Source organism: Triticum urartu, chromosome 7A (genome assembly GCF_056163025.1).
Source record: "Triticum urartu cultivar PI428250 chromosome 7A, HENAU_Tu73, whole genome shotgun sequence".
Lineage (NCBI taxonomy): Eukaryota > Viridiplantae > Streptophyta > Magnoliopsida > Poales > Poaceae > Triticum > Triticum urartu.
Genome location: NC_141879.1, coordinates 464,451,206 through 464,523,294, shown reverse-complemented (window position 1 = coordinate 464,523,294; position 72,089 = coordinate 464,451,206). Strand labels below are relative to the sequence as shown.

Genomic DNA, 72,089 nt, shown 5'->3' with positions numbered 1-72,089 from the left:
TCATCTAAAGTGGATTTAGAAGAAGTTTGCTCCCACTATTCCGAATGAGGAGAATTTTGCTTATGTGGAGAGTAGTAAAATTTCTATGCTTGTAGATCATGAAAAGAATGCTTTATGTGATGGTTATATTGTTGAACTCATTCATTATGCTACTGAAAATTATTATTAGGGAGGAATACATGTTTGTAGGAGTTGCAGTAATATCAAGTTTCCTCTATATATGCTTAAAGTTTTGAAGTTATACTTGTTTTTCCTTCCTATGCTAGTTGATTCTTGTTCCTATAAATTATGTGGTCAAAAAATCCCTAGGCATAGGAAGTGGGTTAGATTTAAATATGCTAGTCATATTCTCCATGATGCTCTCTTTATGTTTCAATTCTTATCTTTTATGTGAGCATCATTGAAATCATCATGCCTAGCTAAAAGGCATTAAAGAAAAGCGCTTGTTGGAAGACAACCCAATATTTACCCTTACTGTTTTTGTGTGTTATCATGATTAAGCTACTGTATTAATCATGTATTATAGCTTTTTTCAATAAAGTGCCAAGTAAGACCTTTGGGAAGACTTGGGTGAAAGTTAATGTGATATTGCTGTAAAAAACAGAAACTTTGCGCTCACGAGATTAGCTGCCATTTTTTTACAGAAGAGTGAGATTGAGTTGATTATTTTTACAGAAGATTAATAGACAAATTCCTCACGTCCACCAATTTATTTCAGAATTTTTGGAGTATCTTAAGTATGGTTGGTGTTTAGATCATTACAGACTGTTCTGTTTCTGACAGATTATGTTTTCATTGCATAGTTTGCTTGTTTTCTAGTTTCTATGGCTTATATTTCTCAATATAAATTGTAGAAATGATATGGTACAGTAGGCATTGTGTGAGAACAATTATGATCATTGTCTTTGATAGTACCAAAGTGAATGGTTTACTCTTTATCATACTAAACTATCTCATGAAGTTCCGTTAAGTTTTGTGTGATTGAAGTTTTCAAGCTTTGGGTGAGATATCGATAGCTTGGGGATGCCCAAGGCACCCCAAGGTAATATTCAAGGAAGAATCAAGCGCCTAAGCTTGGTGATGCCCCGGAAGGCATCCCCTCTTTCGTCTTCAAAACTATCGGTATACCTTACTCAGAGCTATATTTTTATTCGTCACATGATATGTGTTTTGCTTGGAGTGTATTTTCAATTTTACTTGTTGTTTGAATAAAATCATTGGATCTAAAATCTTGAATGAAAAAGAATCCTTCCATGGATATTTAATTATTTGACTACTCAGTATTCTTTACTTATATCTTTTTGGAGTAATTTGTCATTTACTCACATGCTTCACATATATCCTATGAGTAAATGGTTGAATGAATTGAATATCATAAATCTGAATTTATATACGTTTCATATGTTTACAACATGGGGAGTAATGACTTCACACATAATAAGTATAGGTAGTAAACTTATTGGAAGTTAGCAAACGCAGAATTGGTCACTTGAACAATTCATGAAAGAATATTGAAGGAAGAGAGATTTCACATATAAATATACTATCTTGGACATATTTTGCAATTGTGAGCACTCATTAAAATGACATTCTAAAAGGTTGATGTTGGACAAGGAAGACAACTTAATGGGTTATGTTTTCCTATATCCGAAATGTTATATTGTCTTGGATCATCCAACATGTTGAGATTGCCTTTCCTTCTCATGCTAGCCAAATTCTTTGCACCATACCCAGTTTTGCTATGAGAGTCCACCATATCTACCTATGGATTGAGTAAGATCCTTCAAGTAAGTTGTCATTGTTGCAAGCAATAAAAATTGCTCTCTAAATATGTATGATTTATTAGTATGGAGAAAATAAGCTTTATACGATCTTGTGGTGTGGAAGAAATAAAAGCGACGGACTGCATAATAAAGGTCCATATCACAAGTGGCAATATAAAGTGATGTTCTTTTGCATTAAGATTTTGTGCATCCAACCATAAAAGCGCATGACAACCTCTGCTTCCCTCTACGAAGGGCCTATCTTTTACTTTTATCTTCTACCCTTATACAAGAGTCATGGTGATCATCACCTTTCCCTTTTTACACTTTTTCTTTTGGCAAGCACTTTGTGTTGGAGTGATCCGGATATATATATCCACTTGGATGTAGGTTTTCATAAATTATTATTGTTTACATTACCCTTGAGGTAAAAGGTTGGGAGGCGAAACTATAAGCCCCTATCTTTCTCTGTGTCTGATTAAAACTTTGAACCCATAAATATCACGTGAGTGTTAGCAATTGTGAAAGATTAAATGATAGTTGAGTATGTGGAGTTTGCTGAATCAAAGCTCTTACATAGACCCTTCCCGAAAATAAGATGAATTGCAATTGTTTGATGACTAAGAGCACGGTTTGTTAGTTTTCAAGGAAGTTTATGATCTATACTTTAACATGTGAATAGATTGTTACTTGATCATGAAAATTTTTATGAGATGAGCTATTGTTATGACATATAATGATGCTAGAAAAGGTGATTGAAATTATCATTGATCAAACTTGTGCACTTGCTAGCATTCACACTTCATAAATTATTTCTTTTATCATTTACCTACTTGAGTACGGGCAGGAATTAAGCTTGGGGATGCTGATACGTCTCCAGCGTATCTATAATTTATGAAGTATTCATGCTATTATATTATCCATCTTAGATGTTTTATATGCATTTATATGTTATTTTATATGATTTCTGGGACTAACCTATTGACCTAGAGCCCAGTGTCAGTTTCTGTTTTTCCTTGTTTTTGAGTTTTACAGAAAAGGAATACCAAACGGAGTCCAATTGACGTGCCAATTTTTGACGATTTTATGGACCAAAAGAAGCCCCCGGAGTAAAAGAGTTGGGCCAGAAGAGTCCCAGGCTGTCCACGAGGGTGGGGGCGCGCCCTACCCCCTGGGCGTGGGCCCCTATCTCATGGACGATTCGGAGACCCCCCCCCCCGACGTGAAACCGACGCCAAAAATTCCTATAAATATAGAAACCCCCAGAAAATAACCTAGATTGGAAGTTCCGCCGCCGCAAGCCTCTGTAGCCATGAGAAATCAATCTAGGCCCTCTCTGGCACCCTGCTGGAGGGTCCATCATAACCGGAGGCTATGGAGGAGGATCCCGAAGGGGCCATCATCACCATGAAGGCCAAGGACCAGAGGGAGAACCTTCCCCCATCCATGGGGGAGGCCATGGAGGAGGAAGCACAAGGGGGAGAACAACCTATCCTCCTCCTCTCTCTCAATGGCACCGGAGTGCCATCGGGAGGGGAATCATCGCCGCGGTGATCATCTTCATCAACATCACCATCATCATCACCATCCTCATCTCTTTTACGTGGTCCACTCTCCCGCACCCCGCTGTAATCCCTACTTGAACATGGTGCTTTATGCCACATATTATGATCCAATGATGTGTTGCCATCCTATGATGTTTTGAGTAGATATCCTTTGTCTTTGGGTTTATTGATGATTTAGATTGGTATGAGTTGTATGTTTTATTTCGGTGTTGTCCTATTGTGCCCTCCGTGTCGCGCAAGCGTGAGGGATTCCCACTGTAGGGTGCTGCTATACGTTCATCATTCACTTATAGTGGGTTGCTTGAGTAACAGAAGCATAAACCCGAGTAAGGGGGTTGTTGCATATGGGATAAAGGGTACTTGATGCTTTAATGCTATGGTTGGGTTATACCTTAATGATCTTTAGTAGTTGCGGATGCTTGCTAGAGTTCCAATCATAAGTGCATATGACCCAAGAAGAGAAAGTATGTTAGATTATGCCTCTCCCTCATATGAAATTGCAATGACGACTACCGGTCTTGTTAACAATTGCCTAAGACAATTCCGCACACCGACCCATCATTATTCCACACTCGCAATTTATAATATTTAGTAATATGTTCTAACTTTATGATAACAACACCTACTTTTATATTTTAGCTCTCTGATATCATGCAAAGTTATCCTCTTCATACCCACAACGTAGTTTTATTTCTCATTTCTAGTTGGAAGCAAACGTTCGGTGTACGTAGAGTCGTATCAATGGCAGATAGGACTTGAGAGAATATTGATCTTACCTTTAGCTCCTTGTGGGTTCGACACTCCATACTTATCACTTCCACCTTTGGGAATTGCTACGATGATTCCCTGCACTTGGGGATTATCACGCACCCCCCTGGGGGCGCCCCCTGCCTCGTGGACCCCATGTGGGCTCCATCCACTTATTATTGCACCCACACACTCCGTCTTCCTCCAGAAAAAATCATCCACCAGCTCAAACCCGAGTTCTAGCTCATCTTGCTGCCATTTTCGATCTCCTTGCTCAAAGCTCCATTCACAAAACTGCTTTGGGGGATTGTTCTTCGAGGAAGAAAAATGTTTAGGAAAATGTACCAAGGTGGTTCCTCAAGGAAGCAAGGCCCAAGGCTCGCGATACGTGAGCCGGACAATGAACTACCAAGGGAAGCTCAAGTGCGGCCTTGTGAATGGCCATCATAGGAGTTCATGGTCCAGGCAGGCATCAAGGATGAATTTTACGCATATGTTCGTAACGCTGATCTTGAGAGCTTCGTGTCAGATAAATGCCGGCAATACCTCTATCTAACTGATTCATTTGTGAGAAGGTTTAAATTTACATCCTCGCACAAGTCTCACACTGTCCTATTTGATCTTTATGATAAATCATATACCATGGACCTAGAAGATTTTAATACTGCTTGTAAACTCCCGCACTGGGGCAATGTTACTGAACCTCGCAAATCTGAATATAAAGACTTTCTTGCTAGTATTACTGTGGGGGGATCTAGGGAAATCACACAAGCTACCATAGGCAGCATTCATTTCCCTTCCATACATTATTTTTCTCTCTTCATTGGTAGATGCATTAACGGGAAAGATGAGGCTTGTCACATGTGCGTTCCAGATCTTAGTGTCCTCAAGAGTGCGGTATTAGGTGATAAACAATATAACTTGGGGCTATTGTTGCACGTAGGTTGCATCACAACAATATAAGTGGAGATTTGTTTGGTGGAATTTATGCAACTCGTGTAGCTAACTATCTTGATATAGCCATACAGGGAAATGATATTGAGTTGCCTCTTGCTTATCTAGATTATGATGCTATGGTTCACCACCAGTTTCTTGAGAGGAACGATCAGTTCCTCCAGTACCGACTAATCTTTGACTTTCAGGAAAAAAGGAGATATGTTATAACCAGGGAGGAGGCGAACAAGTACGAGAGGAGGATGGAGGCAGCTCGCCTCCAAGCTGTAGCTCATCAGGCAGTAGCTGCTGCATCTCAGTACGACCCCAGTTACAACTTTGGATATCCACCAGGCCAGCCATGGCCCTAGACCAACTTAGGCCAAAATCCTAAGCTTGGGGGAGTACGTATTTCTCACCAACATTACATTCATGTTCACACACTCATTCCAGTTGTCGGTGCTCATACTTTTTCATTGTACTATCCATGCTAGTTTAATTTCTTTTTAAGCTTTCTTCTTGTGTGTTTGAAAAACCTTAAGAAAAAACAAAAAATATTAGTTGTAGCTTTTAGCTAGTTCACTTTCCATGCTTGTAGTAGTAGTAATTAAAAAGAAAACCCAAAAAGATTTCTCGTTCTTCTTTTGCTTGTTGGGAGCTTTCCCATGTAAATAGTTTTGTTTTTTTTCTTTTCTTTGGGGGTAGAGAGGAGAAGAACATGATGAAAATGTTGAGTGGCTCTGATATGCATTATTGTTGATGTAACCAAGAGCCCATATTATCTTGTCTTATCCCTTGTATTAAATGCTTGTAGATTCTAGCTTAGTCCAATGCACGTGCACTATTATTATTATCCACACCATTCGGTCGTGCAAGTGAAAGGCAATAATGACGATATATGATGAACTAATTGAGATGAGAAAAGCTGGTATGAACTCGACCTATCTTGTTTTTTTTAAATATGATTAGTTCATCGTTCCTGATTCGGCCTATTATGAATGAAACATGTTTGCAATGACAATTAGAGATTATAGTTGCTCATGCCATGCTTAATTAGCTAGGAGTTTATAATGGTTTACCTTGTGTGCCAACACGCTATTAAAATGGTTGTGATGTAGTATGATAGGGTGGTATCCTCGTTTGAACGATTTGAGTGGCTTGACTTGGCAAATGTTCACGCATGTAGTTGAAACAAAATCAACATAGCCTCCACAATATTTATGTTCATGGTGAATTATATCCTACTCATGCTTGCATTCAGTGTTGATTAATTTTAATGCATGTTCATGACTGTTGTCACTCTCTAGCTGGTCGCTTCCCAGTCTCTTTCTAGCCTTCACTTGTACTAAGCGGGAATACTGCTTGTGCATCCACTTCCATAAACCCCAAAAATTATTCCATATGAGTCCACCATACCTTCCTATATGCGGTATCTACCTGTCGTTCCAAGTAAATTTGTATGTGCCAAACTCTAAACCTTCAAATGAAATTCTGTTTTGTATGCTCGAATAGCTCATGTATCAACTAGGAATGTCTATATCTTCCATGCTAGGTGGGTTATTCTCACGAGGTGTGGACTCCGCTCCTCATTCACGAGAAAATGGCTGGTAACCGGGATGCCCAGTAACATTCTTAAATTAAAATAATTGCAAACAAAACTCCCCCAGGATTATTGTTAGTTGGAGGCACCTGTTGTTTCGGACAAGCCATGGATTGATGTTTGTTGGTGGTGGGGGAGTATAAACTTTACCATTTTGTTTGGGAACCGCATATAATGTGTGTAGCATGGAAGATATCGAGATCTCTCGGTTGTTATGTTGACAATGAAAGTATACCACTCAAAATATTATTTATCTCTATTTTAGCACCTCTACAAATCTCTGCTTCCCTCTGAGAAGGGCCTATCTATTTACTTTTATGCTGAGTCATCACCCTCTTATTAAAAAGCACCAGTTGGAGAGCACCGCTGTCATTTGCATGCATTACTATTAGTTTACATTGAGTATGACTGTGACTGGATCTCTTTTACCATGAATTACAATGTTTAGTCAGTCCTTGAACTTCAGAGGTGCTCTGCATTTATGTTTTGCGGTCTCAGAAAGGGCTAGCGAGATACCATCTTGTTATATCATATTATGATTGTTTTGAGAAAGTGTTGTCATCCGAGATTTACTATTATCGCTCGCTAGTTGATTATGCCATTCATATGAGTAAACATGAGACCTAAATGTTATTGTGAATATGGTTAGTTCATAATCTTTGCTGAAAACTTGAATGCTGGCTTTACATATTTACAACAACAAGATCAAACAAAGTTTGTAAAAGTTTTTTCATTATCACTTTCAGTTTGTCAACTGAATTGCTTGAGGACAAGCAAAGGTTTAAGCTTGGGGGAGTTGATACGTCTCCATCGTATCTACTTTTCCAAACACTTTTGACCTTGTTTTGGACTCTAACTTGCATGATTTGAATAGAACTAACCCGGATTGACGCTGTTTTCAGCAGAATTGCCATCGTGTTATTTTTGTGCAGAAATAAAAGTTCTCGGGATGACTTGAAACTTCATGGAGAATATTTTTGGAATTTATAAAAAATACTGGCGAAAGAATCAACACCAGGGGCCCCACACCCTGCCCACGAGGGTGGGGGCGCGCCCACCCCCTGGGGCGTGCCCCCTGTCTCGTGGGCCCCCTGAGGCTCCACCAACCTCAACTCCAACTCTATATATTCATGTTCGGGGAGAAAAAAAATCAAGGAGAAGGATTCATCGCGTTTTATAATACGGAGCCGCCGCCAAGCCCTAAACTCTCTCGGAGGGCTGATCTGGAGTCCATTCGGGGCTCCGGAGAGGAGAATCTGTCGCCATCGTCATCATCAACCTTCCTCCATCACCAATTTCATGATGCTCACCGCCGTGCATGAGTAATTCCATCGTAGGCTTGCTGGACGGTGATGGGTTGGATGAGATTTGTCATGTAATCGAGTTTGTTTTGTTAGGGTTTGATCCCTAGTATCCATTATATTCTGAGATTGATGTTGCTATGACTTTGCTATGCTTAATGCTTGTCACTAGGGCCCGAGTGACATGATTTCAGATCTGAACCTATTATGTTTCCATGAATAAATGTGAGTTCTTGATCCTATTTTGCAAGTCAATAGGTACCTACTATGTGTTATGATCCGGTAACCCCGAAGTGACAATAATCGGGACCACTCGCGGTGATGACTATAGTTTGAGGAGTTCATGTATTCACTAAGTGTTAATGCTTTGTTCCGGTACTCTATTAAAAGGATGCCTTAATATCCCTTAGTTTCCAATAGGAACCCGCTGCCACAGGAGTGTAGGACAAAAGATGACATGCAAGTTCTTTTCCATAAGCACGTATGACTATATTCGGAATACATGTCTGCATTACATTGATGAACTGGAGCTAGTTCTGTGTCATCCTATGTTATAACTATTGCATGAGGAATCGCATCCGACATAATTATCCATCACTAATCCAATGCCTACGAGCTTTTCATATATTGATCTTTGCTTAGTTACTTTTCTGTTGCTACTGTTACAATCGCTACAAAACCAATATTGTTACTTTTGCCACCATTACCGTTACTTCCATATTACTTTGCTACTAAATATTTTGCTGCAGATATTAAGTCTTTCAGGTTCAGTTGAATTGACAACTCAACTTTAATACTTGAGAATATTCTTTGGCTCCCCTTGTGTCGAATCAATAAATTTGGCTTGAATACTCTACCCTCGAAAACTATTGCGATCCCCTATACTTGTGTATTATCAAGGACAACTTCACATTCTTCTTCTTTTTCTTCATCGGCTAATGCAGCCGGAATGTCTTCGGCCACTTTAGCTTCAGATTCAGGAGCAGACTGGGAAGGAATGGCTTCAGGGAACACTTGACGTGCTACTGAGCTTGTGTGTTGCACATCCTCTTCAGGAATGCTCGACATGGAGACCTGGGGCCTAGGGCCTCTACGAAGCCTTCGGAATGGAAGCATCGCCTGTGGTGAAGGGGTGGTCTTCTCCATGTCTTCAGGTGTTGTCTGTGGGGTCTCAAGCACCGGAGTGGTGACATGAGCTGGTGGAGTGCGAGGAATCACTTCATGAAGGGGGCATTTTGGGTGTTGCTCTTCCCAAAATTCATCTTGAGCGATTGGCATCATGGAACCGCCAATGCTTATCAATTCACTGCTCATAGGAGCAGGCGATGATACCAGTTTGTGCTCGAGCTGAGGAAGGACTTCATCATCTTCAACATTGTTATCATGACCAATGTCTTCAGCTGTGGTGGAGTCGCCAGCTGGAATCTCTTCAGACTCTGGAACCTCTGTGTGAGCAGGCTCATGCACAACGAGACGATGCTTGCGATTGGAGGAGGCGGGAAGTGCAACAGAAATGGATTCAACATTCAACGGTTCTTGGGCAGCAGCACGCTCTTTGCGTGAAGATTTTGTCTTCATCTTCTTCTGGGAGGGAGCATCATTAGAGGTGTCATGGTGCTTCCTCTTCCCGGCTTCAGCTTCATCTTGTTGTGTCTTTTTCTGCTCTGAAGCTACTGAAGGTACCATTGGCTTCGAGCCAGTCATACTGGTAGGGAAGATTATGCTTGGTCTTTCCTGCCTTGGGGCTTCAGGTGCGGCTTCAGCAGGCTTCTTCTTCTTGGCAGCAAGTTTGGGGTCGATGCCTAGACGCCCAAGTGCATTTCTCTTCTCACCCTCATTATGAGCCTGGACGCATTTCTTAGCATAGTACTGCATGCGGTCATGAGAACCTTTGCCTTCCTCACGCTTCTTGTTGAACTGAGCTTTGAGGCCAGTCATCATCTGTTTGAAGTTTTGAACATCAACAACGCCGAGCTTGGCCATATGCTTCTTGAACTGGGCCTTCTCATAATCGATCTTGTTCTTCAGCTCAACAATTTTCTGAGCAATACCAAGTTCCTTGGCAATGCAGCCCTGAAATGTGACGCTTATATCAACAGGCAACTGCAGAATGTTGATGCTGGGATCTTCAAACCATTCATCAATGAAGTGATTGAGAATATCCGCATCAAACAGAGGCAAATCTTTGAAGATTCCTGCCTCTTGCGTGCTCTTGATGAGCATCTCCACAGCATCATCACCAAGATCTTCATCGCTTGACAGATCAATAACATTCTCTTCATTTCACAGAATGCTAGCTGGAGTGAGGTCATGCCCAGAAATCTTCTTGGTCTTCTTGGAGACATGGGATTGATCTTCAGACTACACACTGGATTCAGGAGGTGCAGATTTCAATGGCTTCACTCTTGAACCTTTTGGAGCAGTGGAGGATTTGGAAGCTTTAGACTTCTTGGGCTTCAGAGGCTCAGGAACTTCAGCATGTTCATCTTCACCAGCAGCCTCTTCGACAGTGGCCCGTTGGGCAGCGATGTGGGAGAGAATCCCATCAAAGCTATCAAAGGGGCCAATGATATTCTGGTTGGCTTCACGACTGCCATCCGGCCTTGGAGCTGCAGGACCAGGATTGAAGTCAATCCCTAGTTCCTTCTTGTTCTGAAGAGCAGAAGCTCTTGCAAAATGAAGATTTTGCTCAAATAACTCATCCTCACGACACCATCGAAGAGTGGATGGGTCGGCATCTGCAGGATGAGGTCCTCTGACCATGCAAGGATAGAAGCCTTGAGCAATGGCTTCAGCCTTTGTCTTGGGCATAAGCTTCTTATACACAATATCTGCCCATGGAGGCCTCACTGCATTCTTCTTCGCATATTCATCTATGACAAAGTTGTACAGAAACCATTTCTCTGTCCAATATCTTCGAATCCATTGGACTCGAGTCTTGTGTTCTCCATAGGTTTCCTCTGGATCTGACTTGTACAGCTCATACAGGTCTTGTGGCAAATTCATTGTGGTGTTACCACGGCATTGTCTTCCACCCTTCTTTGCGGATTTGCTTGATGCCATTGGACTCAAATAGAAAGGCTTCACAGCTGTGTTTGGCTTCAATTTGCTCGTCAGGCAAGAGCTGGCTTCAGGAGATTCAATGTGATGTTGTAAGAATTCTTCAAACGAATGCAGACTATGAGAATCAAGGGATTCTCCCATGGACATGTACCTGTGACAGCATTAGAGATGCGAGGGAAGGGGGAGAGGTCATATGCATTCTCAGAGAGATTTTGAAGATAAATCAGTTTGAAGTCATTGACCTCATAGTGCAAAGACATTCACTTATAGAAGTGAGTTGGTTCCAGATTTATACGAATCCATGAATAAGTATAAGTGAGGAATCTAAACAGTTGTGTTGCATAAGTGAATATACTTGCAAGATATGAGATGCAGAACAGAAAGATATAGATTTGGAGTTGTAGAAACTACTTTTGGAAGATGTTGACAGATTCAACGGATCAAACAAACGGTAAAAAGGGAGTTTATTTACCGCACGAAGAACCGCTAGACGAGGCGGAAGGAGGCCGAGCAGTCCAATCTCCCGCGCCCTAACTTGGTGGCGGAAGACACCTAAGGCAGCGGCGGAGAAGATGAGGTATGCGACGAGCGTGAAGACGGTGTCAGAGAGGTTGCGGTAGCGAAGCGCTTCGTCTCCAGCGTCGACTGAAGTTAGCGGTGGTGCTAGGGTTTGAGCGATACGGTGAGGTGGGAGAAGAGATAATGACTGCGCGGGGTGAAGTATTTATAAGGAGTAAGGGCGGCGCAGCGCAATTATGCTGGTGCCCCTGGCGGTTCACATCTGGTGGACATGTGACAAGCATGCAACTTATTGAGAGTTGAGCCATGTTCCCCCGCACGCCTGGTTTGTCGGGTGGTCGTTCCGGCTTCTGTGGTATTCAGGCAAAAAGGATAAGTGCATTAAAAGCGTTTTAAATGTGTGCCTCTGTATCTTCAGCTAACAAGGACACAGTGAAGACATTCGACACGTGTCAACAGAATGCATATGAAGAGACAGAGAGAATTTGAGGGATAAGCACAGAAGGGGTTAGGGTCCGATCACATTCACTTAGTTCATAAAATAGCAAATTTGAAGACATAGCTATAAGTGAATGTTGTAGAGGAAGAACACACACACACACACACACACACACATATATATATAATATATATATATATCAGTGAAGACCAAATCAACATTGCGAAGATAAACTTTGAAGTCTAACCAATGTTTAAGACAAACCAAACATGAATATAATGCAATCATGATGCCAGAAGAAAAATCTTCAAGAAATTGTGGTGGTGGCATTACCCACCGTATAGGAAGTATTAGACCCAGACACGGTGCACAATTATCGTGGCACTATGAAGTCAAATTCCACATTAATGTATTCACACTCAGAGGGTAAGTCTTCATGAATTGAAGATATATGTTACTTCGTGTGTTGCACATCTAAGTCATCAACATGCATAAGCGTTAGGATGTGTGTCCATTCACAGGACACTCGAGGATTCTAAGATATTTAGCTCACACCACAGCTTGCAAAACCTTTTCTCATCCAAGGGCTTTGTGAAGATATCTACCAATTGCTCTTCAGTGTTGATGTGTATGATATCAATTTCTTCCTTCATGACATGATCTCTAAGAAAGTGATGACGGATCTGAATGTGCTTTGTCTTCGAGTGCTGAACTGGATTGTTGGCAATCTTGATGGCACTTTTATTGTCGCGGTAGAGTGGCACATGCTTGAGGCTGATGCCACAATCCTTGAGAGCTTGCTTCATCAAGAGAAGCTGAGCGCAGCAAGATCAGCAGCAATGTATTCAGATTCAGAAGTGGTGAGGGATACACAGTTCTGCTTCTTTGAAGACCAATAGACAAGAGATCGTCCAAGAAATTGACATGTGCCTGATGTGGACTTGCGATCAACCTTGCCACCAGCATAATCAGCATCTGCTAATCCAACTAGATCAAACTCTGAGCCCTTTGGATACCATAATCCTAGTGTTGGGGTGTGAGCCAAATATCTAAGAATTTGCTTCATAGTGAGGTGATGAGATTCCTTTGGTGCCTCTTGGAATCGGGCACACATGCAAATGCTAAGCATTATATCAGGCCCAGATGCACATAAGTACAGCAAAGAACCAATCATGGAGAGGTATACCTTTTGATCGAACTATTTACCATTGTCGTCAGGGCCCAATTGGCCTTTGGTTGGCATTGGCGTCGTGTACCCTTTGCAGTCTTGCATTCCAAACTTCTTTAGGCAGTCTTTGAGGTATTTCTCTTGTGATATGAAGATGTCATTTCTTTGTTGACGGATTTGAAGACCAAGGAAGAATTTCAGCTCTCCCATCATGGACATCTGATATTGCTCTTGCATCATATGCCCAAACTCATCAGTGTATCTCTTATCAGTGCAACCGAAGATAATGTCATCCACATAGATTTGGCATACAAACAGTTCACCATCATATGTCTTCATGAAGAGAGTGGGATCTATAGAACCGGGTTTGAAGCCTTTGCTCTGTTGATGATATGGCAGGCAGTATCAATGGCTTCAGGACAGAACTTCCTTGGAGTCTTATACTCATCGAGCATCATACGTGCCATCTCAATGAGGGTTCTGTTCATGCGCTCCACGATGCCATTCTGCTGAGGTGTGTATGGAGCAGAGAAATCATGTGTGATGCCCAATGTATCAAGATAAGTGTCGAGGCCGGTGTTCTTGAATTCTATGCCATTGTTACTCATGATGTGCTTGATCTTGATGCCATAATTGGTCATGGCACGATTGGCGAATCGTCTGAAGACATCCTGCACTTCAGTCTTGTAAAAGAATTATGTGCACCCAGGTATATCTCGAATAATCATCAACAATAACGAAGCCATAAAGATGTGCAGTGGTAGTAAGGGTAGAGTAGTGAGTAGGGCCAAATAAGTCCATGTGTAGCAGCTCGAAGGGGCGTGATGTAGTCATGATTGTCTTCGAGGGATGCTTGGCCCTAGTCATCTTCCCGGCTTCACAAGCACCACATAGATGATCCTTCTTGAACTTGACGCCCTCAATGCCAATGATATGCTTCTTCATGAGAGTGTGCAAGTTCCTCATGCCCGCATGTCCTAGCCTCTGATGCCAGAGCCAACACTCTGAAGCTTTTGCTAGAAGACATACAGCAAGTTGTGGTCCTGTGGAGAAATCTACCATACACAGATCGTCTCTTTGATACCCTTCGAAGACTTGCTTTTACCAGTGCTAGCGAACGTGATATGGCTTTTCGTAGATGGATGTAGGGTTGAAACCATGAGAAAACTTCGATCACCAGTCATGTGGTTAGTGCATCCACTGTCCATAATCCACTCAGTAGCTTCTGTAGTCGTACCCTATAGTGCAGTTAGCGGGATAGGCTTCACCAATAGTATTGTGAAGCACAAACATGTAAAGGACAAGCATATTATTGAAGTTAAGATTCTTGTTTGGTAAGATAGGATGCTTGTCAAGAAACCCTGGGACAAAATACATAGCAAGACCATTTTGGCATTTTATCTTGCATCCCACAAGATGTTTTAGTTCCCCAGCATTGGCGTCAGAAGACTTTGATTTTCGGCTGGAGACCTTTCCCTGCAAGAGAAAGTTCATTCTTCTTAACCACCCACATCTTCAGTGGTGGCTTAGAAGCAATGAGTCTAAGTGCAGCATCTAAGAACTTTGGCTTTGGGGCCCTTGCAAATAGCCTTGCAGAAGGTGAATAATACTCATAAGAATATGCAGAAAAGTTCTTTGTTTTATGAACATAGCAGTTTGAAGAAACATGCTCATATTCATAAATCTGAGTATGGTTTCCCTGCAAAACATTGGCGTTAGGGTGACCTTATGAGGTTCTTTGTCTGTATGAAGCCTTTGGGCCATATGAAGCCTTTGGTCTGGGGTTTGTCTTCTTCCCAGGAGGTGTCATGATGACATTCACGGGAAGCTTTTCAAGACAACTTTTGGGCACCCAGATCTTCTTCAAAGGTGGTCCATTCCCGCGGTTAGTACCAATAAACCTGGCAAACACTTCACCATTATGATTCTTAAACATCTTATAATTGGCGTCAAAGGATTCATCAATGATAATGGGGTTAGCACAAGTGAAGCCAGATAAGGTGGATGGGTCCACTGAAGGGTCCTTTGCAGCAACCCATGTGGTTTTGGGGTACTGCTTAGGCTTCCAGTAAGAACCATCAACATTCATTTTCCTCTCAAACACAACACCCTCTTTCCTAGGGTTTCGGTTCAGAATCTGTTTCTTGAGGACATCACATAGCATCTAATTCCCTTCGAGGCTTTTGTACATGCCTGTTTCAAGCAATGCCTTCAACCTAGCATTCTTATCAGCAATAGTAGAGGTATCCTCGGTAGAGGGGTCAGTTACCACATCAGCAGTTGAAGATATTGCAACATCAGAGGCAGTGGAGCATTTAGCAACAGAGACATCATTATCACGCTCAAGACATTTTAAACATGGTGGCACAAAATCTTCCTGAGCGAAACTGATCTGTTGAGCGAGTAGTGAATCGTTCTCCATTTCAAGATCTTCATGAGACGCCCTCAATTTCTCTAGATCTTGCTTCCTTTGAAGATAATCATAGGAAAGCTTCTCATGAGTAGATGAGAGTGTTTCATGATGACTTTCAAGATCCTCGACTTGACACAAAGATTTTTAATGTCTTTGATTAAAGAATGAGTTCGATTCATTTCCTTGTCCAACATGTCATCGCTTTTATCAAGCAACTTTTGAATATGTTCCATAGCAGTTTGTTGTTCAGTTGCAATTTTAGCAAGAGTCTTATAGCTGGGTTTGGATTCACACTCAGAGTCATCTTCACTAGATGTTTGAAAGTAAGCATTGCGTGAGTTTACCTTAGCACCTCGTGCCATGAAGCAGTAGGTCGGAGAAGATGAATCAGGTTCGGAGGTCATCATTTTAAGTGACTCCTTGATTTCGTGAAACCAGGGGTCCTGGCGAGTTCGATGACCTTCATAAACATCAGAGATCCGGTCCCATATAAGCTTCGCATTGCAAAGATGCATAATGCGCCTGAACTCATTTCGGGACAAGCATGAGCATATGATATCCTTAGCCATAGTATCCAGTCGAGTATACTTGCGAATATCATTAGCATGAGCCATTTTACATAGATCGGTAAGAACAATCTCCGTGACTGTCCACAGCTCACTGTTAATCGCCAGGAGTCGTTTCCTCATCATGGCCTTCCATTTGGGATAATCATAACCATCAAAGATAGGGCACGCAGCAGAGACCTTGATTATCCCTACAATCGACATAGCTAAAACTCCAGGTGGTTAAACCGAATCACACAGAACAAGGGAGCACCTTGCTCTGATACCAATTGAAAGTGCTAGTTATCGACTAGAGGGGGGTGAATAGGCGATTTTTATGAAAGTCTTCAAAACATGAGGTCTTTGAAGACAAATAGTTGAAATGAACCTATAAGATATGCAGCGGAAGATGAACTACACTAGACAAGCCATAGTCAAGTAAGCAGTATAGTGAAAGTACGAAGACTAACAGAAGCTAGGTAGTATGGATCAGAATGGAAGACTGTATGAAGCCAAACAGGTAATAGTCTTCACACAGTGAAGTCAAACAGATCAGGCAAGCAACCAATGATTTCACGAAGACAAACTGAAATGTAAAGGAAGCAAGGGATAGAACCAGTTGCTTGGTGATAACCCACAAGTATAGGGGATCAATTGTATCCTCTTTCGATAAGTAAGAGTGTCGAACCCAATGAGGAGCTAAAGGTAGAACAAATATTCCCTCAAGTTCTATCGACCACCGATACAACTCTACGCATGCTTAACGTTCGCTTTACCTAGAACAAGTATGAAACTAGAAGTACTTTGTAGGTGATGTTGGATAGGTTTGCAAGATAATAAAGAGTGCGTAAATAAAAAATAGGGGCTGTTTAGATGAAGACACAACTAAGTTAGTTTTAGTAGAAAGCTTATTATTTGTCCCTAGGCAATCGATAACTAGACCAGTAATCATTATTGCAATTTTATTTTAGGGAGAGGCATAAGCTAACATACTTTCTATTCTTGGATCATATGCACTTATGATTGAAACTCTAGCAAGCATCCGCAACTACTAAAGATCATTAAGGTAAAACTCAACCATAGCATTATAAGGCATCAAGTCCTCTTTACTCCCATACGCAAACAACCTACTTACTCGGGTTTGTGCTTCTGTCACTCACACCACCCACCATAAGCAAATCATGAACATATTGCAAACCCTACAGCGGGGATCCCTCACGCTTGTGCGACACGACGAGCACCATAGGACAGCACCAATAATAAAAACATGCAACTCAAACCAATCACGACCATTAATTAACCCATAGGACAAAACGGATCTACTCAAACATCATAGCATAGCCATACATCATTGGGAAATAATATATAGCGTTGAGCACCATGTTTAAGTAGAGATTACAGCGGGTAAAAGAGGGGTTACACCGCTGCATAGAGGGGGGAGAGTTGGTGATTATGGCAGTGAAGTTGTTGGTGTATATTGCGGTGATGATGATGGCCCCGACGGTGTTCCGGCGCCACCAGAAGAGAGGGGGAGCCCCCCCTTCTTCTTCTTCTTCTTCCTTGACCTTCTCCCTAGATGGGAGAATGGTTTCCCCTCTGGTCCATGGCCTCCATTCCATGGGAGGGCGAGAGTCCCTCCAAGATTGGATTTGTCTCTCTGTCTCTCTCTGTTTCTGCGTTCCCGAATTCTGCCCTTTCACCATTTCTTATATTCCCGGAGATCCGTAACTCCGATTGGGCTGAAATTTGGACACGATTTTTATCCGGATATTAGCTTTCTTGCGGCGAAAGAAGGGCACCAACTGCATTACGAAGTGGCCATGAGGGTCAGGGGCGCGCCTGCCCCCCTGGGGCGCGCCCCCTGTCTCGTGGGCCCCTCAAGCATCGTCTCGCGTTGATTTCACTTCCCAAAATTCACATATATTCCAAAAAAATCTCCCTCGGTTTTTATCCCGTTTGGACTCCGTTTGATATGTATTTTCTATGAAACAAAAAACAGGCAACAAACAGGAACTGGCACTGGGCACTTGATCAATATGTTAGTCCCAAAAATAGTATAAAAAGTTGCCAAAAGTATATGAAAGTTGTATAATATTGGCATGGAACAATCAAAAATTATAGATACGATGGACACGTATCAGCATCCCCAAGCTTAATTCCTGCTCGTCCTCAAGTAGGTAAATGATAAAAAGGATAATTTTTGATGTGGAATGCTACCTAGCATAATCTTGATCTTGTAATCTAATCATGGCATGAATATTAAGACACGAGTGATTCAAAGCAATAGTCTATCTTTTGACATTAAGACAATAATACTTTAATCATACTAATAAAGCAATCATGTCTTTTCAAAATAACATGGCCAAAGAAAGTTATCCCTACAAAATCATATGGTATGGCTATGCTCCATCTTCACCACACAAAGCATTCAAATCATGCACAACCCTGATGACAAGCCAAGCAATTGTTTCATACTTTTGACGTTCTCAAACCTTTTCAACTTTTATGCAATACATGAGCGTGAGCTATGGACATAGAACTATAGGTGGAATAGAATATGATGGTGGAGGTTATGTGGAGAAGACAAAAAGGAAGAAAGTCTCACATCGAAGCGGCTAATCAATGGGCTATGGAGATGCCCATCAAGTCATGTCAATGCGAGGAGTAGGGATTGCCATGCAACGGATGCACTAAGAGCTATAAGTGTATGAAAGCTCAAACTGAAACTAAGTGGGTGTGCATCCAACTTGCTTGCTCATGAAGACCTCGGGCATTTGAGGAAGCCCATCATCGGAATATACAAGCCAAGTTCTATAATGAAAATTCCCACTAGTATATAAAAGTGATAACTCAAGAGACTCTCTATATAAAGAACATGGTGCTACTTTGAAGCACAAGTGTGGTAAAAGGATAGTAACATTGCCCACCCTGGCGGGCTTCTTTGGCCCCTTTTTTATTTAGGCTTCTTTGGCCTCTCTTTTTTTTCTTGGGGCAATGCTCTAATAATGATGATCATCACACTTTTATTTACTTACAACTCAATATTACAACTCGATACTAGAACAAAGATATGACTCTATATGAATGCCTCCGGCGGTGTACCGGGATGTGCAATGATGTAGCATAGCAATGACATCAAAAAATGGACAAGCCATGAAAACATCATGCTATCTATCTTATGATCATGCAAAGCAATATAACAATGAATGCTCAAGTCATGTATATGATGATGATGGAAGTTGCATGGCAATATATCTCGGAATGGCTATGGAAATGCCATGATAGGTAGGTATGGTGGCTATTTTGAGGAAGATGTAAGGCGGCTTATGTGTGATAGAGTTTATCATATCACGGGGTTTGAATGCACCGGCGAAGTTTGCACCAACTCTCGAGGTGAGAAAGGGCAATGCACAGTACCAAAGAGGCTAGCAATGATGGAAGGGTGAGAGTGTGTATAATCCATGGACTCAACATTAGTCATAAAGAACTCACATACTTATTGCAAAAATCTATTAGTCGTCGAAACAAAGTACTACGCGCATGCTCCTAGGGAGTAGATTGGTAGGAAAAGACCATCGCTCGTCCGCGACAGCCACTCATAAGGAAGACAATCAATAAATACCTCATGCTCCAACTTCGTTACATAACGGTTCATCATACGTGCATGCTATGGGAATCACAAACTTCAACACAAGTATTTCTACAATCCACAACTACCCACTAGCATGACTCTAATATCACCATCTTTATATGGCAAAACTATTGCAAGGAATCAAACATATCATATTCAGTGATCTACAAGTTTTATGTAGGATTTTATGACTAACCATGTGAATGACCAGTTCCTGTCATCTCTCTAATGTTGGGGAACGTAGTAATTTCAAAAATTTCCTATGCACATGCAAGATCATGGTGATGCATAGCAACGAGAGGGGAGAGTGTGTCCACGTACCCTCATAGACCAAAAGCGGAAGCGTTACTACAACGCAGTTGATGTAGTCGTACGTCTTCACGATCCGACCGATCAAGTACCGAACGCACGGCACCTCCGAGTTCTGCACACGTTCAACTCGATGACGTCCCTCGAACTCCGATCCAGCCGAGTGTTGAGGGAGAGTTTCGTCAGCACGACGGCGTGGTGATGACGATGATGTTCTGCCGACACAGGGCTTCGCCTAAGCACCGCTACCATATGATCGAGGTAGATTATGGAGGAGGGGGGCACCGCACACGGCTAAGAGATCAAGAGATCAATTGTTGTCTCTTTGGGGTGCCCCCTGCCCCCGTATATAAAGGAGTGGAGGAGGGGGAGGGTCGGCCCTCTCTATGGCGCGCCCTAGGGGAGTCCTACCCCCACCAGGAGTAGGATTCCCCCTTTCCTAGTAGAACTAGGAACCCATCCAAGTAGTATGAGTAGGAGGGAAGGAAAGGGAAGGGAAAAGGAGAAGGAAGGAAGGGGGCGCCCCCCTCCCTAGTCCAATTCGGACCAGCCCATGGGGAGGGGTGCGGCCACCCTTTGAGGCCTTTCTCTCCTTTCCCGTATGGCCCATTAAGGCCCAATACGAATTCCTGTAACTCCCCGGTACTCCCGAAAATACCCGAATCACTCGGAACATTTCTGATGTCCGAATATAGTCGTCCAATATATCAATCTTTACGTCTCGACCATTTTGAGACTCCTCGTCATGTCCCCGATCTCATCCGGGACTCCGAACTCCTTCGTTACATCAAAATACATAAACTCATAATATAACCGTCATCGAACTTTAAGCGTGCGGACCCTACGGGTTCGAGAACTATGTAGACATGACCGAGACACGTCTCTGGTCAATAACCAATAGAGGAACCTGGATGTTCATATTGGCTCCTACATATTCTACGAAGATCTTTATCGGTCAAACCACATAACAACATACGTTGTTCCCTTTGTCATTGGTATGTTACTTGCTCGAGATTCGATCGTCGGTATCTCAGTACCTAGTTCAATCTCGTTACCGGCAAGTCTCTTTACTCGTTCCGTAATACATCATCCCGCAACTAACTCATTAGTTGCAATGCTTGCAAGGCTTATAGTGATGTGCATTACCGAGTGGGCCCAGAGATACCTCTCCGACAATCGGAGTGACAAATCCTAATCTCGAAATACGCCAACCCAACAAGTACCTTCGGAGACACCTGTAGAGCACCTTTATAATCACCCAGTTACGTTGTGACGTTTGGTGGCACACAAAGTGTTCCTCCGGTAAACGGGAGTTGCATAATCTCATAGTCATAGGAACATGTATAAGTCATGAAGAAAGCAATAGCAACAAACTAAACGATTGTGTGCTAAGCTAACGGAATGGGTCAAGTCAATCACATCATTCTCCTAATGATGTGATCCCGTTAATCAAATGACAATTCATGTCTATGGTTAGGAAACATAACCATCTTTGATCAACGAGCTAGTCAAGTAGAGGCACACTAGTGACACTCTGTTTGTCTATGTATTCACACACATGTATTATGTTTCCGGTTAATACAATTCTAGCATGAATAATAAACATTTATCATGATATAAGGAAATAAATAATAACTTTATTATTGCCTCTAGGGCATATTTCCTTTAGTCTCCCACTTGCACTAGAGTCAATAATCTAGTTCACATCGCCATGTGATTTAATACCAATAGTTCACATCACCATGTGATTAACACCCATAGTTCACATCGACATGTGACCAACACCCAAAGGGTTTACTAGAGTCAATAATCTAGTTCACATTGCTATCTGATGAACACCCAATGAGTACTAAGGTATGATCATGTTTTGCTTGTGAGAGAAGTTTAGTCAACGGGTCTGCCACATTCAGATCCATAAGTATTTTCAAATTTCTATGTCAACAATGCTCTGCATGGAGCTACTCTAGCTAATTGCTCCAACTTTCAATATGTATCCAGATTGAGATTTAGAGTCATCTGGATCAGTGTCAAAATTTGCATCGATGTAACCCTTTACGACGAACCTTTTTGTCACCTCCATAATCGAGAAACATATCCTTATTCCACTAAGGATAATTTTGATCGCTGTCTAGTGATCTACTCCTAGATCACTATTGTACTCCCTTGCCCAAAACAGTGTAGGGTATACAATAGATTTGGTACACAGCATGGCATACTTTATAGAACCTATGGCCAAGGCATAGGGAATGACTTTCATTCTCTTTCTATCTTCTGTCGTGGTCGGGCTTTGAGTCTTACTCAATTTGACACCTTGTAACACAGGCAAGAACTCTTTCTTTGACTGTTCCATTTTGAACTACTTCAAAAACTTGTCAAGGTGTGTACTCATTGAAAACTTATCAAGCGTCTTGATCTATCTCTATAGATCTTGATGCTCAATATGTAAGCAGCTTCACCGAGGTCTTTCTTTGAAAAACTCCTTTCAAACACTCCTTTATGCTTTGCAGAATAATTCTACATTATTTCCGATCAACAATATGTCATACACATATACTTATCAGAAATGTTGTAGTGCTCCCACTCACTTTCTTGTAAATACAGGCTTCACCACAAGTCTGTATAAAACTATATGCTTTGATCAACTTATCAAAGCGTTTATTCCAACTCCGAGAGGCTTGCACCAGTCCATAAATGGATCGCTGGAGCTTGCACACTTTGTTAGCTCCCTTTGGATCGACAAAACCTTCTGGTTGCATCATATACAACTCTTCTTCTAGAAATCCATTCAGGAATGCAGTTTTGACATCCATCTGCCAAATTTCATAATCATAAAAAGCGGCAATTGCTAACATGATTCGGACAGACTTAAGCATAGATACGAGTGAGAAACTCTCATCGTAGTCAACACCTTCAACTTGTCGAAAACCTTTTTGAGACAATTCTAGCTTTGTAGATGGTAACACTACTATCAGCATCCTTCTTCCTCTTGAAGATCCATTTAATCTCAATGGCTCGCCAGTCATTGGGCAAGTCAATCAAAGTCCATACTTTGCTCTCATACATGGATCTCATCTCAGATTTCATGGCCTCAAGCCATTTCGCGGAATTTGGGCTCATCATCGCTTCCTCATAGTTCGTAGGTTCATCATGGTCAAGTAACATGACCTCCAGAACAGGATTACTGTACCACTCTGGTGCGGATCTCACTCTGGTTTACCTACGAGATTCGGTAGTAACTTGATCTGAAGTTACATGATCATCATCATTAGCTTCCTCACTAATTGGTGTAGTAGTCACGGGAACAGATTTCTGTGATGAACTACTTTCCAATAAGGGAGCAGGTACAGTTACCTCATCAAGTTCTACTTTCCTCCCACTCACTTCTTTCGAGAGAAACTCCTTCTCTAGAAAGGATCCATTCTCAGCAATGAATAGCTTGCCTTCGGATCTGTGATAGAAGGTGTACCCAACATTTTCTTTTGGGTATCCTATGAAGATTTACTTCTCCGATTTGGGTTCGAGCTTATCAAGTTGGAACTTTTTCACATAAGCATCGCAGTCCCAAACTTTAAGAAACGACAGCTTAGGTTTCTCGCCAAACCACAGTTCATACGGTGTCGTCCCAACGGATTTAGATGGTGCCCTATTTAACGTGAATGTAGCTGTCTCTAATGCATAACCCCAAAACGATAGTGGTAATCGATAAAAGACATCATAGATCGCACCATATCTAATAAAGCACGGTTACGATGTTCGGACACACCATTACACTGTGGTGTTCCAGGTGGCGTGAGTAGTGAAACTATTTCACATTGTTTTAACTGAAGGCCAAACTCGTAACTCAAATATTGTACTTCTACGATCATATCGTAGAAACTTTTATTTTTGTTACGATGATTCTCCACTTCACTCTGAAATTCTTTGAACTTTTCAAATATTTCAGACTTGTGTTTCATCAAGTAGATATACTCATATCTGCTCAAATCATCTGTGAAGATCAGAAAATAATGATACCTCTCGTGAGCCTCAATATTCATCAGACCACATACATCAGTATGTATGATTTCCAACAAATCTGTTGCTCGCTCCATTGTTCCGGAGAATGGAGTCTTAGTCATCTTGCCCATGAGGCATGGTTCGCAAGCATCAACTGATTCATAATCAAGTGATTCCAAAAGCCCATCAGCATGGATTTTCTTCATGCGCTTTACACCAATATGACCTAAACGGCAGTGCCACAAATAAGTTGCACTATCATTATTAACTTTGCATCTTTTGGCTTCAATATTATGAAAATGTGTATCACCACGATCGAGATCCAACAAACCATTTTCATTGGGTGTATGACCATAGAAGGTTTTATTCATGTAAATAGAACAACAATTATTTTCTAACTTACATGAATAACCGTATTGCAATAAACATGATCCAATCATATTTATGCTCAACGCAAACACCAAATAACATTTATTTAGGTTCAACACTAATCCCGAAAGTATAGGGAGTGTGCGATGATGATCATATCAATCTTGGAACCACTTCCAACACACATCGTCACTTCACCCTTAACTAGTCTCTGTTTATTTTGCAACTCCCATTTCGAGTTACTACTCTTAGCAACTGAATCAGTATCAAATACCGAGGGGTTGCTATAAACACTAGTAAAGTACACATCAATAACATGTATATCAAATATACCTATGTTCACTTTGCCATCCTTCTTATCCGCCAATTACTTGAGGTAGTTCCGCTTCCAATGACCAGTCCCTTTGCAGTAGAAGCACTCAGTTTCAGGCTTAGGTCCAGACTTGGGTTTTTTCACTTGAGCAGCAATTTGTTTGTCGTTCTTCTTGAAGTTCCTCTTTCTTCCCTTTGTCCCTTTACTTGAAACTAGTGGTTTTACCACCAACACTTGATGCTTTTCTTGATTTCTACCTTCGTCGATTTCAGCATCACGAAGAGCTTGGGAATCATTTCCGTTATCCCTTGCATATTATAGTTCATCACGAAGTTCTACTAACTTGGTGATGGTGACTAGGGAATTCTGTCAATCACTATTTTATCTGGAAGATTAACTCCCACTTGATTCAAGCGATTGTAGTACCCAGACAATCTGAGCACATGCTCACTGCTTGAGCTATTCTCCTCCATCTTTTAGCTATAGAACTTGTTGGAGACTTCATATCTCTCAACTCGGGTATTTACTTGAAATATTAACTTTAACTCCTGGAACATCTCATATGGTCCATGACGTTCAAAACGTCTTTGAAATCCCGATTCTAAGCTGTTAAGCATGGTGCACTAAACTATCAAGTAGTCATCATATTGAGCTAGCCAAACGTTCATAAAGTCTACATCTACTCCTGCAATAGATCAGTCACCTAGCGGTGCATCAAGGACATAATTCTTCTGTGCGGCAATGAGGATAAACCTCAGATCACGGACCTAGTCCGCATCATTGCTACTATCATCTTTCAACTTAGTTTTCTCTAGGAACACATATAAAACATAGGGAAGCAATAACGCGAGCTATTGATCTACAACATAGATATGCAAATACTATCAGGACTAAGTTCATGATAAATTAAAGTTCAATTAATCATATTACTTAAGAACTCCCACTTAGAAAGACATCCCTCTAATCTTCTAAGTGATCACGTGATCCAAATCAACTAAACCATAACCGATCATCACGTGAAATGGAGTAGTTTTCAATGGTGAACATCACTATGTTGATCATATCTACTATATGATTCACGCTCGACCTTTCGGTCTCAGTGTTCCGAGGCCATATCTGCATATGTTAGGCTTGTCAAGTTTAACCTGAGTATTCTGCGTGTGCAAAACTGGCTTGAACCCATTGTAGATGGACGTGGAGCTTATCACACCCGATCATCACGTGGTGTCTGGGCATGACAAACTTTGGCAACGGTGCATACTCAGGGAGAACACTTTTTATCTTGAAATTTAGTGAGAGATCATCTTATAAAGCTACCGTCGAACTAAGCAAAATAAGAAGCATAAAAGATAAACATCACATGCAATCAAAATATGTGACATGATATGGCCATCATCATCTTGTGCCTTTGATCTCCATCTCGAAAGCATCGTCATGATTTCCATCGTCACCGGCATGACACCATGATCTCCATCATCTTGATCTATATCAATGTGTCGTCACATGGTCGTCTCGCCAACTATTGCTCTTGCAACTATTGCTATCGCATAGCGATAAAGTAAAGCAATTATTTGGCGCTTGCATCTTATGCAATAAAGAGACAACCATAAGGCTTCTGCCAGTTGCCGATAACTTCAACAAAACATGATCATCTTATACAACAACTTATATCTCATCACGTCTTGACCATATCACATCACAACATGCCCTGCAAAAACAAGTTAGGCGTCCTCTACTTTGTTGTTGCAAGTTTTACGTGGCTGCTACGGGCTTAGCAAGAACCGTTCTTACCTACGCATCAAAACCACAACGATAGTTTGTCAAGTTGGTGTTGTTTTAACCTTCGCAAGGACCGAGCGTAGCCACACTCGGTTCAACTAAAGTTGGAGAAACTGACACCCACTAGTCAACTGTGTGCATAGCACGGCGGTAAAACCAGTCTCGCGTAAGCGTACGCGTAATGTCGGTCTGGGCCGCTTCATCCAACAATACCGCCAAAACAAAGTATGACATGCTGGTAAGCAGTATGACTTATATCGCCCACAACTCACTTGTGTTCTACTCGTGCATATGACATCTACGCATAAAACCTGGCTCGGATGCCACTGTTGGGAACGTAGTCATTTCAAAAATTTCCTACGCACACGCAAGATCATGGTGATGCATAGCAACGAGAGGGGAGAGTGTGTCCACGTACCCTCGTAGACCGAAAGCGGAAGCGTTAGTACAACGCGGTTGATGTAGTCGTACGTCTTCATGATCCGACCGATCAAGTACCGAACGCACGGCACCTCCGAGTTCTACACACGTTCAACTCGATGACGTCCCTCGAACTCCGATCCAGCCGAGTGTTGAGGGAGAGTTTCGTCAGCATGACGGCGTTGTGACGATGATGATGTTCTGCCGACGCAGGGCTTCGCCTAAGCACCGCTACGATATGATCGAGGTAGATTATGGTGGAGGGGGGCACCGCACACGGCTAAGAGATCAAGAGATCAATTGTTGTGTCTTTGGGGTGCCCCCTGCCCCCGTATATAAAGGAGTGGAGGAGGGGGAGGGCCGGACCTCTCTATGGCGCGCCCTAGGGGAGTCCTACTCCCACCGGGAGTAGGATTCCCCCTTTCCTAGTAGAACTAGGAACCCTTCCAAGTAGTAGGAGTAGGAGGGAAGAAAAGGGAAGGGAAAAGGAGAAGGAAGGAAGGGGGTGCCCCCCCCCCTCCCTAGTCCAATTCGGACCAGCCCATGGGGAGGGGTGCGGCCACCCTTTGAGGCCTTTCTCTCCTTTCCCGTATGGCCCATTAAGGCCCAATACGAATTCTTGTAACTCCTCGGTACTCCCGAAAATACCCAAATCACTCGGAACATTTCTGATGTCCGAATATAGTCGTCCAATATATCGATCTTTACGTCTCGACCATTTTGAGACTCCTCGTCATGTCCCCGATCTCATCCGGGCCTCCGAACTCCTTCGTTACATCAAAATACATAAACTCATAATATAACCGTCATCGAACTTTAAGCGTGCGGACCCTACGGGTTCGAGAACTATGTAGACATGACCGAGACACGTCTCTGGTCAATAACCAATAGAGGAACCTGGATGTTCATATTGGCTCCTACATATTCTACGAAGATCTTTATCGGTCAAACCGCATAACAACATACGTTGTTCCCTTTGTCATTGGTATGTTACTTGCTCGAGATTCGATCGTCGGTATCTCAATACCTAGTTCAATCTCGTTACCGGCAAGTCTCTTTACTCGTTCCGTAATACATCATCCCGCAACTAACTCATTAGTTGCAATGCTTGCAAGGCTTATAGTGATGTGCATTACCGAGTGGGCCCAGAGATACCTCTCCGACAATCGGAGTGACAAATCCTAATCTCGAAATACGCCAACCCAACAAGTACCTTCGGAGACACCTGTAGAGCACCTTTATAATCACCCAGTTACGTTGTGACGTTTGGTGGCACATAAAGTGTTCCTCCGGTAAACGGGAGTTGCATAATCTCATAGTCATAGGAACATGTATAAGTCATGAAGAAAGCAATAGCAACAAACTAAACGATCGTGTGCTAAGCTAACGGAATGGGTCAAGTCAATCACATCATTCTCCTAATGTTGTGATCCCGTTAATCAAATGACAACTCATGTCTATGGTTAGGAAACATAACCATCTTTGATCAACGAGCTAGTCAAGTAGAGGCATACTAGTGACACTTTGTTTGTCTATGTATTCACACACATGTATTATGTTTCCGGTTAATACAATTCTAGCATGAATAATAAACATTTATCATGATATAAGGAAATAAATAATAACTTTATTATTGCCTCTAGGGCATATTTCCTTCATATAAATAGATATAAGTGAAGCAAGAGAGTTTAATTCTTCCTAAAAAGATATGCCCACGCTCTAACAAATATAAGTGAAGCAAAAGAGCATTCTACAAATGGTGGTTTTCTACGTGAGGAGAAACATGCAATCCAAACTTCAAATGATATAAGTGAAGCACATGAAGCATTCTATAAAGGCATACTCAAAAAATATAAGTGAAGTGCAATGATCATTCTATAAATCAACCAAGAACTATATCATACCAGCATGGTGCATCAAAGAAAAGTGAAAACTAAATGCAAAAGACGCTCCAAGATTTACGCATATCATGTGACGAATAAAAATATAGCTCCAAGTAAAATTACCGATGATTGTTAGAAGAAAAAGGGGATGCCTTCCGGGGCATCCCCAAGCTTGGTTGATTGGGAGTCCTTGAATATTTCCTTGGGGTGCCTCGGGCATCTCCAAGCTTAGGATCTTGCCACTCCTTATTCCTTCATCCATCGTGATCTCTCCCAAAACTTGAAAACTTCAATCACACAAAACTTAACAGAAAGTTCGGTAAGATCCATTAGTATAATAAAGAAAATCACTACTCTAAGTACTGTTGCAAACCAATTCATATTTTTTCATTTTATCTACTGTAATATAACTTTTCCATGGCTTAATCCACTGATAGAAATTGATAGTTTCATCAAAATAAGCAAACTATGCATCAAAAACAGAATCTGTCATAAACGGGATAGACTGTAGTAATCTGAACATTCATCATACTTATGGTACTCCAAAAATTCTTAAACAATTAGGAAAAATAAAAAAATTGTATAGAATTCAGTGCAAAAAGTTTCAGAACCGTTTGACGTTCCAGTAAAAAATGTAAAATCGCGCACTACAGCCAAAGTTTCTGTTCTGCACCGCACAAACCAACAAGCAATGTAAACATCCTAAAGGCAAATCTTGGCACATTATTTTTATAATACAATGGAATTGTACAAGGGGGTAATTATTTTTGTTGAGAAGTTTCTGTAATCAAGATTCACAAAGTTTCCGTGAGCATGAACAAAGTTCAAGGAGCTCCCCCACTTCAACAATGCTTGTCTCTCTCACTTTCACTTTCCTTTTTGAAAAGTTTTGGGTTCCCCTCTTTATTTATTTTGTTTTTAAACTATATAAAAGCACTCAACAGAAATAAATGACTCTCTAAAACTTCCGAGTTGTCTCCCTGGCAGCGCTTTCTTTAAAGCCATTAAGTTAGGCATAAGGTGCTCAAGTAATGGATCCACCTGGATCCCAAGATATATCAAAGACAATTTTAATTAACAATGATTTGTGATTTAGTAGTGAGCACAAAGCAACATATATCATGTAATGACGAAGTCTAACTCTCTTCCTATGCATCGGCATGTCATAAAAGAACAATTCATGCACACATAGTAAAGGCCAATGCATAGTATAAACAGTTTCTTGCAATTTTATCATATTGGAAACATGGAGAGGTGGAGATGTAGTTCCTCTCTCATAATAATTGCAAGTAGGAGCAGCAAGCACATGCATATTATATTCATCAAAATTATCATGTGCAACGGTAAAATGCAACCCATCAATATAATCCTTAATAAGGGCAAACTTCTCCGATATAGTGTAGTCAGGAGAATTCAAAAAGATAATAGGACTATCATGCGTGAGTGCAATAGCAGCAATTTCATGTTTAACATAAGGAACTATAGCAAGTTCATATCCATAAGCATAATTCAGATTGGCATCTTGGCCACAAGCATAGCAAGCATCATCAAAAAGGGATATTTCAAAAGAATCAACGGGATCATAACAATCATCATAGCAATCATCCTTCGGTAAGCATGAAGGGAAATTAAACAATGTATGAGTTGAAGAGTTACTCTCATTAGAAGGTGGGCACGGGTAGCTAATCTGCTCTTCCTCCTTTTGTTCTTCGCTCTCCTCATCATCTTTTTCATCCAATGAGCTCACAGTTTCATCAATTTCTTCTTCCATAGACTCCTGCAAAATATTAGTCGTTTCTCGGACAGCGGAGACTTTCTCAATAAATTCATCAATATCATAATTGTATTTATAATTCTCATAGCAATATTTAAGGATAGCTAAATTTTCAGGTCTATAAACTGAATCATCAAAATCTTCAAACTCTTCAAACAAAGATTCAATTTCATAAGCACCCATAAAAGCAACAAATTCTTCTATGTGTTCCACATCATAATAATCATATATACCATTAGCATAAGAAGCCAAGGTTTCATCATCATTAAATTCACATGAAAAGGGAAGGTGTGGAGCCTTCATCCTAGAGCACCAAGTATAATCATATCTCAAGCACAGTTGTCAAGCATATCAATGCAACATATAAATTTGGTCCCATAATAGTTTCCATTTTTGAGTCAAGCGATAATCCCTAAAGTATTCATGTTGATCCAACGTTACTCCCATTATAAAGTTGAATGGGGTTTTCTCAGGATTATCAAAGTAGTACATAATATCTTTCACATAATGAGCATCGAGGGTTTTAGGAGGTTCCCCATCTCCATGAGTAGCAAGTAAACCTATTTTTTTGGTATTTCGTGTTCATATCCATAACTAAAGATAGAGAACAACTTAGAACAGCAAATAAAAATTACTTAGTGATAAAGCAAACAAGCACACACGAGAATATTCACCCCACGCTATAACTCCCCGGCAACGGCGCTAGAAAAAGGTCTTGATAACCCACAAGTATAGGGGGTCAATTGTAGCCTCTTTCAATAAGTAAGAGTGTCGAACCCAACGAGGAGCTAAAGGTAGAACAAATATTCCCTCAAGTTCTATCGACCACTGATACAACTCTACGCACGCTTAACGTTCGCTTTACCTAGAACAAGTATGAAACTAGAAGTACTTTGTAGGTAATGTTGGATAGGTTTGCAAGATAATAAAGAGCGCGTAAATAAAAAGTAGGGGCTGTTTAGATGAAGACACCTAAGTTAGTTTTAGTAGAAAGATTTTTTTCACGAGAAAGTTATTTGTCCCTAGGCAATCGATAACTAGACCGGTAATCATTATTGCAATTTTATTTGAGGGAGAGGCATAAGCTAACATACCTTCTATTCTTGGATCATATGCACTTATGATTGGAACTCTAGCAAGCATCCTCAACTACTAAAGATCATTAAGGTAAAACCCAATCATAGCATTATAAGGCATCAAGTCCTCTTTACTCCCATACGCAAACAACCTACTTACTCGAGTCTGTGCTTCTGTCACTCACGCCACCCACCATAAGCAAATCATGAACATATTGCAAAACCTACACTGGGGATCCCTCACGCTTGCGCGACACAGAGAGCCCCATAGGACAGCACCAATAATAAAACATGCAACTCAAACCAATCACGATCATCAACTAACCCATAGGACAAAACGGATCTACTCAAACATCATAGGATAGCCATACATCATTGGGAAATAATATATAGCATTGAGCACCATGTTTAAGTAGAGATTACAGCGGGTAAAAGAGGGGTTACACCGCTGCATAGAGGGGGGAAGAGTTGGTGATGATGGTGGTGAAGTTGTTGGTGTAGATTGCGGTGATGATGATGGCCCCGGCGGCGTTCTTGCGCCACCGGAAGAGAGGGGGAGGGAGCCCCCCTTCTTCTTCTTCCTTGACCTTCTCCCTAGATGGGAGAAGGGTTTCCCCTCTGGTACATGGCCTCCATGGCATGGGAGGGGCGAGAGCCCCTCCGAGATTGGATCTGTCTCTCTGTCTCTCTCGGTTTCTGCGTTCCCAGATTCTGCCCTTTCACCGTTTCTTATATTCCCGGAGATCCGTAACTCTGATTGGGCTGAAATCTGGACACGATTTTTATCCGGATATTAGCTTTATTGCGGCGAAAGAAGGGCACCAACTGCCATACGGGGTGGCCACGAGGGTCAGGGGCGCGCCCCCTGCCTCGTGGGCCCCTCGAGCATCGTCTCGCGTTGATTTCACTTCCCAAAATTCACATATATTCCAAAAAAAATCTCCGTCAATTTTTATCCCGTTTGGACTCCATTTGATATGGATTCTTTGTGAAACAAAAAACATGCAACAAACAAGAACTGGCACTAGGCACTTGATCAATATGTTAGTCCCAAAAATAGTATAAAAAGTTACCAAAAGTATATGAAAGTTGTATAATATTGGCATGGAACAATCAAAAATTATAGATACGACGGAGACGTATCACTTGGCATAGACAAGGATTTGGTAGACCAGTTCCAGTTGCTGTGACAACTGTACGTCTGGTTAGGGAGGCTGAGATTGAACTCAGAAGAATGTGTCTTCACCTTATTCCCCTTGAGCTAAGGACACCTAGTCCTCGCCCAATCACTCTGGTAGGTCTTCAAGGTAGACCTCCAAACCTTCACAGACTCCGTTCACCGGCGATCCACAATGACTCTTAGATGCTCAGAACGTGACGCCTAACCGGCTGGAGGACTCACAGTCCTCAAGTGTAACAAGTCTTCAAGTCATGCGGACAGAAAGACTTTAGTGATGCCTAACACTCTTTGGCTCTGGGTGTTTTGGGCTTTGTCCTCACGAGGATCTCTCTCTCTCTCTCAAAGGATTCGGAGGTGGGTTGTTCTCAAACGACAAAAGTCATGCACTAACTCTAAGCAGCCACCAATTTATGGTGTAGGGGGTAGGCTATTTATAGCCTGGAGGCAACCCGACATGATATGTCTGAAATGACCCTGGTTCACTAAGGAAGCGACATGTGTCCAATAGTGGGATTTCAAACACACGCGACAGCTTGGCTTGGGCTACAAGCAAAGCTGACTCATCCAACTCTGGATAAGATTTGCTCTCATTGTCTTCACTCGAAGACATTGGAATTTGGTTGAGCATCACTTCAGTCATCTGATTTGTTCACTTGGACCCCACTTAATAGTACGGTGGTTCCTATGACTCCATAAACAAGAAAAGGAAACTACAAAAGAAACTATGTCTTCGCACTCCATAGTCTTCAAGTGAATGTCTTCACAGGTCATTATCTTCAATGTGAATATCTTCATGAACCACCATTTTCTTCAATGTCTTCATACATTTTTAGGGGTCATCTCTGGTAGGTAAACCGAATCAATGAGGGACTACTACATGTGTTATCCTGCAATTCTCACAAACACATTAGTCCCTCAACCACGTTTGTCGTCAATACTCCAAAACCAACTAGGGGTGGCAGTAGATGCACTTACAACAACACATCTCTCAAGTAATAGACCGGCCTCTGGACCAGTTGCGCCTTGCCAGCTTCTGGGCGTTCAAATACAATCACCGTGCTGACGACCCGGTTGGTAGCAGTGATGTAGAGGAGCATTGGTTCCTTGGCAGCTAGAGCGGCCAGAACAGGCGGTGTGGACAGCATCCGACTGAGCTGGAGGAACGCCTCGTCCGCCTGGTCAGTCCACTCGAAGCACATGGTCTTCTTCATCAGCTGGTACAGAGGGAGGGTCTTCTTGCCCATCGGCTGACGAAACAACTGAGATATGCTAGGCACCCGGTGAACTTCTGGATGTCCCGCAGCTTAGTCGGTTTCTTCATCCGCTCGATGGCCTTGATCTTCATGGGGTTGCACTCTATCCCGCGTTCAGAAACAAGGAAGCCAAGGAGCTGGCCGGCTGGCACTCCGAAAACACATTTCTCCAGGTTGAGCTTGATTTGGAAATGGCGCAGGTTGGCGAAGGTCTCCTTGAGATCCTCCAAAAGGGTGCCGTGCTTCTTCGTCTTCACCACTATGTCATCCACGTAGACATGGGCATTCCTGCCGAGTTGTTTTAGGAGGCACTTCTGCATGCAGCGTTGAAAGGTTGTGCCGGCATTCCTCAAGCCAAACGTCATGGTGATGTAGCAGAACACGCCGAAAGAGGTGATGAATGCGGTCTTCAGTTGATCGGCCGGGTCCAGCTTGATCTGGTGGTAGCCGGAGTAGGCGTCCAAGAAGGACAGCAGGTCGCAGCCGGCCGTGGAGTCGGTCACTTGATCGATCCAGGGCAAGGCAAACGAATCCTTGGGGCAGGCCTTGTTCAGGCTCGTGTAGTCGATACACATGCACCACTTGTTGTTTTTCTTCAAAACGAGGACTGGGTTGACAAGCCAGTCCGGGTAGAACACTTCCATGATGAAGCTAGATGCCAGAAGCCGGGCGATTTCTTCACCAACGATCCTTCTCTTCTCTTCTGATAGGTGGTGGAGGGGTTGCTTGACCGGCTTAGCATCTGGTCGTACATGCAGCTTGTGCTCGGTGAACTTCTTTGAAACACCCGGCATGTCCTTGGGGGACCACGCGAATATATCCCGATTCTCACGGAGGAAGTCGACGAGCTGGCCTTCCTATTTGCTATCGAGGTTGGACCCCACGACAACGTATTGCTCCGGGTGCGTCGGGTCCAAGATGATCTTCTTGGTTTCCTTGGCCAGCTAGAAGGAGCCCTCGCCTTCATCATCCTTGGGGTCAGTCAGCATGGTTGGCTGCTTGCTGGCCATGGCCACAGCCCAGTCAAGGAGGCACTTTTCTTTGGCGATGACGAGGGACTCGGCCAGCCAGGAGCTGGCTGCGGCGCATTCGAGCGACTTCTTATAGTCGTCGGCAATGGTGATGATACCCTTGGGACCCGGCATCTTCGCCTTTAGGTATGCATAGTGCGGAACCATCATGAACTTGGCTATCGCGGGCCGACCCAAGAGCATGTGGTAGGGGTTGTCCAAGTCAACCACCTCAAACCAGATAGGCTCTCGGCGGAAGTGGGTCGTGTCGCCGAACAGGACGTCGATCTTGATCTTGCCGATTGGAGAGCGGGAAAGCCCATGGACAATGCCATAGAACACGGTCCGGCTAGGCTGGAGTTGCTGCTCCTTGATGCCCATCTTTTCCATGGTGTCCCGGTAGAGGATGTTGATGTTTCTACCGCCGTCTATCAGGATTCGGGAGAAGCGGCACGCCTGCCTCTCAGTTGAGAAGGTGGAGTCCAGCACCATGGCATAAACACCCGACGAAGGCATCACGGACGGATGGTCATCTCGGCTCCAGGTGATGGGCCTCTCGGACCAGTGCATGAATTGGGGGACCTCTGGAATAACAGCATTCACCTCGCGGTGCTGCTAACGCCGACTGTGCTTGTCGCTGGCTTCACTGGTGAAGACGACGTAGGTGGCGTTCTTGTTGGGGAATTCATCTTGGAGCATGCCGACAGGGCGGGCTGGCTGCTGAGGAGCCAGAACCGCCGGGCCGGCTAGAGGCGGCGGCAAGCCCTCACCCTTAGTGATTTGGGTGAGCCAGCTGCACTGCCAGGTTGTATGGTTGGGCTTCACGCGACTGTGGAACTTGCATGGAGCGTCGAGGGCCTGCTCAAAGGAGAAGGCCGGCAGCCAGGCGCCCTTGCCACCCCGCTGACGCTTGGGGCCGGGTTGACCTGACAGCTGCTGGTCCTCGACGGTCGCCACCCGCCGACTGTTAGAAGCCGGTTGCTGGGCCTTGCGCTTGTTGTCGTTCGGTTGCTGATGCCGGTTGGAGTCACCAGCCGGCGCCTGAGAAGCCGAGGGGATCACCTTCCCGGACACGTCGATCCGGATCTCCGACTTCATGGAAGAGTCGGCGATGTCGTACTTGTCCGCCATCACCAGGAGCTCGTCCAAGGTAGCCGGCTCGTCGCACAAAAGCTTGTGCTTGAGCAGGGTGCCCTCTGTGCACCCGGCGGTGAAGTACTCGATGGCTTGCACCTCGTGCACCCCCTCGCAAGAGTTGCGCAACTCAGCCCAGTGCGTCAGGTAGTCGTGAGTGGACTCGGTTGGGCCCTGAACGCACATGGAGAGCTGACGAGGCTTGGGGGGCACTTGTAGGTGCTGTTGAAGTTGCGCACGAAGACTTCGCTGAAGTCCAGCCAACTATTGATGCTCTTGGGATTGAGGTTGTTCAGCCATGTCCGGGTCATGCCCTGCAACATGAGCGGAACGTACCTCACGGCAACGCGCTTGTTGCCGTTTACTATGATGACGGCTGTGGCATAGTCGGTGAGCCAATCTTCCGGCTTCACGGCGCCGTTCTACTTGGGAGTGTCGCGAGGAAGCAAGAACCCTTTGGGGAAGGGCTCGTCGCGGATGCGGGGGCCAAAGCAGGCCGGGCTGACTATATCCTCATCCTCCATTGCTAGGGACCGAGCCAGCTGCTCGATCCGGCGACGAGCGTCATTCTCGCTGACTGCTTCACGGGGGTCTAGCCGGCCCCCCAAGGTTGGGTGGTCAACCGGTGCTGGAGAAGCCAGCCTCTCCCTACCGGGGGGCGGACGTTCATCCTGCTGGCGCCGGCCCTCCACTCTCAGAGGAACTTGCCGGCTGTTCACAACCATCTCGTGAGATCACCGACTGCGGCTAGCAGCCGGCTCCGGGTTCCGCTGGCCGCGGTCGCCAGCACTAGAGGACCAGGAGGTCACTCCGTTCTCGCGGCGGGGTGGAGGGTTTCCTTCCGGGTGGCCGACGCCACGGATGGCCCCACGGTGGGTGCCAACTATCGTGGTAATCTCACATCAGATGCCAGGGGGTGGCTTATCATGGGTGGAACCATGAGGACGTCGTCGGGTTCCGGAAGCGAGAGTGAGCACGAGCTCGGGAGCACACGAGACGTACCCAGGTTCGGGGCTCTCCGGAGAGAAAACACTCCTAATCCTGCTGTGATGACTATGATCGATAGTATACAGAGTTGCTCCTGGAGCTGTATTGCTAGAGGAGGAAGAAGGGTAGGGCTTTCCCGCTTCTCCTAGCTATGGTGTGTGTGTGGAATGAGAGTTGAACCCTTTGCATGGGTGATCCCGGGGGGTCTTACAGGCTGACCCCCTCGGGGTACAATGGTAATACGGTCGGGTGTAGGACCCGGACGTCGGTGTCTAGGGTCGCCGGGTTCTCCATCGGCTACTAGGGCCTGCCTCTGGAGGGCCCCGCTGGCTGTCGAGAATCCAGCCGGCGGGTAGGGCCCGCCGCCTGCGGGCCATGCTGATTGCCTTTTGCTGTAGCGCGGTCCTTGCTGACGAGGGCCGCGTCATGCATCGTATGGCTACAGTCCCACGTTGTGTGGGTAGGTGGCCGTTTGGTCAGCCCGCACTGTAGCCATGCCCTTCCGGGATTCGGGGGGAGCAGGCGACACTGTAGCTACGCCTTGTCTCGTCGTAGTAGGTGAGTGCAGACTCCGAGGAGTAGGAGGGGCCGACTGCTGGAAGCCAGCCCACCCCCGAAGCCGCCTTCTAAGCGTATGCCGTCTTCTGGAAGCCGGCCGTGTGGTCCTAGCCGGCCACACGGCTAGCCGGCATGAGGGCTTTGCCATCCCCGATGTCTTGAAATATTATTGGGTGCGGATGAGGCTACCTGGGGAAAATTCCCTCGACAATGAGATTCATCTGTCTATCTACCGTCTACGATGCTAGTTTCCAAAGGTTTTAGATGTTGCATGTGAAATTTGGTGCTGTTGTGTAATGGGCTAGATAGCTATATGCCTATATGGTGTAAGTGAGTGTTGAAGCTATATGATGTTGTACTTGATGTATTTCAATTATGAAATCCTGGTTCCATAATGCGAAAATGAAATATATTGTGTGTTTAATATGAATTGTTAATTTGATTACTAACGGATTCAAAATAATAGGCCAATTAGCCTGCTTATTGGGTTTTTCTATTGCAAACGGTTATTAAGACAACATCATGGGCGATGACCTCGGATAACCCACACGGTTTTTAGGAAGTAAACGTGTTGGATCAACGAACAATCACACATGACTTCATGTGGACAACAATTTGTGTTAGGCCACCTCGCACAAAGTTTTCCACATAAAAGGTGTGTGATGGGCAGCCTATGCCACGCGGTTTCTTCTAGGCACCGTGCGTGATGCATTCAATAACACAAACGATAGCATTATTAATATCGTCTGCAATGGCAACACTATCACAGACGATGTGATGCAGAAAATTGTGTGTGATGTATGGACGGACGGAAACATTTGTCTCGGATTCACTATGGGATGTACATACGAAAGGAAACGTTTGTCTGAATTCACTGTGTGGGATGTACATACAAACGAAAACAATTGGGCATGCATAATTGTTTGCGATGGCTCGGCCGATAGCACACGAGCTCTTTTTGCCCCGCGTGTGTGACCGGAGGACCTATTGCCGACGGTTTTCTGGGTCGTGTGCGAAGGACCCCCCCCCCTCCCCCTTTCGCACACACAAGCAAGGCGGCGGTTTAAAACTTTGTCACGGAAAGGGGATAAAAACCAATTTGTATAGTAGTCGCCTCCACTAGCGCCGGTTCGGTTTTTTAAACTATGATTCTAGCTAATGTCAAACTAAGGTGTAGGTGAGTGGGCATGTGAAGGTTTGTTGGGTCAGAGCAGCTTGTTTGAAGATGATTGCCACCTCAACTCGTCATGAGATGGTGAAGATTTTGGTTGAAAAAGACATTGGAGGCGACGAAGATGAAGATGGTGAAAACACACTATGAATGTACACTTCAAGAGCATCTAGCTCTAGGACAAATGATAATGAGAGCATGATCATAAGAGCTTTGAAGTCTTTGATTTGCATGAGTAGGTGATGTATAAGAGGCAGTACAAGGACCATGTGGCAGTACAAGGATTACAAATACTGTCCCTTTAGGGTCTGTTTGGGACTGCTTCGCTTCACCAAAATCAGCTTCACTCCACCCGATGTACTTTGGAGAAGTTCCATATAGGGGTTGCAGCTCCACCAAAGAGTAGTTTATCGTGTTTGGCTTTCAGCTAGCTCTAGTTTCAAAAATGAGAAATTTGGTAGAAAATGATCTACTTGATTGGATGTCGTGGGAAAAACAAAGGGGTATCCACTTACTAATGGTAGTGGTGGGTAATTTCCCCCAACTCTAGCTTCTAGAGTTTTTTTAGCACCCCTTTAAGAGCTTCACGAAAACAGGGGTTGTACCCCAGATTCTAACCCTAACCCTAGATTTTTTTGTGGAGCGACATATCGCGAAGCTATCTCGTTTGGCTTGCGTTTTTTAGAGCGGAGATGAATTCTAGGGAGCAAAACAGTCCCAAACAACCCCTTGACTCGTGCACAAGAGCTTTCATGATGCTCAATTGGTACCAATACTTTCTTAGCTAGCATTGCATCATTAAGGATTTGCATGTTTCACCTCTGAATTTTGATACAATCATTGTCCCACAGTCACCACTGAGTTCTGCCTTCCTCGTAGAGTTGATTTTAGCCGAAACCGCGCTCTTGCCTTGTTCGTGTGCCTATTGATTATTGATCTGAATTCAAGTTAGATTAGAGAAAACCGATGCCTTTTGTCATGACGGTGTTGGCATCTTTTTTCTGAGAGTGATGGATGTCTGGGTTAGCCTACGAATATTGCTATAAAAGAGTTGCAAAAGAGAAAGCAACCAAAATGCAAAATGTTGAATGGGGTAGGAACCCTGAACAACACCTCGTCCTTTTCAAAGACACATGCAAGAATACTGGGAAAGTGATCAAGAATGAGTCGCTCTGACTAGAGTGACAGGTTGTGACTGTAATGGAAAGAAGTTTCGAGCTCTCTTTTCTTGCTCTTAGACTTCACCTCCACTGGTTGCTTTATCCATTCAAGAGCGGGGTCTTAACAACTCGGCACCCTGGCTAGCAAGTCCATTGCTTCAATGACATAAATTCAATGAAGTGGATAAAACCTATCTTGACAATAAAGTACTCAACCGGCCTTCCTCTTCTGGATTATATGAAATAGAGCAACTCCAAAGACCCAAACAGACGGCGCTTCTTTCCGCTTTTCGTCCGTTGGATCGGCCGCCCGCTCGGTGTCCGTCCCGTTTGAGATTTGGGTTGGCAGTGCGCCTAATGCGTCGACCCATTTCATGTCCGCATGCAAATTTTGAAAAAAGGCCTGCGGCCATAGTTCATGCCAGCGACCATGTCGTCGTCCCAAAGTTCATATCGACACCATGCCAGCGCCGGCATACAATGTCAGCTTCAGAAAAATAACACACAGTTCGACTGGCGCACTTGCCAGTGGCCGACACACATGCCAGTACACAAAAAAGTGGCGGGAGTTCGACCACGCCATCACGGCCGTGGTCACGCCAGCACACTTGTTGGCATACAAAAAAGTATGGCGCTCGCCGCCTTTTGTCACTCGTCGTCGAACTTGAGCATGTCGGCCTGCATCTTCTCGAACCACAACCTCTTCCTTAGCGACACGGTGTTGAGATCCAACATCATGATCTCCACCCCGGTCATCATGCTCGCGAGAGCCACTTCTTTCGCCTTGGTCTTGGCGTTGGCGACCTCGATCTCTAGCATCTTGGCTTGCTTCTCCGCCTCCATCTCAAGCATCTTGGCTTGCTTCTCTGCATCCATCTCAAGCCTCCTCCTTTGGATCACCATGAAAGCGTTCATTTGTTCTTCTTTGTATCGTCGATGCTCCTCCTCCCTTGAGTCCTTGTTCACCATGCCCTCCACATCGGCTGGCATGTGTCGCGCGCCTCCGGATGACGAGCCACCGGCCACCGGTGTGGCGTTGAGGTCGATGGGCACGGGCATGGAAGGCACCACCACGCTCACCTCGGGCGAGCACTCCCCGGAGAGGCGGGAGGCCTGTGGGTAAACATGGAAGCCGGGTATCGGCTGCGTCGCCGACGCGCGGGGCGAGTCAGGGCAGCACCATTCGAGGAAACGCGGATGAGCCGGTGCTGGCCGCGGCCACGACGGCGTTGACGAAGCCATGCTGGCTAGGGTTTAACCCTAGCATATATAGCGCCTCCCTCGTTGCCGCTGCGACGCGGGCGTTGGTGACCTGCGGTGCGGCGACAGCGACGGCCGCGATGGCTTCGTCCCTCACGCCTGTTGCGTGCCTCCTCCCGCCCTTCCTCTTCACCAACTCGTTTTCTTCGGCTTGGACGCGACGGCGGTCTTGCGGGAGGCGCGAGGCTTGCTTTTGCCGAAGGGGGCAGTCGTCATGCCGGACAAGTTGAGGAAGGCAAGGCCGGTGGCGAGGTCGTCATCCATGGCGGGCAGCAGGGTTTTGAGGGGAAAGAAGAAGCCGAGCGCGCGCGCTTCTCTTATCCACGCCGACGCAAATCCAAGTCAAAAATGAATCCGCACCGACCCAAATAGACACCCACGAACGAAATGGGTCGCCCGAGTTGCTCTTACACCGACACTTCCCTGTCCCTCCCGATCCTCGCATGATTGTCAATCCGGTGGTGTGATGCACTTTACATTGGTATATAATCAATGGTTGTATTAGGCTTGTTTCAAAATAGCACACATTATATGTTGGTCCGCTGACAGCATGCTTTTAGAAGTGAATCATGACAGTTTTTTACGTCCCAATAAGGATATAAAAGATGAGGATTGTGCAATAACCATATAGTCAAACTGTCCAAGCTTGAGTGCACTGAAAGCAGCGATTACACTCACTCAGATCAGACAACACGAATATCACAATGTCTAATTTTAACTGATGAATTGTAGACAGACGCTAAACAGAACCAGACAGAATTGCAAAACCAAAAATGGTTTATGGGATTCTCCAAGTAAACATAGAAAATTTGGTCTCTTGTTCATCTAAATCGCTCCAAACTCAAAAGCGTTACATGAAATTGATAATATGTAGAACAAGACCGTCCTGAAGCCGGTAAGAGCACACCAGATGAAGAGCCCTCCTAAGCCACCAGAGTGCTGGCAGTGGTAGACTCGCTGCAGACAATCAAGGATAAGTTGTCAGATTACACTCTAGTAACAACTGCAGGTATGAAAAGGGACACAACCCACCAAGAGCGCAAAGCGACTTAGCAAAAATGCAAGCACAGATGAATGAATTACTTAAACAGGTTTTAAAGTTCAACAAAGCCAATGCTAGAGATTGTTAAACTAAAACAGGCCCATTCTCCACTTCTGCTACTATCTAGAGTATGGAAGTATCACACCAAAGATGAGATGTATTTGTTGGAATGCTTGAAAATTACAGCAAAAACTCCATTATAATGAAATAACAGAAAAAAGTTACCAACCAACTACTACCACAACCAAGTAAAGCTTAAACCCTACGATACATTTTATCAAAATAAAACAAGTCTTCCTTTCAAGTTGTGTACTCTTGTATGGAACAAGAAAACAAGAGGCAGATGGTTTCAGGTCTATACACATACTATGGGCACTAGTCAATTTCACCTAAACTTGAAGCAAACAGATGTCATCCTTGATTAAATAAGCTACTGAGTGGCATGCGTTTACAACACTAAACCCATAAAAACCAAGATAGCATACAGATATGCATACAGCAGCTCAGAACACAGCATCCACATGTTAAGCATGACAGGCAGCTTTCCACATAAAATGGCATTTGAGTAGCACAGCTGATCAACCTAAAGCTTTCCACATAGTAATTTGTAAACATGCAGGACAGAATCAACTGATGCAACACAAAATAAATCCTAACATAACCGATTGGCACTGGCAAGTTCTCACGTTCAGTTGCAGTAAACCTAGCTAGGTAAAAGGTGAAGGAGCAGAGTAACTTACTACTTCCAGGTGGGCGGGAGCTTCTTGGTGCGCTTGTAGTAACGGGCAAGACGGTGGATCCTGCTCTCAACAAGAATGAGCCTGAATTTGGAGTCCTTGTCCTTCCTGTTCCTCTCAAGATGCTTCCTAATGGCGACAGCCTTCTTAATCAAAAAGTACAGATCCTCTGGGATTTCCGGCGCCAGGCCTGCACACAAAATCCTCAAACATCAACACACTTGCACAAGCATAAACAACGCTAGAAAAATGGGAATGGTGTTTAACAGGGGACGGATCTGACCATGAGCCTTGAGGATGCGGAGGATCTTGCTTCCCGTAACGCTCTTCACGAGGGGGATACCGTGCTGGTCACGGAGGAGAACGCCGATCTGCGAGGGCATCTGACCCTTCTTCGCAGCCTTCGTGATCAACTCGTCGACCTGCGCAAGACCCAAAAGCATCAGAATCACTCCAATCGGAAGAAATCGGCAAGGTCGGAGAGCAACCGAGGGGGGCTCACATCAGCGACGGCGGTCTTGACCCAGCTCGGGGGAGTCCTCTTGTACGGCAGCGCCGACGACGAGATACCCTTCCTGCGCCAAACAGTCGGGAAGCCGCCATTAGACCAGATAAACCACTGAAGCGAAGCAAGGATGATACGGGAGACCGGGTGCGAGGGGTTACCCGCGGCTGTGCATGCGCCCCATGGCGTCAGGCGAGGGGTTTAGCTCCGGCGACGGCGGCGGCGGTTGCCTGCAGCAGCGGCGGCGCGAAGGGCGAGAGGGGCTCGAGCGGCGGCGCGATTGGGGCGTGCGGGTTAGGGTTTTGGGGTGCTACTTATAATGAGCGGCGGCGCAGGGAGTGTGGTGCTAGGGCTGCGTCGCTTTGGGCCAGGCCGTCAGTACGTGTTAGCCCGGTTGGGATGGTTTCCGGGCCCATTGGACGCCTTAGCTTGGAGTTTCTTCTTCTTTGTCTAAAAAAAACTAGTACCAAGTTTCTAAGACCCCTATAAAAAAACAAATCTCTAAGAAACATATATTTGCTCTAAATCCGTAACAATAGGTTATCTTTCCAGGCTTCATTAAGCTCATTTGCACAGACTTTCCATGGTATATTGTCGCGTGTGAGTGTGAGCATTGTGTTGTTATACTTTTTTTTATATGCAAATCTTTTGCGCCGTTATTTGTGGCATGGGAAGACAATATTGTTGCAAGTTTAGAAATACTGACTCGTTTCATTTCCTTATCAGTCCTTTTATCTCTTAGTCCTACTGAATTAGAATGGTCATAAATTGTGATCTAAAAAGTCTTTCTTATATTAGTTACAGAGGGAGTACACGGAAAACCCAGAACATCATCTGTGCAAGAGTTTGTTAGAGTTTGCATGGAGTATGGATGATTGTAATCTTTCATCCACGCAGATCCAGTCATTCTGTTCACTCGGGGGTGTGTGGGTTTCAATCAAGAAACACTAGTGAGGGGCATTGGCATCTTTTGATAACATAGCCATCTTAGCATAGAAAACATCAACTGGATTTTCCAGTATATCAACTAGAAACTTGAGTGTGCCCAACGTCACCAAAGCATTTCAGCAAAAAACATGTCTCGTCACAATGTCACCCTTCATCATACACTCAGAAAGAAAAATACAACCAACCAGACAACAAAATGGAATTTGATATACAGGTTTAGGTTGTCACCAAGCCCGGCTCATCCTCCATCAAACACAACCCCGAACTTTCTGAGAAGAGCACGTGGAAAATCAAGTATAGCTTCATTCTGGTTCAGAGAAGGGTTGTGTCTGGTCCTCTCACAAGTTGCTATCAGAGAAATGTGATAGAATATGAAGAAAAACAAGAGACACGCATTATGCCGCTGATAAGACATGCAGATAGTTCATAATTGCAGCGCGATGAACGATTAAACAGCAAACACAGCCAATGGATGTGATTCCACAGCGAATATTCTGAATGCAGATCGTCTATATACCAAACATATCAGAGGCCTTGAACAGAAGCTAGGGCAAACAAGCAGCTTATCTATTCCAAGATGTATGGCTAGCTGCGACCTGTGAGCAGCAAGTGATTTAACAAGGTCTACCAGAGATTCAGCAATATAACTTACAAATGAAGAACAGAGGTGGTTGGTGCAGCAAGAATCACATGTTGGATAAATGAACAGTCATTTTTACATCCTTTGAACTTTGTTGAACACAGGGGAACACAACCAATCATAAATTTTCATTTCTAAATAAAACATAGCAAAAAATCTGAACTGCGCAGAAAGATTCTCAACATAAGGATTCATGCATTGCATATGATGTATATTATACATTTAACAGAGCCGGATTTTGGTCCCTTCAACAACTGAAGCCTACACCTAATGCCACCTACAAGAACATTAGCGGCTGCCCTTGGTGTAAACTAACAACAGAAGGTAGTTTGCCTCAATAAGAAGTAGTACGCCAAACATAAATGCACATAGGTCTCATTACCACGGATCAACAACACAGACTTATACAAATCAAGCCATATGCACAGAATATTTTGGTTAGAAGCTAGCGAGGTGGTTCATGGATCATGGCAATATTCATGAGCATGGACAAGCTCCGAGAGAACATATACCAAACTGGTAATATAATTCCTTATATGCCACTGGAAATTTACACGATTCCGACACGTGTCAATGACATTACAGCACCGCACGTGCCACTCATACAATGGGTGGCAAATATGGAGTCCAGAAAGTTCCAGTGACAAATAAGGAATATGTATAAACAGATGGTAAGTTTCCGAGTAGACTGAACTCTTCTAAGCATAAAATATATATTGGTTACTAAAACAACTCAGCTTATTGAAGTGACGTCATTACCGTCTGATTACAAAATAAGGTTGATCCAGTGAAACCATAACAAATTCATAATATTGCAGGTAAACTGAAAATACTGGCTTGTGAAATGTTATATTGCAGATATTATTAGATTATAGCTCTGCTGCTCTACATATGTCTCAATTTGATCCAGAACCTTACCATCCCAAGTAAGATTTAAAGCAGGCATGACAACGTATTGAACTAATAGGGTTACACTAAAGTACTTACTGTGAAAAAGGCAAGCACTGGGATGTGAGTGTAGCAAAACCAAGATCAATCAATGACCCAGCAAAACTAGACAGAGTTCGTAATATTGTAGGTAACTGAACCATAGATTGGATTGTGTGACCGATTTCACAGTATATTTATAGCTCTAATATGCCTAAATTCCAACAACCTTATTGTTGCGTGGCAATAAATTCAAGAGAGGCCTGTCAACAGCCACATGGTATTAACCGATCAAGTAAAACAAGAATGACCCTCCCGGCAAAAACAAATTATGCCAACGGCAGAGGTCCTACAACTCCATAATAAATCCATTTCTCCTGTGCTAGCATCAGAAATTATAAGATGCCATCAATTACAAGAAAAACAAATCATAGGCTGTATTAACATGAATGCATAAACTGGCGCATTTCACTGGTTTCTGATTAAGCAATCAATCAATCACAGAAAGTAACAGGATCCATGCTTTACATTGCAATACCATCGGACAGATCCATTAATCCATAATCACACCATTTTTATCCAAACCCTAGGGCGGTTGGGGAACCACAACGAAACCAAAGCACAAAACAGAAGCGCAGCAGATCAGATGAGATGATACGAAATAAAATCACGCGAAGGAGGAGTTATTAAATACGAAGAAGTCTGAGCAGGCTGGGAGACGGATCAACCCACTACTTGGCGACGATGCGGCGGATGAAGTCGTCGTAGCGGATGGTGCCGTCCGCGGCGACGTCGACCTCGCGGATCCACTCGTCGAACTCATGGGGCTCGAGCTTCTCGCCGATGGAGGTGAGGACGTGGCGGAGGTCCGCGACGGAGACGGTGCCCGACGCGTCCTTGTCGAGGACGCGGAAGGCGTCGCGGAGCGGGCGGTCGAACGGCTCCGGGCGGAGGTGGGCGCGCATGAGTTCGAGGAATCGCTTGAAGTCGAAGGGCGCCGTGAGCTTCTCCTGGGCGGTGATGTCGCGGAGCTGCGCCTGCGTCGGGTTCCCACCCAGGGAGCGCATGAGGACGCCGAGCTCCGAGGGGGCGATGCGGCCGTCGCCGTCAGTGTCGAAGAGGGAGAAGGCCTCCCGCATCGACGCAACCTGCTCGTCGCTCAGCTCCTTGCCGGCCATCGCCGCCGGTGGGGTCGGATCGGGGATTTGAGATCTCGCGACGCGGGGCGGTGAGGTGCGGTGCGTGCGTCTCAGGGAGGAAGTCCGCGTTTGATTGATTTGGTGGTGAGGGGCATGTGAGAGGGGAGAAATGAAACGTGGGGTAGTGGCCGTGGTGCCGTGATCGATTTTTTTTTTTGAGAAATGTTTTTTTAGCCAAAAATAATATTTTTTTGCCGTGCGGCTGGACCTGCAGGGAGGTGGGCTTTCGGGCTATTTCTCTAGACCATTTTATGATCCGGACAGCGGGGGGATACGGCCTTGGCCTGCGAAGGGGGTCATGCGAGAAATGCGAGTGGGATCGGCCCATGTCCCCTCAGGTTTTAACCCAACCCAATTTCTTCTTAGAGGACAGGATTCACTAAAATATCTTTTGGTACAGAGAATGGCAAGTCCAAAAAATCTTTAATACAATTCCCAGAGTTCCTGTCGAAAAAAAAACTTTTGGTAGGAAACAAATTGAAGTGAGTTATGCCATATCCTATTTAGCACTTATAGGATAATTCATTTTTGAGTCCAGGCTCATCTGCACCCACGCTGACGAAAAAAATAAAACAAATACTAAAAAATATCAAAAAAATTCAAATTTTTTGTGTGTGGTAGATAATTTTTTTTTGAAACGAGTGTGGTAGATAATTTGATGCGTGAGGTTCGCTTTAATTTTCAAATCATTTCGACATCTGAGCAGCTCTTAGCAAAAAGACAAATTCGGGGTCTGTAAAAAAGTTTACTGTTCACGCACTGTTCTGACCCGATTTGTCTTTTTTGCTGAGAGTTACTCAGATATTCAAATGATCTGAAAATTGGAGCGAACATCATGCATCAAATTATCTACTACACAAAAAAGATTGGAATTTGTTGAATTTTTCTAGTATTTGTTTTGAAATTTTTCCTGTCCGATGGCAGATGGGCCTGGGCAGCGAAACGCCGCACTTCTACTTATAGTGTTATGGTTAGAAGCCACACAATTTAGGAACTATATCTATACTATCTATATAGTGTATCAGTTTCGAAATGGATGTAGAGCATCAATCATAACCATTAGCCTCCAAAAACAAAGGCTAAGATCAGCCGGATTCGCCATGAATAATAGACATATGTCGCCTCTACTGTGTTCTACAACATTCGTGTAGACCTTCCAGACAAAAAAAGGCCCATATATGATGCCTCATGTGCCATATACCGCTAGGGTGCATGATGACTTCAACCCAGATAAGATGATTTCGAAGGAGAACGGGGAGAAAAAGAAAGTAGATTAACATAAAGTATTTTAGATGTCTACATGCCAGCAGCCGCCTCCTTCTCCTCCAAGAAATAAAGTTAGGGTTTGTGCTTCTCGCCGATGCCGGCACAGGTCCGCCTCGTCTCCGGTGGCCCTAAGGCCATGGAGGCGCGATGGATTCTGGCAAGGGCCGTCGGGGAGAGCTCCGTTTTTAGTCGTTTTTTTCAATCTTGTTAGGGTTTGTGTCTTGCTCAGGAAGGCGAGGCGGCGGCGGCTCCCTGAAGATGGAATAAAGGTCTCCTCGCCTAGCCCCCATTCCGGCGGTGCATCTAGCATCATTGGTGGGCGTGTGGAGGTGTGTCTCTGGCAGATCTATCTTTGGTGGATTTGCTCGGATCTCGTCGTTGTTCATCTACGTTCGTGTGTCTTTGGTTTGGATCCTTCCGATCTACGTTATTCTTCATCGACGGTGGTTGCTATTCTGGGGTGCTGGTCCTATGGGGCCTTAGCACGATGACCTCCCGACTGTCTACTATAACGTTGTGCCCGGCTCCAGCGATAGAGGGGCGATGATGGCGACGCGCCTTCGGCTCGCTTCATGATTGTAGTCGTCGCTAGGTGGTCTACGGATCTGGATGTAATTTTTATTTCTGGTGTTTGTTGTACTGTCATGATTGAAGATGAATAAATTGAAACTTTTCCTGCAAAGAAAATGTCTACATACAATTTTTTATATAATATTAAAAACAATTGCGGGAGAATTTCTTTTTTCTTTAATCACTCCATGAATTGCACATGCATACATACTAGTCTTGTTTATAGCGAGAGCATCAACCGTCTCTCCTGAAGCAGTTCCCTACACGCTACAGTAGTCGGGCGGTCCATTCGTTTAACTAAACGTTGCGCTTGCGTGCTTTGTTTTTTCTTCTTTTTCTTTTGGGTTTCTCTATTTCTTCAATGGTTTTATACTTTTGTCCTTCACTTTTCCTTCGGTTATATTATTTTTCATCGGTTTTCTTCATTTCTTTACCGGTTTAAACCGAGTGTGTTTCTTTATTTTTTTTTATTTTTTTTCTTTTTTTCTTTAGTTTTTTGTTTCTTTCGTTAGTCTTCTCCCATTTTCTTTGATTCCTTTGTTTCCTTTCCTTTTCTGCGCTGGCTTTTTGCCGGTTTCTTGCTCTCTTTTCGTCTTCATTTTTTTGTTTCTTCCCTGATTTTAAATCTTTTTCCTTTGTTATACTTTGGTTTCCTCTGTTTTTTTCTCGTTTTTCTTTGCTTTCTTTATGTTTCTTTGTCGCTTTTCATCATTTTTCCTTTTTCTTCAACACATATCTAATTTTTTCAGTGCATAGTGTACATTTTCGGTGTATACGTGAAACATTTTCTTTGACACACACTTTACATTTCTCAAGTACAAGATGTACATTTTTCTTACAATACATGTTATGAACACTTTTTTGAATACAAGGTCAACATTTTTTCAACAAGCTAAGCATTTTTATTGTAATATACAATTTCATAAACCGCACGAAAAATTTGTAAATACATGATTAATATTTTCTAACATATGTTTTTATGTCTACCTTTTTCATACAAATTTGTAAATTTGGAACATTTTTTGTATACATTTTAAAATTTTCAAATATGTGATTACCAATTTTGACAACTTATATCTTTTGACGTCTATTTATTCTATAGGCATTGTAAATTTTTTTCTACAGTAGGAACATTTTTCATAAACATGATTAACATCTTGGAAAACATGATTAACATTTAAAAATAATAATTCATGTCTACTTTTTCTGTAAAAATTGGTTATTTTTTGTATACATTAGAAAGATTTTATATATACATATTTAACATTTTCTAAAAGCATGATTAATTTATTTAAATTTGGCACACTATTAGTTATTTTCCACCCGGTGTGCAGAATAAGTTATTTTCCACCCGAGGTAATCTTACGATCACTTCGTAATTAAATTACATTTGGAATTCAAATAGTTATATTCCTATTGATTCACTATGTAAAATTTGCTACAAAAAATAAAAATATATGTCATGAGACAAGAAAATTTGCAGTTTATGTATATTTTACACTATGTTTTTACGTTTGTAATTTTACATAACATGAAATATTTTTTACAACGATTATATATTTTCTTACGATATATTTTTATGTCGGAAATAAGACAAAACTTACGGAATGTAAAATTAGGTGCATTGATGGTAAAATAGAGGGGGTGAAGAATATATCCTATCACCTAGGGGTAGTTACCCCGCATGTCTTAATATACTATCATGTGGTAGTATCTATACTATTTTATCATTGTAAGTATGTTGATATACTCTATACAAGATACTTGAAACTGAATTGCATGAAAAAATTGCATGTTGGCCCATGATTTTTATTATATTTGTGAAATACATATATACTTGTACGTAAAAGGACAAAATATGATACATGCTACGAAAAAAGTAGCATATATAATACCTAAACATTCTTATATACTGCCTACTACACATACATACTCTCCGATTTGATTGATAATACATACAATATACAAACTCAAGTGGTGGTAACTACCACCAATGGTAGATAAAATGTGTCCTATTAATATATATGGACATACACATTGTACACTTCTTGTATAGAATTTTTTTATAAATTAGAAAAAAATTATACACATTCAAAAAAATTAATTGCGTGATTAACATTTTCAAATAAAATAAAAAACTAATGTACCTGTCTATCTATATTTTCTATATGCATTGTAATTTTTTTCAAAATTCTATACGCATTTAACATTTTGTAAATGCATGATAACCATTTTAAACTTTCTTATATAAAGTGATTTTGATAATAGATATATCCAGACTATTTTGAAGTACAAACATAAGTAAAAAATATGAAAAATAAAAATGCAAAAATGTGAAAGAAAATAGTGGAAGAAAAAACGTTGCAGGCCAATATCCGCGCTGGGCCGGCCCAATCTGACGGCTGCCTTAAGCGAGACGTCGGGAGCTCTCCTAGCTGCCGCTCTGTGTGGCAGCCCATGAAGGTAGCGACAGGCTACGATTTATAGCTCCAAAAAAATGTGGCATTACAGCGTGGCGATCCTCTTTGGCGCTGCAAGCCACTATACGAGATAACAGAGAGTAACCACAGCGCCACCACGCCCGACCTATTAACTAACATCTTATACGAATTTTCTTATTTCATCTTACATTTTACTTTATTTTTTCCTTTTTTGTTTTTTGTTTATTGTTTTTTTCGTTTTCGTTTTTTATCTTTTCTTTTTCTTCTTCCTGGCTTGATGATTTTTTACATGTCGTGAACTTTTTCTTCAAATCAATGAACTTTTTCTAAACTCGCTGAACTTTTTTCAAATTCAATGAACTTTTTCCAACTTTCATGATTTTTTTTTAAAATTTGATGAACTTTTTTCCAAATTGGATGAACTTTTCTTCAAAGTAATGAACTTTTTTCAAATTTGTATTTAAAAAAATCCATGAACTTTTTTCAAATCTACGAATATCTTTTCAAATTTGATGAACACTTTTTGAAAATTGATAAACTTTTTCAAGTTTGTGAACTTTTCTTCAAAAATGATGAACTTTTTTTAAAATTTATTAACCTTTTCTAATCTTGATTTATTTTTTCTGAAAAATTGACGCGATACAGTACATGGTTATGTGCAACAAATATCGTTGCAACCATGTTATTTTTTGTTTCACGCTGTTTCTAATCGCTCAAGGCAAAAGAGGTGGAGAAGGCTTGGCTTAGACGAGATCATTGGTCAAGCTTGTGAAGTTGATCGTGCCGGAGAGGCGGTCCTCGGTTTTTTGTTGCACATGCCTGACCAAGATTTATCTATTATGGGGTTTCAGAATATTCGGGAGATGATTGCCATTACGTCTTGGTATTTGTGGCGGGAAAGATGTAAACTAGTGCACAAGGAGAGAATTCAAGATGCTAAACAGATTTCAATGGGGATACTGAGGGAAATATGCCCTAGAGGCAATAATAAAAATTTTATTTTTTATTTCCTTATTTCATGATGAAGATTTATTATTAATGCTAGAATTGTATTGATCGGAAACTTAAATACATGTATGAATACATAAACAAATCCCATGTCCCTAGTATGCCTCTACTAGACTAGCTCGTTGATCAAAGATGGTTAAAGTTTCTGACCATGGACATGTGTTGTCATTTGATAACGAGATCACAACATTAGGAGAATGATGTGATGGACAAGACCCATCTGTTAGCTTAGCATAATGATCGTTCAGCTTTATTGCTATTGTTTTCTTCATGTCAAATACATATTCCTTCGACTATGAGATTATGCAACTCCCGGATACCGGAGGAATGCCTTGTGTGCTATCAAACGTCACAACATAACTGAGTGATTATGAAGATGCTCTACAGGTATCTCCGAAGGTGTCTGTTGAGTTGGCATAGATCGAGATTAGGATTTGTCACTCAGAGTATCGAAGAGGTATCTCTGGGCCCTATCGGTAATACACATCATAAGCTTGCAAGCAAACGACTAAGGAGTTAGTCTCAAGGTGATGTATTACAGAATGAGTAAAGCAACTTGCAGGTAACGGTATTGAACTAGGTATGAAGATACCGACGATCGAATCTCGGGCAAGTAACATACCGATAGACAAAGGGAATTACGTATGTTGTCATAACAGTTCAAACAATAAAGATCTTCGTAGAATATGCAGGAGCCAATATGGGCATCCAGTTTCCACTATTGGTTATTGACCGGAGAGGTGCCTCGGTCATGTCTACATAGTTCTCGAACCCGTAGGGTCCGCGCGCTTAACATTCGTTGACGATATAGTTATATGAGTTATATGTTTTAGTGACCGAATGTTATTCGGAGTCCTGGATGAGATCACGGACATGACGATGAGTCTCTAAATGGTCGAGAGGTAAAGATTGATATATAGGACGATGGTATTTGGACATCGGAAGTGTTTCGGGACGTACCGGGAAGGAACCGGGTCACCGGAAGGGGTTTCGGGTACCCCACGGCAAGTTATGGGCCTTATGGGCCAAAGGAGGGGACAAATCAACCCACAAGGGGCTGGTGCGCCCTCTCCCTTGTTTGGCCAGCCCTAGGGAAGGAAAGGGGGGTGAGGGAGTCCTGGACTAAGGGGTCCTCGGGCGTCCGGCCTGTTGGACATGGGCCGGACTAATGGGCTCTGAAGATACAAGATCGAAGACTCTCTCCCGTGTCCGGATGGGACTCTCCTTGGCGTGGAAGGCAAGCTTGGCAACCAAATATGAAGATTCCTTTCTCTGTAACCGACCTTGTACAACCCTAGTCCCCTCCGGTGTCTATATAAACTGGAGGGCTTAGTCCAGATCAATATATATTCGATCATAGTCATACAGGCTAGACTTCTAGGGTTTAGCCATTACGATCTCGTGGTAGATCAACTCTTGTAATACTCATATTCATCAAGATCAATCAATCAGGAAGTAGGGTATTACCTCCATAGAGAGGGCCCGAACCTGGGTAAACATTGTGCCCCCTGTCTCCTGTTACCATCGACCTTAGACGTATAGTTCGGGACCCTCTACCCGAGATCCACCGGTTTTGACACCGACATTGGTGCTTTCATTGGGAGTTCCACTGTGCCGTCATCAAAAGGTTTGATGGCTCCTTCAATCATCTACAATGACGCTGTCCAAGGGGAAGTCTTCCTTCCCGGACAGATCTTCGTGTTCGGCGGCTTCGCACTGCGGGCCAACTCGCTTGGCCATCTGGAGCAGATCGAAAGCTAAGCCCCTGGCCACCAGGTCAGATTTGGGAGCTTGAACTACGTCACAAATATCCGCGGAGACTTGATCTTCGATGGATTCGAGACCAGGGTAGTCGCTCCCCGTCACCTCGATGAACATGACTTAGATCTGTCATTGGGCCATACCTAGGAAATTGCACCTGTAACCGCTCTGGCCTTAGATCCGGAGCAGATCGCGCCATCCGAGGACGGGAAGCTCGACCCCACCACGGAAGCCACAGACTCCACGGCGTTAAAGCCGCACACGGACCTAACCTCCGGTGATGTCTGTGTCACCGGAACCTCGGACTCGTTTTCGGCCATAAGGTCCGAACCATGTGCGTCCGCGTATGTCGAGCAGGATCGGTCTTCGTTCGCCGAATTCAGCGCCGCGAACATCTTCCAGCACTCGTCTTTAGGCGACATGCTGAACTCATTAAAAAATCTATCCTTAGCGGGGGATTCACAGCCGAACTATATCTGGTTCGAACTAAAAGCTGATGACAGGGAATTTCGCTTCCTACCCGCCACCCACTTCATAGCCATTGTCGAAGACTTAACCGATATGCTTGATTACGGCTCCGAAGACATCGACGGTATGGACGACGATGCAGATGAGGAGCATGGCCAAAACCCGTCGTTCACCGGACGCTGGACGGTCACTTCTTCGTACGACGTGTACATGGTGGATACACCTAAAGAACCTAACGACGACGACAAAGAAGATCCAATCGAGGATAAACCTCCTGGGACACAGCCTAAGCGTCGACGTCAGCGGCACTGCTCTAAGTCACGTCGTGCAAAAGATAGCAATACCGACACAGGAGAAGATAATACTCCGGACGGTGCCAAAGATAATGAAGACCCCGTTGAAGCAACTTCTGAACAAGAAGAACGGGAAGATGGGCAAGTTAGCCCCAATGAATAGGCCATAAGCGAAGACTCAGAGGACAGTAATTATCTTCCGCTCTTCGAGGATGAGGTGAGCCTCGGCAACGAGGATTTCATCGTGTCTGAGGAACCCCTCAAGCAGGAGCGCTTTAAGCGCCAGCTAATAGCCACTGCAAGGAGCCTGAAGAAGAAGCAGCAGTAGCTTCAAGCTGATCAAGATCTGCTAAACAATAGATGGACCGATGTCCTAGTAGCCGAAGAATACAACATTAAGCGCCCAGCCAAAAGTTACCCGAAGCGCAAATTGCTACCTCAGTTCGATAATGAGGCACTGGAGCCCATAATCACGCAACGGGGCTGACCGACCACCACATGGTCGGGATAAAGCGGCAACTCAAGCCGAATACCAGCCCGCCCCGCCTCATTATAAAGGCAGAGATAAAATAGCTCGTGGTCACACATATGACCTTCAGCAGGACCTAAACAATAGAGCAGGATATACCAGATTGATTTACAGATCATGAGGACGTGCCTCGACACGTGTCGACGGCTATTTATCCGGATGTGACAAACCTAGTCATGCACGGGCCGAATGCCGCAGACCCGATATAGAGGTGCCGCACACCCTCTTTGCTTCACTGACAAAGTAATGCATCACGAATTCCCAGGAGGGATTAAACCCGTAAATATTGAATCATATGATGGAACAACTGATCCCGCGGTATGGATCGAAGACTTCATTCTCCATATTCATATGGACCGCGGCGACGACCTTCATGCCATTAAATACCTCCCCCTAAAACTCAAAGGACCAGCCCGGCACTGGCTGAACAGCCTGCCCGAAAATTCCATCGGCAGCTGGGAGGACTTGGAAGAAGCCTTCCTTGACAACTTCCAAGGTACATATGTTTGACCTTCGGACGCTGATGACTTAAGCCATATAGTTCAATAGCCCGGAGAGTCTGCCAGGAAATTCTGGACTAGGTTCTTAACTAAAAAGAACTAGATCGTCGACTATCCGGATGCCGAAGCCCTAGCGGCCTTTAAACACAACATCCATGACGAATGGCTCGCCCGCCACCTCGGCCAAGAAAAGCCGAAGTCCATGGCAGCCCTCACGGCACTCATGACCCCGCTTTTGTGCGGGTGAGGATAGTTGGCTGGCCCGTCGCAAAAACAATGCAAGCGACGCCGGCACCCCTGAAGCCAAAAATATCAACGACAAGTCCCGACGCAATAGATACAAGCGTCGAAACAACAATGACAACACCGATGATAAGGTGGTCAATGCCAGATTCAGTGGCTCTAAGTCCGGTTAGCGGAAGAAGCCGTTCAAAAAGAACAATTCAGGCTCATCTAGCTTGGACCGGATACTCGATCGTCCGTGCTAGATTCATGGCACCCCAAACAAACCACCCAATCATACCAACAGTGATTGTTGGGTTTTTAAACAGGCCGGCAAGTTAAATGCCGAAATCAAGGAGAAGGGATCGCAAAGCGAGGATGATGACGAGGAGCCCCGGCCATCGAACAGGGGGACAGAAGAAGTTTCCCCCTCAAGTCAAAACGGTGAACATGATATATGCTACCCGCATCCCCAAGAGGGAGCGCAAGCGCGCGCTCAGGGATGTCTACGCGATAGAGCCAGTCGCCCTAAAATTTAATCCATGGTCGTCATGCCCGATCACTTTCGATCGCCGGGATCATCCGACCAGTATCTGTCACAGCGGTTCAGCCGCACTGGTCCTGGACCTAATAATTGATGGGTTCCACCTGGCGCGAGTCCTGATGGACGGTGGCAGCAGCCTCAACTTGCTCTATCAGGATACAATGCGCGTAATGGGCATTAATCCATCACGGATCAAGCCCACCAAGACTACCTTTAAAGGAGTCATACCAGGTGTAGAGGCCCGCTGTACGGGCTCAATCATACTAGAGGTTGTCTTCGGATCTCCGGACAACTTCCGAAGCGAGGAGTTAATCTTCGATATCGTCCCTTTCGCAGCGGCTATCACGCACTGCTTGGACGAACCGCATTTGCTTGATCCAACGTGGTGCCACACTACGCTTATCTCAAGCTCAAGATGCCCGGACCACACGGCGTCATAACAGTTAATGGAACACATGGAACGCTCCCTCCGCACTGAGGAGCACACCGCTGCCTTAGCAGCAGAAGTACAGAGCGGCCTTTTCAAACAGAACCTTAATTCGGCGGCCGAACTCCCAGACACTGTCAAGAGAGTCCGGACTATGCTGCAGCAGGACAGCTTGGCTCGTCAAGAGCTCGACTAGCAATTCTGCTTCCATCCCAGTCCTGACCAAGTGGCGGCAATTGTACCACGCGTACATAACTACGCACTCAAAATACCATGGGCATGGATGGACGCATAACTAGCCTGTGATCCACAATACGGCTCGACCGCTCCCGGACACACATACTCTCACTGTTTCCTTTTCTCCTTTTCAGGTTTTATTTCCACAGGTTCCTCCTGGTGGCCCAATCACCGGTCCTTTCAAAGGATAAATATACCAAGATGGCACGAAGCACAAGCGTATAGGGGAATTTTTAGGTGGTTTCTTTAACAATCACTCTACCTGTTTTCAGGACCCACACACAACTCTCTCTTGGTCATGGCTTAGCCCGTTGCTTATTGCACTATTTGTATCAATGCGCTTCAACGTATTAATCACACTATAATGGAAACAGTTTGCGGCCCAAATTCTGTGGCCTTGGCTCATTACCCTTGCTCTTTTTTCTGTTTTCCTTTTTCTATTGATAACCTTATCAGATAGCACCCGTACACTTTGGTACGTTCCAATTTTCCAGGGGCTTCATAGCGCCCCACAACACGGCAACAAAGTCCGAACACTTTCTACTGTTCGGCACCCCGAATTTAGCACTATATGCACTGGCTCTGAATCATGTCTTTGGTCAATAGTTGGGTTGCCCGGCTCCTGTGCATGCTACCCTATGTTCCGCTACATCGGCTAGGGTAGTAAAGGGAGAACTACTGCGATTGTGCCCTGGTTTACCCGGATGAGCACCTTAGTAGAGAAAGCCGAAAACTGACTGTCATGACGCGACGAGAGCCGGTCAGCTCTTTGGAGGTCTCAAATCGTTAGAGATTTTTTCCGCATTACGCGAGGGATTGGTACTTGCCTGATCAGGTGTTTATAGCTTCCTAGTTCGGATACCAGGGGCTGCACCTAAATTTTTATCGTCAAACTCCTATGGCTAAGTGAGGGTGTTCAAGACGCATAGTCTGATTGCCTGGTTCGCTGCGCTAAACACCTCCTTCAAGGACCAAACAATTGGATCGAGAGTGTTTAGATTATATCCCGAACACCCCCGTACTTCCTACGTGGGGGCAGAAGCCGACGACTGGCCAACTCTTAGATTTCACACAATACGGCCGCACAGGAGGTGAATTTTTTTAAACAAACCTTATATTACATAACAAAATTTGTTTCATCATACAAGGCAGAGACAACATGAATATATTCATTCAAAAATAATGTCTTGCGCACATTGCGTCGCCACAATGCGGGACCCCTCCAGGACATCTTCAAAATACCGCTCCGGCGTGCGGTGCTCCTTGCCTTCAGGTGGCCCCTCAGTCACAAGCTTGACGGCATCCATCTTCGCCCACCACACCTTGACGCGAGCGAAGGCCATGCACGCGCCCTTGATGTAGGCCGACCTCTTGACGATGTCCAGCTGAGGGAAAGCACCTACCAGCCGCTTCACGAGTCCGAAGTAGCTGCTGGGTATAACTTTGGTAGGCCATAGCCGGATTATTAAATCCTTCATGGTCAGTTCGGCCACCCTATGCAGCTCGACCAACTGTCTTAGCTGATCGGTGAAGGGCACTGGATGTTCTGGCGCAAGGTATTGCGACTAGAACAACTTCTTCGTTGAGCTCCCTTCTTCGGCTCTGAAGAACTCTGCAGCATCGGACACACTGCACGGCAGATCCACAAATGCCCCCGGAGAACTCCAAATCCAGGTTAGTAAGAAATACTTCTTCTTCACATACTTGCTTTGCATACTAAACACCTTACCCGCCGCGATATTCTTGGCCTCCTGGATCTCCTGGAGGGCACCCTGGGCTTCAACCCGGGCCACTTCCGCGCTTTGGTGAGCCTTGGCGAGTTCGATCTCCCGAGCCGAAACATCGCACTCCAAGGTCTCGCACTTCTTCACAGTGTCCTGGAGCTCTTGCTGGACCTCATTCAGCCTGGCCTTAAGCTTCTTACGAGCGGCCTGTGTCGTGGTTCTAAGTTTGACAGTACAATGGGGGGTAGGTATGTAGAGGCAAGATCCTAGCTTTGCAGGAGTTGTACACACGAGTTTTACGAGTTCAGGCCCTTCTCGGAGGAAGTAACAACCCTACGTCTCAGAGCCCGGAGGCGGTCGACTGGATTATATGCGTGTGTGTTACAGGGGGTGCGATCCCTTGTCCTTGAGGAGGGGTTGGCTTATATAGAGTTCGCCAGACCCCTCCCGCCCTCAGTTACAAAGGGTTTAAGGTACATAAAGATAGAGACGTTACTGGTAACGCCTGTAATAGAAGTACATAATGACCATTAAGACTATGACTTAAATCCTGACCGTTGTAGAGTGGAGTGGCTCTAGATCTTCTGGTAGTCGAGTGGTTGTCCGTTTGGTCGAGTGTCTTCTAGACTGTCGAGTGGAACATGGCTTCATGGTCGAGTGGATGATGATTTTTCTTCGAATGCTCCTGGCACCTTTAGGGATGTCCTTGGGGAGGGTATCTTGAACAGATCCATGACCTTACCCTAGGTACATAGCTTCATCATTAGACCCCGAATGGATCAGGGTTTGAGTGAGGAAGGAGTTGAGAACACTTCCGACTCATTTTTCGTGCTATGAGTATATCTCGCTCTGGATCAATGAACTGAGGGGATGACACCAACTTCTTTTTCAGTCGCCTTGGTCCATTCGAGTGAACTTTTATGGTAGAGTTCCGAATGATGATGCGGAGGATGTCTTCTGTCTGACAAGTTGTTCTGCTGTTCGCGGATTTCGCGGGATTCGAATTTCGGGAAGCGCGCCGGACAGGCGCGGCCGTGGTAATCGAGACAGATTAGGCAGGTTGCCTCGATTCCCGTGCCACCATTTTCGCCACGTATCGCGTGTGCGACTGTTGCGGGATTTGTTTAGATCGTCCGGGCCTACAAGTCAGTCACTCGGAAGTGACCTTCTAAAAGGCACCGGACCGGGCTTTTAAACAGTGCACCCTCATTCTCTTCCTTCTTCCTCAGACTTCTCCGCTGCGCCCGCTTCCGCTCTCGGCATCGCAGCCTTGCTCGGACTCGATCCACCGCCATGGGAAAAGAGAAGACGGTGGCGTTGGAGCGCGCGAAGAAGGCGACCGCGAAGGCGAAAGGCAAGAGGACCAGCCAGGGTGGATCTTCGTCAAGATCCGGCCTGCCGCTAGGCTGGATCCAGGGCGACTGGATCCGCTCGATGATCAGCCAAGACGACCTCGACGACCTGGTGGAGGAGGGACTGATCCCCCACAAATCGGTGCGGCTCCCGGGGTACGAGACTGAGCCGCGACCGCTGGAGGGTGAGTGCGTTCTCCTCGCCACTCATGTCGACTGCGGATTCTCTTTGCCTCCCCACCCTTTCTTTCGTGGCTTTTTGAACTTCTTCGGGGATCAACTCCACCACTTTACTCCAAACACCATAGTGTATCTGGCTGCCTTTGTGTTGATGTGCGAAAATTTCTTGGGTTGTCGACCGCACTGGGGTCTCTTCAAACACATATTCACCTGCCGCTCCCAGTCGGTCAAGAAGGCCAACCCGAGTGACGAGAGGATGCACGTGATACAGATGTGCGGGGGACTTGGAATCCAAATGAGGAACAAGAGTACCTTCCCAGCGATGATCCTTCCTGACTCGGTCCGGGGCTGGCAGTCGACCTGGTTTTACTGTAAGGACCAGCCGACCCTGGGTCAGTCGACTGGGCTTCCCCCCTTTTCCCTGGCTCGAGTGGAGAAGCCCTCCTCCTTGAGGGTGATCCCAGAAGAGAAGGCGCAGGTCAAGGCGTTGGTCGAGTGGGTCGTCCAACTTGTCTGCGACGGGGTGACTGGGATGGACTTGCTGGAGGTCTTTCTCAGTCGATGCATCCAACCGCTCCAAGCCCGTGACCATCCGATGTGGATGTACTCAGGTATCAAGGACTCCACTCGGATCCACCCGGAGGACGTTAGCCAAGACACAGTGGAGAAGTGGCTGAGAGGAATCACCAGCAACAAAGATAATCCCCGGGGGTCTAGGAGGGTGATTCCATTCGACCATTCGCGCCAGCCGGAACAGGTGTGATTCTGCATTGTCAAGTATCTTCTCGATTCATTGTGTAGCACTTTGTTGATGGTCGACTGTATTTCTTTTGCTCATTGTCCTTGCAGGCTCGCATTGATATGTACTCGATGCCCAATGGAGTGCAGGAGCAAGACGTCGAGGAAGGGCGAGCGTGGGTGAGAGTGGCGAGTGGCACTCGGATGTAGAGGAGGACGAGGAGAGCGACGACTTGAGTGATGACAAAGAGGTCGATTCGCCTCCTCGCAGGGACACCCAGTTCAGATCCTACTCGCCCAGACCGAGTGGAAGAGCGTAAATACCAAAGGCAACAAAACACCCAGCGGGTGTACAGATTCGACGCAAACAATAAGAGATTGTATGGAAGAAAACATTTCGGGTAGCATATCCTAATAGAACAAGGTCAGTCGGAAGTTTACTTACCTGGACATTGGCCCGGAGAGCAGCACTGGCGTCGTAAGCAGCCTGGCTATTCTCGTGCACCATCTTCATCCGCTCCATCATCACGTTAGCCTGACAGATGGCTTCCGCAGCCGCGTCCGACTGGTTCTCCGGAACATGGTAGTTGGTGAAGAAGGGGGCATACGACCCAGGTGCGGCAGCTTGGAGCTCTAGAGCGTGAGATTGGACGATTGAAGGAAACACCGGTACAATCGACGGTGCAGGGTGCTCACTCGACAAGGGTACAACGAAAGTTACGGAGGCCCCGCCTGCGTCTTCAGATTGACGGCCGGTTGGTGTTGTCGTTGGTCCCTGCTGAGACATCTTGCCAGCTGCTACTTTTTTGTTCTTTCTGGGCCTAGGGGCCACATCTTCATCATCATCTAGAAGATCGATGACGTTGGGTGGAGCTGCAGAGAAATCAGTCGACCTCAAGTGGATCGCTAGAATTCAATCGACCGAGTAATCAAGAACAAGATCATAAGAGTTTTTACCTGGGTTGGAGGTAACCGCGTCTTCCATCTCCTCGTCCCGATATTGGTAGGAAGAGGTTCCCGATGTAGCAGCGCTGCAAATGTCCACACTCAGTCGGTTATGTTCTGTTGCTCGAGTCGACAAAAAGAACGGATCGGATGATTACCCGGAGATGGTGGGGACGATCACTTTGATTCTGGGCAAAGCCTTCGGTGGTTTAGAGGAGGTGGCTTTCGATGCTTTTGGCGCAGGAGGCTGCACAACCTTGAGCTGCTTTGATGCCTTCTTAGTCGGCACTGGGGAAGACGTCTGGAGGCGCTTCAAAGTTTGCCCAGTCGGCGCGGTCGCCAGGACCGGGGTGGTCGTCGGGTCGTGAGCATGCTTGGATCTCCTCTCCCTGCGAAGAGGTCGATTCGCCTCCTTGAACTGGGTGTAGTCCCCGAGACCGCGGTCGACTGTGGGCAGTCGACTGGGGTCTAAGTTCTTTTGACTTTCTTTTCTTCCGCCCGACCCGGTCTAGCCGGTCGAATGAGATCCAAACCAGTGGAGGCATGTCAAGTGCACCCACTAGGTGTAGTCCCCGAGACCGCGGTCGACTGCTAGCGGTTGGCCGGGGTCTGAATAGTTCTTTTCTTCTCTTTGTTTTTTTACTCGATCCGGGCGGACCGGTCGAGTTGGGTCTGAATCAGTGGGGGCACGCCAAGTGCACCCGCTGGGTGTAGTCCCCGAGACCACAGTCGACTGCGGGCAGTCGGCTGGGGTCTGAGTAAATAACCTTTGATCTTGTCGATTGACACGTCTTTTACCTCCTGTAGAAATCTTGTACTCTCATTTCCAAGTTTGCTGAACTTGAGGAGAAGCAGAGGCAACTCAACCTCGACTTGGAGCTGGCCCAACAGAATTTGAAGAAAGCTCAAGATGAAGCTGCTGGTATGGAAGGTAACTGCTTGTCGACTGTTCACGTCGATCGTCTTTTAAGATATTTCTTCAATCTCTTGTTTGATCTAATTGCTTCTTTTGTAGAGAAAATGAAGTTGGCTCTGGAGAAGAAGGACTTGGATCTTGCAGCTGCGCAGAAGGAAGCCCAAGATAAGACTGCCCTTGCAGACCAGAAGCTGGCTTCACTCAGAGCGTTGGAAGGGGAGGTGAACAAGCTGAATTCCTGTCTCAATGAGTATAACCAAGAAGTGAGTCATCTGAAGAAGGATAAAATTGCCCTGAATGAGAAGTTGGAGTCTGCGGTCCGCAAGAGAAATGAAACGGAAGCCTATCTAAGAACTCTTGCTAAGAAGCTCTATCTTATGCTGGAAGGTACTCCTTTTAAACCGACTATTTTGCTGCTTGTAAGTTAATCCTGTCCAGTCGGCTCACTAACTCTTTGACTGCAGAATTCTGCCAAAACTTTGACAAGGAAACCGGAAGGATCGAGACGGGTCTGGACCCTATCGCTTCTCCAGTTTACGACGAAACTTCCATGAACGTGCTCCGACTGGAGTCCCGTGTCGCCAGCGTCACAAATTACCTCGCGCGTCTGAAGGTGGCCGTTTCACGAATCGACCCATTGCTCTGGCCAAGGGCGATGCTTCAAAATGACCTGGAATCTCTGATGGCTCGACTCGACGAGATCCCTAGTCGAGTGCAAGAATGGAAGAAGTCCTCTGCCCGGTGTGGTGCTAACGTGGCGTTGTCCTTGGTCAGAGTCCACTGCAAGGAAGCTCGTGAAGACAAGCTGGTGGCGATCAAGGTCGCCAACACCAAAAGGCACGACTTCCAGTCCTTTATGGAGACTTTCATCGCTCCTGCCACTCGGATCGCAGATGGAATCGACTTGGACGAATTCGTCGAACCCTCCAGCCCTCCTTCTGCCGACTGAACAAACTATGAGATTAAAACCTGTCTTAAATTTGCCTCGGAATGCCGAGTGGTTGCTGTAACCATTAAACTCCTTTAGGCTTGATGCTCGAATACTTTTGATTTGTTGCTTGGAACTTTAGGATTTATCCGAATTACTTTTGAGTATGCTTGCGATTGCTTTTGGGATCTGCTCCGTTGTATATGTGGCGAAGCTCGGAGAAGAGGGTTGCAGTCGACCTGCGCCTCATCGTCCTTGCGGACAAGGGTGGAGCATACGTTGTATTTGTGTCGTAGCTCGGAGAAGAGGGCCGCGGTCGACCTGCACCTCATCGTCCTTGCGGACAAGGATGGAGCGTACGTTGTACTGGTGATGCAGCTCTTAGGGAAAGGATTTTACAAAGTTAGGCGAGTACTGGACTACAGCTAAGCCCCCGAGTGGGAGGATTGCTCACCACTCGGTAGGATTTTTTAAACTTAGGCGAGTACTGGACTGCAGCTAAGCCTCCGAGTGGGAGGATTGCTCACCACTCGGTAGGATTTTTTTAAACTTAGGCGAGTACTGGACTGCAGCTAAGCCCCCCGAGTGGGAGGATTGCTCATCACTCGGTAGGATTTTTTAAACTTAGGCGAGTACTGGACTGTAGCTAAGCCTCCGAGTGGGAGGATTGCTCACCACTCGGCAGGATTTTATAAACTTAGGCGAGTACTGGACTGCAGCTAAGCCCCCGAGTGGGAGGATTGCTCACCACTCGGTAGGATTTTTTAAACTTAGGCGAGTACTAGACTGCAGCTAAGCCCCCAAGTGGGAGGATTGCTCACCACTCGGTAGGATTTTTTAAACTTAGGCGAGTACTGGACTGCAGCTAAGCCCCCGAGTGGGAGGATTGCTCACCACTCGGTAGGATTTTATAAACTTGGGCGAGTACTGGACTGCAGCTAAGCCTCTGAGTGGAAGGATTGCTCACCAATCGGTAGGAGTTTTTAAACTTAGGCGAGTACTGGACTGCAGCTAAGCCCCCGAGTGGGAGGATTGCTCACCACTCGGTAGGATTTTATAAACTCAGGCGAGTACTGGACTGCAGCTAAGCCCCCGAGTGGGAGGATTGCTCACCACTCGGTAGGATTTTCTTTCGAACTTAGGCGAAACGGATTCGCGGCTAAGCCTCCCGAGTGAGAGGCTTACTCATCACTCGGTAGGATTTTCTTTCAAACTTAGGCGAAACGGATTCGCAGCTAAGCCTCCCGAGTGAGAGGCTTGCTCATCACTCGGTAGGATTTTCTTTCGAACTTAGGCGAAACGGATTCGCGGCTAAGCCCACCCATTGGGGGATTTCAGAGGTAAATAAAAACAACAACAATCGTGCAAGAAGACTGTAAAGCTCTTGTCTTTGATAAACAAATTACAAAGGTACTTCTTATTACACTTTATTCGAACAAGTACTTAAGTATAAAAGGGGCAAAGTAGCTCCGCATTCCAAGCTCGTGGCTCGTCTTTCTGATGCTCGACACTATAAAGATGGTATGCTCCATTGTGGAGAACTCTGGTGATGATGAAGGGGCCTTCCGAAGCAGGGGCGAGCTTGTGTGGCTTCTGTTGATCCACTCGAAGAACCAAGTCTCCCTCTTGAAAGGCTCGACCCCTCACGTTTCTGGCATGGAATCGACGCAAGTCTTGCTGATAAATGGTCGACCGGATCAAGTCCATCTCTCTTTCCTCCTCTAAGAGATCGACTGAATCTTGCCGGGCCTGTTCTGCTTCTTCTTCAGAGAAGAGCTCGACTCGGGGTGCATTGTGGAGCAGGTCACTTGGTAGAATAGCTTCGGCTCCATAGACCAAAAAGAAAGGAGTTCGTCCAATCGACCGATTAGGAGTTGTCCTCAAACCCCAAAGAACTGATGGAAGTTCATCGACCCAAGCGCATGCTGCGTGTTTGAGATCACGCATCAGTCGGGGTTTCAGTCCTTTGAGAATTAGGCCATTTTCTCTTTCTGCTTGTCCATTCGACTGCGGGTGAGCGACCAAAGCATAGTCGACTCATGTGCCTTGAGAAGCACAGAAAGCTCTAAACTCATCAGAATCGAAGTTCGACCCGTTCTCAGTGATGATGCTGTGTGGAACTCCATATCTGAATGTCAATTCCCTGATAAAACTGACAGCAGTGCTGGCTTCAAGATTCTTGATAGGTTTAGCTTCAATCCATTTGGTAAACTTGTCGACTGCTACGAGCACATGAGTGAAGCCGCTCCTACCAGTTCTCCGTGGTCCAACCATATCTAATCCCCAAACAGCAAAGGGCCAGACGAGGGGAATGGTCTTCTGGGCTGACGCTGGCTTGTGAGACATGTCAGAGTAAAACTGGCAGCCTTCACATCTGTCGACTATATCTTTCACCATTTCATTTGCTCGTGGACAATAAAATCCGGCTCGGTATGCTTTAGCCACGATTGCCCGAGAGGACGCATGGTGACCACAGGTCCCCGAGTGGATGTCGTTGAGGATCATTCGACCTTCTTCTGGCGTTACGCATTTCTGACTGGCTCCAGTCACACTTTCCCTGAACAGTTGTCCTCTTATCACAGTAAAGGCTTTGGATCGATGGACGATCTGTCGAGCCTCTTCTTCATCCTCTGGGAGTTCCTTCCTAAGGATGTATGCAATGTATGGCACTGTCCAGTTAGGAGTAATGACCAGGACCTCCATGATTAGATCGACCATGGCTGGGATCTCGACTTCAGTCGGATCTGTGGCGCTCTTAGGCTGCGGGGGCTCTTCCGTGAAAGGATCTTCCTGAACTGTCGGTGTGTGAATATATTCCAAAAACACATTGCTGGGAATGGCTTCTCTCTTGGAACCTATCTTTGCCAAATCATCGGCTGCTTGATTTTTCAGACGGGGTATGTGATGGAGCTCTAACCCCTCAAACTTCTTTTCCAACTTCCTCACTGCATTGCATTAACCAGTCATAGCTAGGCTTCTAACGTCCCATTCTTTCATCACTTGATTGACCACCAAATCTGAGTTGCCATAAACCATGAGGCGACGGACGCCGAGTGAAATGGCCATACGTAACCTAGGAGTGCTTCATATTCTACTTCGTTATTGGAGGAATCAAAGTGAATCTGGAGAACGTATCTGAGCTTGTCTCCTCGGGGGGATACCAGTACCACCCCAGCACCAGAACCATTCAGCATCTTGGACCCATCAAAGAACATGGTCCAGTGCTCCGAGTGAACTTGAGTCGGTAGTTGCTGTTCGATCCACTCGGCGAGGAAATCTGTCACTGCTTGGGACTTGATAGCTTTCTTTGCCTCAAACTTGATATCTAAAGGAAGAAGTTCAATCGCCCATTTTGCCACTCGACCAGTTGCATCTCTGTTGTGCAGAATCTCCGACAATGGAGCGTCGCTGACGACTGTGATAGAGTGATTAGAGAAATAGTGTGCAACCTTCTTCGTGGTCATGTAAATCCCATAAACAAGCTTCTGATAGTGTGGATATCTCTGCTTTGACGGAGTCAGAACTTTAGAAACATAATAAATCGGGCGCTGAACTTTATAGGCTTTTCCCTCTTCTTCCCGCTCGACCATAAGTACTGTACTGATGACTTATCCAGTGGCTGCTATATAAAGTAGTAAAGGCTCTTTGCTGATTGGGGCAGCAAGCACCGCCTGGGTGGAAAGCAGGGCTTTTAGCTCTGCAAATGCTGCATCAGCTTCAGGAGTCCACTCGAACTTATCTGATTTCTTCATCAGTCGGTAAAGAGGCAGTGCCTTTTCACCGAGGCGAGAAATGAATCGACTTAGGGCGGCCAAACAACCAGTAAGCTTCTGGACATCGTGCACACGCACAGGGCATTTCATCCGGAGTATGGCACCCACTTTCTCTGGGTTAGTGTCGATCCCTCGTTCAGAAACAAGAAAACCGAGTAATTTTCCGCCTGGAACTCCAAACGTGCACTTTGATGGATTAAGCTTGATATCATACCTTCTGAGGTTGGCAAAGGTTTCAGCAAGGTCAGCCAGTAGGTCGGAACCTTTACGTGACTTGACCACAATGTCATCCATGTATGCTTCCACATTCCGACTGATCTGAGTGAGCAGGCACTTCTGAATCATCCGCATGAATGTGGCTCCAGCGTTCTTCAAACCGAATGGCATAGTGACATAACAGAAGCACCAAATGGCGTGATGAAAGCTGTTTTTATCTCCTCGGGTCCGTACATATGGATCTGGTGGTACCTAGAATAGGCGTCCAAAAAGGACAGACGATCACACCCCGCAGTCGAGTCGACTATTTGGTCGATGCGAGGGAGAGGAAAGTGATCTTTCGGGCAGGCCCGATTGATATGTTTGAAGTCGATGCACATGCGAAGTGAATCGTCCTTCTTTGGGACCATGACAACATTAGCTAACCACTCGGAGTGGTAAATCTCACAGATAAACTCAGCTGCCAGAAGCCGAGCCACATCTTCGCCGATTGCCTTCCTCTTCTGTATGGCGGACCGTCGAAGATGTTCTTTGACTGGTTTCACTTTTGGGTCGACTCGCAAACGATGCTCAGCCAGTCCCCTGGGAACACTTGGCATGTCCGAAGGTTTCCATGCAAAGATGTCCCATTTCTCACGGAGGAACTGGATGAACGCTTCTTCCTATTTGGAGTCGAGTGTGGTTGAAATGTGAGTCGGAGCAGCATTGGGATCTGTCGGGTGAATGTGAATCGACTTTGTTTCGCCAGACGACTAGAATGCTGAATCCGTGGCAGGCTTCTTGGCTCGCAACAAACCACTAGGATCTGCATTTTTTTGATATTCTTGCAATTCTACTACGGCCATCTGTGCATCGGCGATCTTTGAGCCCTTCTGGAAGCACTCTTCCACCTTTTTCTGACTACCAGTGATAGTGATCACCCCTTTGGGACCAGGCATCTTCAATTTGAGGTACACGTAACATGGTCAAGCCATAAAACGTGCATAAGCTGGCCTGCCCAGAATAGCATGATAGGCACTCTGGAAATCCACAACTTCAAATGTCAACTTTTCTTTGCGGTAATTTTTGGAATCGGCGAAAACCACAACGAGAGCAATTTGGTCGAGTGATGTAGCCTTCTTGTCGGGAATGACCCCATGGAAACTCATATTGCTTTCACTGAGTCTGGACATCGGAATGCCCATTCCTTTCAACGTCTCTGCATACAGTATATTCAGGCCACTGCCACCATCCATCAGAACCTTAGTCAGTCGGGTGCCTTCGGCTACTGGGTCGACCACCAACGCTTGCCTCCCAGGGGTGGCTATGTGCGCTGGGTGATCGGACTGGTCGAATGTAATGGCAGTCTAGGACCACTTCAAATAACTGGGTGTTACTGGAGCAACCATGTTCACTTCTCTTTTGATGACTTTCATTCGACTTTTACTCTCAACGTCAGTGAAAATCATCAGAGTGGAATTCACATGGGGATAACCAGTATCATCCTCTTCCTCATCCTCAACCTTGTCTGCTTCTTTCTCCTTTTCCTTGGGCTGTTTCTCTCGCAATTGCTGGATTAGGAGTTGACATTGTCGAGTGGTATGCTTCGGGTAAATGAAATTACCCTCTGCATCTTTTTTGGTGTGAATGTGGCATGGTAAATCCAGCACATCATTTCCATCTTGATCTTTTACTTTCTTGGGGTTCCATGGCCCTTTGGGCTTCCCCTTGAACTTTCCTTGAGTCACGGCTAAGGCTTCACCAGGAGTGGCTGGCTCGGCTTTGCGCTTCTGCTTCCGACTGGAGTTTCCTCCTCCGGTTTCGTGGGCGACTGTTTTGTGCTTGCCACTCCGGAGTCGGTCTTCTTCTTCACCGTTGGCGTACTTGGTGGCAATTTCCATCATCCGAGTCAGAGTCATATCTCCTGTCCGACCGAATTTCATATTCAACTCCCGATATTTGACGCCTTCTTTAAAGGCACAAATTGCCTGATGATCAGACACATTCTCCACCGTGTGGTGCAATGTGATCCATCTCTGGATATAATCTCTCAAAGTTTCATTCAGTTTCTGAATGCAACATTGTAATTCTGTCAGCCCCGCCAGCCGTTTGCAAGTACCTTCGAATGTTCTGACAAATACTCGGGAAAGATCTTCCCAAGTATAAATGCTACCAGGTGCTAACTGATTCAGCCACGCCCTGGCTGAGCCCTCCAACATCAAAGGAAGGTGTTTCATGGCCACCTCATCATTGCCACCACCGATCTGAACAGCCACTCGGTAATCTTCAAGCCAAGTATCAGACTTGGACTCACTAGTGAACTTACTGACTCCAGTCGCCAACCTGAAGTTGGGAGGAATCACCGCAGCCCTGATGGCTCTGCTGAAGCACTCTGGACCTGAGACACGTGCTCTGCTGCTGGTTGGAAAATCTCTGTCGGGACCTTCTCTGTGAGCTCTGTTTCTGTCGACCAGACCCTGAATGAGAATAGATCTCGTGTCACTCCCTGGGGTCGACTGGAATCCTTTGCCCACCACTATGAGGGCGTCTGTCATCCTGTTGCCGGGGCACGTACGATCCACTCCTTGGGGGTGGCGTGGGCACTCGACGATGATCGTCGTGATCGAGTCGGTGATCATACTGCTCGCGGCCTCTGTACTGATCTTGTCGATCTCCACGTCCATCACGCCTCGGGGGCGATCTTGGGCTGTGAGCCGACTGGAATGTGTCTGCAACCACGGATCTGCTGTGCATCCTATTCTGCGACTGAGATACTACTGTGTTCTGCTCACCCGTGGCTCGGAGCAAGGCCCGGATCTGCACCAGACCCTGACCAGCTTCTGACTGGGAAGGTTGAATTGACTCTGCTATTCGGGCTGTAGCTGCGAGATTCTGGATTGGAGTTCGGTATACCTGAGTCGGAGGCGGAAAAAGTTGACGTCGACTGTATTCAGGAGCACACCACCTAGCACGCTCGTCGAGTGCGCGCTGGAGGTTCTCCAGTCGAGTGCACTCAGCCAAGCTGGCCAGGCGCGCCTCCTCCAAGGCCTGGGCCTCAGGGGTTTCTCCAATTATAGGAGTGTGAAGTGCATCCATGTTCCGGCGGCAAAGTTCTTATCTCTGCCGCGAAGAGAAGGGTTCGGGGCGGTACTCTTCATGAACACGCGACAGACCACCGCCCCCACCGCCTCCGTCTTCACGGGTGAAGCCAGGAGGACTGCGTGGTCCATTGACCATCAAAACTTCCGCCGCAGGGTCGCTGTTGTCGCACTCGGATGCAGTCTCTACGGAGCCAGTCGACAGATCGAACAGGCCGTAGAGGGTTTCGTCGGGCTCGATTGCCGTGACTTGGGGGGTGGCCGACTGGCGAGCTACCGCATGCTTCACCCACCGCTGAAGCCTCGATCGACCGGAACATTTGCTCCGGCGGGCCGCAGGGAGGGGGGAAGCTACAGGAGCCGACCGATACTGGGTCGACGGCTGCCGCAGGAGGACGCCGCGGACGCATGCGTGAAAGTGCATCACCCCACGGACGGGGAGTGCGTCGACGTCGAGTGGAGCCTCCTGAAGCCAAGCGGAGTCGTCAGCGATAAACACGAGCGCGCCGAGATGGATCTCGCGGCCCTCAGCCAAACCTCCGCCTAAAACCATGATGAAGGGGATCGGAAAAATTGCAACTTCTCCAACAAGTCGCTAAGACACCTGCCCCAAGGTGGGCGCCAACTGTCGTGGTTCTAAGTCTGACAGTTTAATGG

The 72,089-nt window shown here is 45.2% G+C and overlaps 2 protein-coding genes across 2 annotated transcripts; both read right to left on the bottom strand.

Moving 5' to 3' along the window:
• Nucleotides 1-42,016: 42,016 nt before the first annotated feature.
• On the bottom strand, nt 42,017-43,925 carry LOC125517956 (small ribosomal subunit protein uS15z). The gene is made up of 5 exons (XM_048682916.2): nt 43,765-43,925; nt 43,601-43,673; nt 43,382-43,520; nt 43,102-43,288; nt 42,017-42,276 (listed from the first exon to the last, which is right to left on the bottom strand). The coding sequence occupies exons 1-5, from the start codon at nt 43,785-43,787 to the stop codon at nt 42,243-42,245; spliced, it is 456 nt and encodes a 151-aa protein (XP_048538873.1). The 5' UTR covers nt 43,788-43,925; the 3' UTR covers nt 42,017-42,242.
• A 2,633-nt stretch (nt 43,926-46,558) lies between these two features.
• On the bottom strand, nt 46,559-47,424 carry LOC125517957 (putative calcium-binding protein CML7). Its single transcript, XM_048682917.2, has one exon. It carries the CDS (start codon nt 47,294-47,296, stop codon nt 46,850-46,852), a length of 447 nt encoding a protein of 148 aa, XP_048538874.1. The 5' UTR covers nt 47,297-47,424; the 3' UTR covers nt 46,559-46,849.
• Nucleotides 47,425-72,089: the final 24,665 nt, after the last annotated feature.

Bases quoted from the DNA above. Each gene is read 5' to 3' on its own strand.
- LOC125517956 (XM_048682916.2), bottom strand. From the start codon at position 43,787: ATGGGGCGCATGCACAGCCGCGG. The intron at 43,521-43,600 runs GTGAGCCCCCCT...GGTCTTGCGCAG, and splicing joins TCAAGACCGCCGTCGCTGAT to GTCGACGAGTTGATCACGAA. The intron at 43,289-43,381 runs GTCAGATCCGTC...TTTTGTGTGCAG, and splicing joins CCGCATCCTCAAGGCTCATG to GCCTGGCGCCGGAAATCCCA.
- LOC125517957 (XM_048682917.2), bottom strand. From the start codon at position 47,296: ATGGCCGGCAAGGAGCTGAGCGACGAGCAGGTTGCGTCGATGCGGGAG.